General features: G+C 47.0%; 4 protein-coding genes and 1 pseudogene across 7 annotated transcripts; 1 reads left to right on the top strand and 4 right to left on the bottom strand.

Annotated features, from left to right (window-relative positions):
* The first annotated feature begins 4,703 nt into the window (after positions 1 to 4,703).
* Positions 4,704 to 17,262, top strand: zfp1.L (ZFP1 zinc finger protein L homeolog). The gene is made up of 5 exons (XM_041563692.1): positions 4,704 to 5,003; positions 7,885 to 8,017; positions 9,032 to 9,229; positions 9,329 to 9,443; positions 13,490 to 17,262. Exons 2-5 carry the CDS (start codon positions 7,904 to 7,906, stop codon positions 14,572 to 14,574), a joined length of 1,512 nt encoding a protein of 503 aa, XP_041419626.1. The 5' UTR covers positions 4,704 to 5,003; positions 7,885 to 7,903; the 3' UTR covers positions 14,575 to 17,262.
* A 2,184-nt stretch (positions 17,263 to 19,446) lies between these two features.
* LOC121393973 lies at positions 19,447 to 19,555 on the bottom strand (annotated as a pseudogene).
* A 662-nt stretch (positions 19,556 to 20,217) lies between these two features.
* LOC108716296 (oocyte zinc finger protein XlCOF22) lies at positions 20,218 to 28,842 on the bottom strand. 2 transcript variants are annotated; one of them, XM_041563688.1, is made up of 5 exons: positions 28,594 to 28,842; positions 25,359 to 25,491; positions 23,778 to 23,927; positions 23,564 to 23,678; positions 20,218 to 22,653 (listed from the first exon to the last, which is right to left on the bottom strand). In XM_041563688.1, exons 1-5 carry the CDS (start codon positions 28,698 to 28,700, stop codon positions 20,726 to 20,728), a joined length of 2,433 nt encoding a protein of 810 aa, XP_041419622.1. In that variant the 5' UTR covers positions 28,701 to 28,842; the 3' UTR covers positions 20,218 to 20,725. The 2 variants fall into 2 exon arrangements, with proteins under 2 accessions (XP_041419622.1, XP_041419621.1); XM_041563687.1 differs by having other exon boundaries at positions 23,778 to 23,975; positions 28,594 to 28,838.
* A 4,379-nt stretch (positions 28,843 to 33,221) lies between these two features.
* LOC121393879 (gastrula zinc finger protein XlCGF53.1-like) lies at positions 33,222 to 48,694 on the bottom strand. 3 transcript variants are annotated; one of them, XM_041563703.1, is made up of 5 exons: positions 48,532 to 48,688; positions 44,641 to 44,773; positions 43,035 to 43,184; positions 42,812 to 42,935; positions 33,223 to 35,668 (listed from the first exon to the last, which is right to left on the bottom strand). In XM_041563703.1, the coding sequence occupies exons 2-5, from the start codon at positions 44,752 to 44,754 to the stop codon at positions 34,263 to 34,265; spliced, it is 1,794 nt and encodes a 597-aa protein (XP_041419637.1). In that variant the 5' UTR covers positions 44,755 to 44,773; positions 48,532 to 48,688; the 3' UTR covers positions 33,223 to 34,262. The 3 variants fall into 3 exon arrangements, with proteins under 3 accessions (XP_041419638.1, XP_041419637.1, XP_041419636.1); XM_041563702.1 differs by having other exon boundaries at positions 33,225 to 35,668; positions 43,035 to 43,232; positions 48,532 to 48,686; XM_041563704.1 differs by lacking the exon at positions 43,035 to 43,184 and having other exon boundaries at positions 33,222 to 35,668; positions 48,532 to 48,694.
* An 11,776-nt stretch (positions 48,695 to 60,470) lies between these two features.
* gpn1.L (GPN-loop GTPase 1 L homeolog) lies at positions 60,471 to 68,382 on the bottom strand. Its single transcript, NM_001096219.1, has 14 exons — positions 68,252 to 68,382; positions 67,868 to 67,961; positions 67,654 to 67,693; positions 66,175 to 66,241; positions 65,414 to 65,451; positions 64,596 to 64,674; positions 64,229 to 64,323; positions 64,100 to 64,145; positions 63,099 to 63,245; positions 62,893 to 62,975; positions 62,749 to 62,788; positions 62,206 to 62,296; positions 62,008 to 62,115; positions 60,471 to 60,812 (listed from the first exon to the last, which is right to left on the bottom strand). Exons 1-14 carry the CDS (start codon positions 68,330 to 68,332, stop codon positions 60,727 to 60,729), a joined length of 1,095 nt encoding a protein of 364 aa, NP_001089688.1. The 5' UTR covers positions 68,333 to 68,382; the 3' UTR covers positions 60,471 to 60,726.
* Positions 68,383 to 70,040: the final 1,658 nt, after the last annotated feature.

Consider the following 70,040-nt stretch of genomic DNA (forward strand, 5'->3'; position numbering starts at 1 on the left):
CATTGCTCCGGTCCCAATGATAAAAAATTGCGTGAAAAAATGAAGAGGACAGGGGAGATGAACGGCAGTGGGCCTAGGGGCACTCGCTTTGTAAATCCGGCCCTGCTGATTTGAATTCGATTGATTGAATATTTGATTGAATACAGAATTATTTGATTGAAAACTGACCTATTTGACCCATTTCAACGTATTCAACCTATTCTTTGTAAACGTGTAAATTGTACTGGCTTTTCTCTACAGAGTTTAGCCCCCCCCGTGGGTGTCTTATAACAAACTTACACTATAGTTACACTATACTTACACACTTACACTATAGTTACATTGCGTTGAAAAAAAGACAAAGTCCATCAAGTCCAACCCCTCCAAAGTAAAACCCAGCCCCATACACCCCCCCTACTGTCACATAAATGATATATACCCATATCTGTACTAACTATAGAGTTTAGTATCACAATAGCCTTTGTATTATGTCTGTCCAAGAAATCATCCAAGTCCCTCTTATAGTCATTAACTGAATCATCACCCGGCAGTGCATTCCCCAACCTCACTGTCCTCACTGTGATGAACCCCCTACTCTGTTCCTTTAAATGAAACTTCTTTTCCTCTAGTCTGAAGGGGAGGCCTCTGGTACGTGATTCTCTTTATGGGTAAAAAGGTCCCAATCCAAATCCTGCTGAAAAAGGCTGAATCCTGAACCAAATTCTGGATTCAGTGCATCCCTAATTGTATCCCTTAATACCCTTTGAAAAGCTTTCCTACCACTAACGTCAGACTAACCGGCCTATAGTTTAGAGATTGATATAGAAGTATACATTGTATTGTGACTTGCTGCCATTGTATCCCGTTTACCCTTAGGCTGTGGGCAACTCCCAGCAATGTGTAGTGGCCCCTTTAAGGACCTTACCCTCAGGTGAATCCTATGTGTTTCCTGGTGCACATATGAAGTAGGATGAAGTTACAGCAGTCCAGGGGTTGCTTCAAACAAATACCTTCTTTATTGAACAAGATAGTAAATCTTAATCACAACATTCAGGCAGTGTAGATCCTCAGAGACATTGCAGATACTCTGGAATTGTCAGTAGGTCAATCTCAGGGGGTAGTACAGTCTTGGTGATTTTCCTACACTAGGGATCCCACAGGGTATCTTACTCCTTGGCACTTTCCCTGCTCCTGAGCTCACCCACTCATGTCCCTCTCTGGTGGCTTGATCACTGCAAGGGTTACAACCCTAACTACTCTCCTTGTTGGAGCCAAAAACTGCTCACTAAATACACTGCTCTGACCCATTCCTGTACCCATCTCCCTTCAAGGTGGGCAGGGCCGCCATCAGAAATTGCAGGGCCCCATACAAAAAAATTTCCTGGGCCCCCTGGGCTGCGCCCACCACAAGCCCCACCTACAGGTCCACCCTCCGCACCCCACAGGTCCACCCCCACCCCACACTAAAAAAAAAACATTGGTGGCTATGGTTCCCACATTAAAAAATATTGGTGGCTAGGACCCCACATGGGGAAAAAAATTGGTGGCCAGGGCCCCATCACACAAGTGGGACCACAAAGGGTTACCTTTAGGGGGGCCCTGCCATGTTACACTTACTTCATTAGTGTGGCCCACCTGCTGTCAGTGAGCTGCCAACTACAGAAGGGAGGAGGGGAGCACAGGTGGCTGCATCTTCTTCCAGTGACAACATTTTCTTTCCTTATTGGTCACAGAATTTCAAGTCCTGGTAAAGCTGCATGATGATTGGATGAGCTGGAGGAGAAGTTCAAACCTCAGCTATCCAATCCCTGAGCAGCGCAACAGGGACTTAAACTCAGTGACCAATAAGAGGAAGTAATGACAGAAGATACATCCCCTCTTGCTCCCGCCCTGCCTTCCCGAAGTCAGCAGCTCTCAGAAAGCAGGGGGGCCCGGCTAATCAAGAAAGTGCGGCATGGCCAGGCCCCCCTTACCCTCAGGGCCCCCTACAACTCTCCCCCCGTCCCCCGCTGATGGCTGCCCTGAAGGTGGGATCCAAAAAGAGAGCCCTGAGGATGTGTGTACTCTCCCTTTTAAACACTGCTCCCTACCCAGCCCCCGGCCACTGTCAATGTAGAAATATATTGGGTGCTACTAGGCTGCCAGTGTACAAAAAAGAGGAGGGATTGATCACTGCACATTGTCTGTCTCATAAGTAATTCATTATATATGCAAGTGCATGTACAGTATTTACAAAAACTCGGGTTATTAGTTATATAAGTTATGATGATACAATTGATACCCGGGATCAAGGTAAACCCCATATGGTGCCCCCTATGTACCTCACAGTCATAGTATTACAGGCTGGCACCTCCCCGCATGGGGCATTTCTTGGGATAAGTGACCCGGCCATTGGTGTCAGTCAGAGGCCTTAGTCCTCCCCACCTGCAGCTTTTACTCACTGTATTGTTGGAAATCTCTCTCTTCTGATCTCTCTGAAATCCCCAATGTGCAACTGAGCCATTTATGAGACACTATGAAATGCAGACCCTGTGGCTGTCCTGCCCCCCTGCCTCTGGTTCTGCTGTATTGTACTTACACCACAGCCTGTAGCAGAGCAGCCCTCCTGCAGCACAGGGTTTATCCATTGGTTCCTGGAGTGTTACTCACTGCTGATTGGACACTGAAACATGATTCACTGCAGCACTGCTGCCTGGAGACCATTCCAATCTCCTTACTACACTGGGGGGTCCCTGCCGTCTCCCCCACTCACTCACTGGTCTCTCTCCTTGGGTTCTCCTCCTGGCTGCCAGCTCTCATTTTTAAAACTAGCCCAAAACTAAAGCCATCTTACAAGTAGCCAAAAAGAGCACAATGAGCAGAGTAACACCAGAAGTCACACCTGAAGTCACACCAGAAGTCAAACCAAAAGTCACACCAGAAGTCACACCTGAAGTCTCACCTGAAGTCACACCTGAAGTCACACCTGAAGTCACACCTGAAGTCACACCTGAAGTCAAACCAGAAGTCACACCTGAAGTCACACCTGAAGTCACACCACAAGTCATACCTGAAGTCTCACCTGAAGTCACACCAGAAGTCACACCTGAAGTCACACCAGAAGTCACACCTGAATTCACACCAGAAGTCACACCTGAAGTCTCACCTGAAGTCACACCAGAAGTCACACCTGAAGTCACACCAGAAGTCACACCAGAAGTCACACCAGAAGTCACACCTGAATTCACACCAGAAGTCACACCTGAAGTCACACCTGAAGTCACACCAGAAGTCAAACCTAAAGTCACACCAGAAGTCACACCAGAAGTCACACCTGAATTCACACCAGAAGTCACACCTGAAGTCTCACCTGAAGTCACACCAGAAGTCACACCTGAAGTCACACCAGAAGTCACACCAGAAGTCACACCTGAATTCACACCAGAAGTCACACCTGAAGTCTCACCTGAAGTCACACCTGAAGTCACACCAGAAGTCACACCTGAAGTCACACCAGAAGTCACACCAGAAGTCACACCTGAAGTCACACCAGAAGTCACACCTGAATTCACACCAGAAGTCACACCTGAAGTCTCACCTGAAGTCACACCTGAAGTCACACCTGAAGTCACACCAGAAGTCACTCTCTATTTCCCAGGATGATTGATATTGGCTGTGGAAAAGTTTTCTCTTTTTATCGCATTTTTAGATATTGGAGGAATACAATTAGCTCTTCATGACTCACTGCCCCCGGGGGTCGAACAGGGCCCCTCCTGACCCAGCCCTGCCCCCTTGTCTGCGCAGCCCCTGAATAAGAGACGTAAGAGACAAATGTACGTGACTATGGGGGGGAGTTGAACGCTGGTGCCCCCCAAGCCTCGTATGTGAGACCCAGCTGCACCCCTGCTCCCCAAACCAACGTTGGGTCTTACTGGTGTCCCAGACGCAGTGATTTATATAATGTGGGACAGACGGGGGGAGTGTGGCTGCAGAAATGCACTGAGAATATCGTATTTACCCCCAGGGTCCCACTGGTTTGGTTGTGACTTGAACACTTCAGTTTTTGGGGGTCCGTTCAGGTTCTGAGCCTTATGTAAGAATAATGAGCCAATACAAGACTAACATTGAAATACTAAGATACTCACCCCAACATGGGTTACTTACTGTCAACTGCAAGTCATTTCTCATTATTACAGACAAAACAAGATCTTGTATATAAATGAGCTTTGTGGATAAGTGATTTGTGTATAACAGATCCCATACGTGTAATTAAAGGGTTGGACAGATTAGACATATAGGGGTGACTCCTCAGTGCCTATAGACTGAACTTTTACACTTTATACACTGACAGTGACGTGTGAGTGATGCAATAGCCCTGTGACATCACTGAGCTCACCTCTGACGTCATCTGCTCCTGCATCACAGCCCCGCCCCCAGCAAAGCTGACAAGCCCATTTAGCCCAGAGGTGCGGAACATATGGAGAACTCTCTGCAAACACAACGGATGCTCCGGAGAGTTACAGTGAAACAAATGACAGCGGCAGCGGCAGCAAGAGGAGGAGGAGGAGTCCCACACTCAGTACAAAGCAGCAATACAACCCACACACAGCGGCTTCACACTGAGACGCTACAGCCGCTACTAAGAGTAAAACGGAGCTCTTTGCTTCAGCAATCATTGCATGCTGGGTATTGTAGTGTTACAGTAACCTTCGCACTACGCAAATGTTTAACAAAAACTACATTACCCATCATGCACTAAAAGAGGCGTGCCACGGTTAATCCCAAGAAGCTGTAGACCAGAGGCCGAGAATGATACGCCCCTCTCCTGAAGTTCACCAATCATATGCTTGACTGAGTTAAGCCCGCCCCTTCCTGCTCCCTGTGCATAGGAGAAGGTGCAGGTTCCATTGTTATTGCAGCTGTACGGGGAATACGGGGTGTGAGGCAGAGGGACGCTGCTCCCTGAGGTGAATTCTGACAGGAACATCCATGTACTGATTGGCCCCGAGATTGGCCTCCATTCACAATCCTCTGTGGCCCTGTAGGTAAGTCACCCCCTTCCCATCAGCCCCCTCTCCCTGCACCAGTCAGTCTGTCATTGAGTCTGTCTGTCAGTCAGTGAGTAAGGGAGTCAGTCTGTCTGTCAGTCAGTGAGTCAATCTGTCATTGAGTCAATCAGTCCGTCAGTCATTGAGTCAGTCAGTGAGTCTGTCAGTCCGTCAGTCATTGAGTCAGTCAGTGAGTCAGTCACTCAGGCATTGAGTCAGTCCGTCAGTCATTGAGTCTGTCAGTCAGTGAGTAAGGGAGTCAGTCTGTCTGTCAGTCAGTGAGTCAATCTGTCATTGAGTCAATCAGTCCGTCAGTCATTGAGTCAGTCAGTGAGTCAGTCACTCAGGCATTGAGTCAGTCCGTCAGTCATTGAGTCAGTCAGTCAGTGAATCAGTCAGTCACTCAGTCTGTCAGTCAATGAGTCTGTCAGTCATTGAGTCTATCAGTGAGTCAGTCAGTCAGTCAGTCACTCAGGCATTGAGTCAGTCCGTCAGTCAGTCAGTGAATCAGTCAGTCAGTCTGTCAGTCATTGAGTCAGTCAGTCAGTCAGTGAGTCTGTCAGTGAGTGAGTGAGTCAGTCAGTCATTGAGTCTGTCAGTCAGTGAGTCAGTGAATCAGTCAGTCACTCAGTCTGTCAGTCAGTGAGTCAGTGAATCAGTCAGTCACTCAGTCAGTCAGTCAGTGAGTCTGTCAGTCTGTGAATCAGTCAGTCAGTCACTCAGTCTGTCAGTCACTCAGTCTGTCAGTCACTCAGTCTGTCAGTCACTCAGTCTGTCAGTCAGTGAGTCTGTCAGTCATTGAGTCTATCAGTGAGTCTGTCAGTCAGTCAGTCATTGAGTCTGTCAGTCATTGAGTCAGTCAGTGAGTCAGTCTGTGAATCAGTCAGTCAGTCATTGAGTCAGTCAGTGAGTCTGTCAGTCATTGAGTCTGTCAGTCATTGAGTCAGTCACTCAGTCTGTCAGTCATTGAGTCTATCAGTGAGTCAGTCACTCAGTCTGTCAGTCATTGAGTCAGTCAGTGAGTCACTCAGTCAGTGAGTCAGTCTGTGAATCAGTCAGTCATTCATTGAGTCAGTCACTCAGTCTGTCAGTCAGTGAGTCTGTCAGTCATTGAGTCAGTCAGTGAGTCAGTCTGTGAATCAGTCAGTCAGTCATTGAGTCAGTCAGTGAGTCAGTCTGTGAATCAGTCAGTCAGTCATTGAGTCAGTCAGTGAGTCTGTCAGTCATTGAGTCTGTCAGTCATTGAGTCAGTCACTCAGTCTGTCAGTCATTGAGTCTATCAGTGAGTCAGTCACTCAGTCTGTCAGTCATTGAGTCAGTCAGTGAGTCACTCAGTCAGTGAGTCAGTCTGTGAATCAGTCAGTCATTCATTGAGTCAGTCACTCAGTCTGTCAGTCAGTGAGTCTGTCAGTCATTGAGTCAGTCAGTGAGTCAGTCTGTGAATCAGTCAGTCAGTCATTGAGTCAGTCAGTGAGTCTGTCAGTCATTGAGTCTGTCAGTCATTGAGTCAGTCACTCAGTCTGTCAGTCATTGAGTCTATCAGTGAGTCAGTCACTCAGTCTGTCAGTCATTGAGTCAGTCAGTGAGTCACTCAGTCAGTGAGTCAGTCTGTGAATCAGTCAGTCATTCATTGAGTCAGTCACTCAGTCTGTCAGTCAGTGAGTCTGTCAGTCATTGAGTCAGTCATTGAGTCAGTCTGTGAATCAGTCAGTCAGTCATTGAGTCAGTCAGTGAGTCAGTCTGTGAATCAGTCAGTCAGTCATTGAGTCAGTCAGTGAGTCTGTCAGTCATTGAGTCTGTCAGTCATTGAGTCAGTCACTCAGTCTGTCAGTCATTGAGTCTATCAGTGAGTCAGTCACTCAGTCTGTCAGTCATTGAGTCAGTCAGTGAGTCACTCAGTCAGTGAGTCAGTCTGTGAATCAGTCAGTCATTCATTGAGTCAGTCACTCAGTCTGTCAGTCAGTGAGTCAGTCAGTCTGTCAATGAGTCAGTCAGTCAGTGAGGTTCCTGTCACACTCCCATGGATCCCTCTCCTTCCTCTCACTTGTCAATGACACCTCCAGTCCCTGCTGAGCACATGGCTTCCATTCTTATATATATATATTAGTTCTTTATATGAATCCATTATTATCAGTGTCTCACTCCTGAGCAATGGCTAACACTGTGCTACTAACCCTCACATGTGGCTATTGTCACTCTCACAGCTGGGTATTTCCTACAATGAATGTTACACAGATAGGTCTTCCCTCTGTTCCTCAGCCTCACCCAGCCTTCAGGTGTTGGGAGTTATATCAGCGGCTGTTGGGCTGCAGGAGAAATAATGGTGGGGTGTAGAGCCAGGGGGCAGAGCTGGGTAGAGAACTGGGGGGTCTATGTGAGACAATACATGTGACAGAGAGCAGACAAGAACATAATAACCAACTATGCCAGACTGCTGACACTTCAGTCTCTCCACACCCTTTATTGTAGCCCTATGGCTGTGGGTACAGGAATGATTCCCCATTACATTTTGCTGAGCATAGTGTAAGCCAATAGGAGGGTCAGGTATTATCCATATCCATGAATTAGAGTCCTGTATTTGGATTGGGTAGCCAAAGAATAACCACAAGGTGCTGGGGGTTGTACACGGCCACATAGAAGTGTGTTGGAAACAGAATGGGAGCAGGTGAGCACAGGTGAGCGCAGGTGAGCACAGGTAAGGAGCAGGTCTCTAGCCTGAGTTGTGCCAGATTTCTATTGAGCCAGGTGTCCAATCCCCAGGGCACATCCCCTTGCAGGTTCACAAGCAGTAGGGGCATATCCAGGTATTATATGTATGTAATATACACTGGCAATAATTCCCTTTATACATCTCTATTCACTGCTGCTTCCTGCTCAGTCACTTCCACAGGGACCAAATGGGAATCTCCCAGGAACCCACTGAGCCAGTGATGGGGAACCAGGATCCAGATCAGCTGCATGAGACAATCCTGACTCTCACACTGGAGATTATCTACCTGCTGACTGGAGAGGTGAGTGGGGCAGTGAGACAGCTGAGTGGAGAGGTGAGTGGGGCAGTGAGACAGCTGAGTGGAGAGGTGAGTGGGGCAGTGAGACAGCTGACTGGAGAGGGTGGAGTGGGGGGGCAGTGAGACAGCTGAGTGGAGAGGTGAGTGGGGCAGTGAGACAGCTGAGTGGAGAGGTGAGTGGGGCAGTGAGACAGCTGAGTGGAGAGGTGAGTGGGCAGTGAGACAGCTGAGTGGAGAGGTGAGTGGGGCAGTGAGACAGCTGAGTGGACGAGGTGAGTGGGGCAGTGAGACAGCTGACTGGAGAGGTGAGTGGGGCAGTGAGACAGCTGAGTGGAGAGGTGAGTGGGGCAGTGAGACAGTTGAGTGGAGAGGTGAGTGGGCAGTGAGACAGCTGAGTGGAGAGGTGAGTGGGGGCAGTGAGACAGCTGAGTGGAGAGGTGAGTGGGGCAGTGAGACAGCTGAGTGGAGAGGTGAGTGGGGCAGTGAGACAGCCGAGTGGAGAGGTGAGTGGGGCAGTGAGACAGCTGAGTGGAGAGGTGAGTGGCACTGTGAGTGGGGCAGTGAGACAGCTGAGTGGAGAGGTGAGTGGGGCAATGAGACAGCTGAGTGGAGAGGTGAGTGGGGCAGTGAGACAGCAGAGTGGAGAGTGGGGCAGTGAGACAGCTGAGTGGAGAGGTGAGTGGCACTGTGAGTGGGGCAGTGAGACAGCTGAGTGGAGAGGTGAGTGGCACTGTGAGTGGGGCAGTGAGACAGCTGAGTGGAGAGGTGAGTGGGGCAATGAGACAGCTGAGTGGAGAGGTGAGTGGGCAGTGAGACAGCTGAGTGGAGAGGTGAGTGGGGCAATGAGACAGCTGAGTGGAGAGGTGAGTGGCACTGTGAGTGGGACAGTGAGACAGCTGAGTGGAGAGGTGCGTGGGGCAGTGAGACAGCTGAGTGGAGAGGTGAGTGGGGCAGTGAGACAGCTGAGTGGGGAGGGTGAGCAGTAGAGGGGTCCCTAATCATCTCCCCAATATACAGGGCTACAGTGTTACAAAGAAGTCAGGTGATGGCATGCCCCTCCCACAGAGCTGCACTGACTGTATTTTGGGAGGAGCCTGCAGGCACCATGTGACCAGCCCAACGGTGGCCCCTCCCCCTGGCTCCGTCATACAGAAGGAAAATGCCAAGAAGATCCTGGAACTGATGTCCAACATCATCCAGCTGCTGACTGGAGAGGTGGGTACAGCAGCCCCCCAATAATCCCTTGTTGCTTAGTAACAGTGTATGATAATCCCTTTCTCTGGCTGGGGGTGACTGTGCCATTGTGTGTGCCAGGTTGCCATAAGGTGTGAGGACGTCTCCCTCTATTTCTCCTTGGAGGAGTGGCAGTATTTAAAGGGGAACAAGACCCGTTACTTGGAAGAAATGAGAGGAAGTGTGCAGCAGACAGGTGAGTACTGGTTATAGGCAGACGGTGGTTAGAGTGTGATAATGGTACAGGCCGATATAAGCCAAGGATGAAAGCGTAGCATTTGCTTCAGCCATTGGTGTAGAGCAACTAGACAAAAAGCATCAAATCAATGAAGTGGAAGGACATTCTCTGCTCAATGATAATGAGCAATTCATTGTAGATATTTTGGGATAATGTACTTATAATTTAAGCAGATGCTAGTAAATTCTTATTAAACCCAGCAGGACAAGGAAAGTTAGAAGTCAAGCTTGTTGCATTGTATTGGTCTCTTTCCATGTTCTCAAAGTACTTCCTGTTCCTCAGAATGTCTCCTTCATTATGTCAGATTGCTACTGTCTATCAGAGTAGTGACATCTCAGAACTTCTCCCTCTCAGGGGCCCAGGGCCAGGAGTGTGTGTCATTCAGTTTAGCCGTGCCTATGCTATCAGCTAAAACTTCGCCAGGAATTGTAAAAGTATTCTTGCACATTGGCTAAAGAAGAACTAAGGAATGGTGCCGAGACGTTACTATGATGTCAGTGATGATAGGACTGAGAATCTCTATACAGACAAACTGACATTCAGTGCACAGTAATGAGCAAGACGATGTGTGGGGCATATTGCTCATTGCTTAGCGGAAAACTGCTCCATTGCCCATTAAACACGTAATCCCATTCCTGATTGGAGCCAAATGCACCAGCCTTTGTGTTTACTTAACTGAGAACAAAGAGTACCGTATATACTCGAGTATAAGCCGAGTTTTTCAGCCCCCAAAATATGCTGAAAAACTACCTCAGCTTATACTCGGGTCAAGCGCAAAAACGGTCGCCGGCGCCCAAGAATAGTCGCCGGCATCCAAGAATAGTCTCCAAGATTATTCGCCGGCGTCCAAGAATGGTCGCCAGCATCCAAAAACGAGACGCCGGCACCTCCAATGGGAGCAGAAACCCTCAATTTTTTGATTGAAACTTACCAGAAGCTGCTGCATTTCTCACCCTAGGCTTATACTCGAGTCAATAAGCTTTCCCAGTTTTTGGAGCTAAAATTAGGTACCTCGGCTTATACTCAAGTATATACGGTACACAATGCTGTTGCATATATATGGGTGGGGTGTAGGAAACCCCCGTCACATCCCATTTACATACACACAGGCCAAAAAATCCATGCGGCTATAAGATGCAGGAGAACCTTTGACTTACCTCTCTTCTACAGCAGGTGTTAAGCACAGGGTTCCTTTAGAGGCTTAGACCCAACAGGGTGCAAGTGCTGTATGTATGCACAGGCCTGGATTGGTGCAACAGGTGACCTTTAGTGCTTTAGACGCTGCACCCAGGGCTGTGGCAAATGATCCTCTAAAAGTTCCTCTAGAAACCATGGGTGATATCTATGTTTTTACCCCCCTCCTCTGAGGCAAATTGGAGAAAATTTAGTTTTTGCCTTCCTCTGGATCAACTGGCAGTTTGGCAGGTTATATATAGTTATATATAGACTTAAAGTTGAACTTGATATACGTGTGTCTTTTTTTCAACCCTCTCAAATTACTATGTAATGTAACAGCAAATAGACTATCAGTCCGTGGGACACACTAGCCATTTTGTCTGCCTGTGTATTAAGGCCTCCATGTGTGTTCTGGCAGGCTGATGCCTTGAGTGTTTTGGGAACACGGGGCGGAAGTCCGGTTTTGCTGGACCTGAGAGCAAATAAGGCATTGGGATGAGAGCAAATACACTGAAGAAAGGAGAGGGATTCCTGACTGATATTAAATGTTCCAGGCATTCCAGAGAGATTGCTCCAGATACTGCTGGATTTTATGAGAAAGTCCATTGTTTTGAGCTATTCAGCTTGTTACAAGAAACTTTCCATAACTTACATGTACTCCGCAAGCCAATGGAACAAGGAATACTGTGCAACCTGTACACAAGGCAGTTTTAAAGGAAAGACTAAAGTCTGTAAAATATAGTTAGAAATGCTGCATTGAATATACTCACACCGTACCAGCCGTGCAACCATCCTTAGGTAGTATTTAGAGGGTCAGCGGCACTGCACATGCTCAGTGTGCTATAGGCTGATGCTAAGAAAGTAAGAAATTAAAGGGAAGTCAATGGAACAGGGGTGATTATTGTTTCATGCATGTTATTAAGCACAGATTTTCACTGCTGAAGGAGTGGTGTTGGCTTGTGCTGGTATAGAAGCTGAAAACACAACGTGTAGCAAATCTCTGTAGTGTCTTAAGGCCCCCATACACAGGCCGATAAAAGCTGTCGACAGACCGAGTCGGCAGCTTATTGGCCCATGTGTGGTGCCCTCCAATGGGCTTCCCCGATCGACATCTGGCCGAAAGTCACCAGATCTCAACCGGGCAAATTAAAAAATCCTGTTGGCCGTGGCCGCATATATGCCTGTATGCAGTCCCGCAATCTGACCGTCCGTTTCGGATCCAATATGACCCGATCGTTGGGGCTTGGAGCCCACAATCGGATCAGCCTGATAGCACACACTTCAATGTGGGCATATCGGGGAGAGATCTGCTAGTTTGGCGACATCACCAAACAAGCAGATCTCTACTTCTATGGCCGCCTTTAGTTGTCCTTTAAGAGAAACAAATTGTGCCATCTTGGAGAATCTATCAACCAACGAGAGATCAGTTGTCCTGCCACTTGTTTCAGCAACAAAATGCATAGAAATGACCCACTGTGGATGAATAGGAATGAGGACTTGGAAGAGGCTAAAGTAACACTGCAAACAGTCTGGGACTTTTTTTTTTTAGAGGAGTAGACTCAGTCCAGAGCTGGAGGGATTTGTATGATCTGTAAGATCTTTGATGGTCTCAACAGACCCTCCAAAAGGTGGTGCCGCATTTAATTGGCCACAACTCTCTCTACTGCCTATATCAGTTCAGAACTTCCTTTAGAAATATGCAGGGGGTGAAGTCAGCCCAGAAACTCAACTATTATGAGACAGATCAGCTCCTACACCAACATTGTCCACTGAGCTATAATGTTTTTAGTAAGAACATTGCTTGGGGGTATAATCTGGCACAAAACATGAATGTAATGAAACTTCTGTAGTAATTATCAAAGCCCACAAGGCATTGGGTGGCTTTGTCCCAGAGGAGCAGGCCAGTCTAGAACTCCTGAAACCATGGCAGGATCCATATCAAATCTTCTGGGGAAATAAAAATGTAACTTTGGAAGGAGATCTTGGACTCCTATAAGGAACACTTTTCAGTCTTGGCTTAGCCATGCTTCTCCCTCAGGCACTGGAGAACAAGCTTTACATGATGGGCTTGAGTAAATCTCAGAGAATGTCATTAATGAAATGATAAAATGATGACAGACAGCAGGTGCATGAACATATGTATATAAAGGCCATGATAGGCAGTCTTACACCGATCCCACTGAGCAAGACTGTGGAGTGTAAGCCCATCAGAGATCCCACTTGGCTAAAAAGTTTTGCACCCCCTTTAGACAGATCATGAATTTGGGCAAGGGGAAGTACTTGATTGAAATTCTGTCCATATCTTTCTTTTGAACAGAGGAAAGTCCATCTCCAGCAGGAAGTTCTGGTTGCCATTAGCTAGCTTCTCCTGCATGAACTCTTTCTTGTTCTTAGGGCAGTGTGATGAAGGGTTCTATGCAGTGGTTCAGCAGTTCCAGGGAGCAAGTCATAAAATAGAACTAAATAGGGGATTTGCTTCCAGAACAGTCAGAGTACATGGGGCAGGCTCAGGAGCCAAGGGCAAGGACCCTGCAGTGTGTTGTCAAGCCAGCGAGGGCCGTTTTATCAGTCATTGAGGCAGCCTCAGACATAACTGTTAAACCTAAGCTCCTCGCTGCCAAATAATTAAACATTTCATTGGATTTCAGAATTTTTCTGAAATAAGACACTATAGTCCCTCTGGTGGTGCACATCAACTAAATGTCACTATAGAGAAGGATGCCTACTCCATATGTTCTCTTGCATGTGAGAACTGGCACTGTCTCATTTGTACTGAGAATCTAAAAAGTAACAATAATACCAGATATAATTGTACGTTTCTCTGGCAGATTGTACAGAGGAAGATCAGAGAGATGATACAGTCGATGAAGAACCACTATTATACTGTGACGGTAAAGTAAGCGAGATTGTGGCTGAAGAACCGTTTCTTTGGCTAAGACAAACCCACCCAAACATTCCTCCAGCTGCTCCCCTGCAGAGACCAACCAACTGCAGCTCTCATGGGATTAAAGAGGAACTGGCTTCATGGGAAGGAAGAGGAGGTTCCCATCCACGGCCAGTACAAGGCACAGGCCTATCTACTGACCCAAATAACACATTCCTTTTCCATGAAATTAAGGAGGAAGAGGACTCATGGGAAGAAGGGAAAGATTCTGAGTACAGCATTGTTATGGTCACGGAGCCGATGGAGGAAACACTTGATACCGAATCTGACCCAAATAAGTCTTTCTCTTCAGTGACTATTTCTGAACTGGAAACCACTACCCACAATAGAGGTGAAAGCCAGAAAGGCCATATGATTGGTCACAAAGATCTTGTGAGGCGCCAGAGAACCCAGACGGGGCAGAACCTGTTTGCTTGTTCCGTATGTGGGAAATGTTTCACACGCCGTGCAAAACTCATTGAGCATTTTAGGAATCACACAGGGGAGAAACCGTTCGCTTGTGACGAGTGTGGGAAGCGATTCACTCATCGTGCAAAACTGGTGGACCATCAAAGGGCTCACAAGGGGGAGAAACCATTCACCTGCTCGGAATGTAAGAAATCCTTTGCACGGCAGAACGAACTGAATAGACACTTTAGAATACACACAGGTGAGAAACCGTTCTCTTGCTCTGAATGTGGCAAGTGCTTTAAGCAGCGCTCACACCTTGAGGTTCACTACAGGATCCACACGGGAGAGAAACCCATCTCTTGTTCTGAATGTGGCCAGTGCTTCGCCCGGCACACTGAACTGAACCGACACTTTATAACTCACACAGGGGAAAAACCCTTCTCTTGTTCCATATGTGGCAAATGCTTTGGGCTTCGGAGCGGTCTCACAAGACACTTTAGAATTCACACTGGGGAGAAGCGGAAGTCTCGCACAGTCAGAACCAGTCCAGATCAAAACTCTGGCTCGGGTGTTGGCTGAGTGGCACTTCCCCTAGTGAAGCCACTGGAATGTCATTGTTAAATCTCATCCCAGTCTTCTATATTCACCCATCAGCTGTAGGCAGTCACTTCATTAGGGGACACTATAGTTCCGCTCCTTTAATCATCACTGGTCATTGAGCTGTTTAGCTGTGACCCAGCCGTTGTTCTAGTGACTCCTGTTTGGCCCAGTATTCCTGCCTTTATTGTCAACTTGTCTGACCTATTGTTCCTGCTTGATCCAGTCTTCCTGCCGTAATCCTGAATTCCTGCTTGATCCTGAATTTATACCTTTATCCTGAACTCCTACTCACTTCAGTATTCTTGCCTTTATCTTTTTCTTGGATGAAATTGTCTCTGCTGACTCTGGCCCAGTATCCATATTGTCCTGTGTGCTGGCCCAGCTCCCTATTCTTACAGTTCTGACCAATGTCTGGTATTCTTTGCTCTTTGTCTCCAAGTTGGACTTCATTCTGCTCCTGCAACCCCCACATCCTTGCAGTGGGCTGATTCAATGACTGGCCGGTTAATGACTTGGTTCTGGGACACATAATTCCTTGCTGCTCATGATAAGTTAATTTCGCTCAAAGGGTGCAGATGTTAATGGAAATCGGGGGGTTGTGCCGTGAGGCTGGTATTGTGACATGTACTGCCCAACCTACAGCAGGGATTTGACTCATTTAGAACTTCAACAAAAATTGGGGTAGAAATGCTGCAGTCTAGTGGGCTTATAAGGACTCCACAGGCCTTTAGCAGGGAACATCTTTGTCCCGGAGATGACCCCAGTAGCCCCCATCTTTTTTTCCTTTCGGTTTCCAAGCACATGCTTTGGGCTGCTGTCACTTACCTGAACTTACAGTATAGATAAGCATATAACAGTCCCTATATACAGTATCTATACAATATATCACTCACAATACAAAGCTGATGAGTATTCAGATTCACTAAGATGATTTATTATCAGCCCTGTAGCATCATCTTCGATGACAGATGTGACCTCACTTCCTGCTTGAGTGGCTTTGACATACCCTCAGCAGCAGCCCAGAGCCCACTGAGCATGTGCAGTGCCACTGACACACACAAGATGGCCTTACGGTAAGCGGGGAGATGCTGGGTAGAACTCTAAAGGCCTGTACAATGTTTTAAATTGTATTTATTAGATTTAAAATTTGTAAGAAAAAAAAGCCCTGCAAGAACAGAAGAGGCTGAAGAGAGAAGTAGAGCAGCAAAGTGAGAGGTGGGCAGTTGGGGCCCACAGCCAGGAGCCCATGACAGAGACATTTATGACGGGTGAGGGGGTTGTATAGTTGCAATGCATTAGTCTGCAATGAATAATAAAATGGCTGCAAATAACAAAGCCCAGTGTTGATGCTCGCATGGCCAGTTGTACAGAGGAGCCACAAGCTGGCACAGAGAATTAAATGGCAGCACAGAGAATTAAGTGCCAGCAGCTCTTCAACAGGAAGCTCCTTCCAGAATCCCTCCATAGTGGCATATTCCCAAAACATCATAATTGTTTAGCAGTAAGTCACAACTTAAAATCTATTATAAAGCACTGTATTGCTTTCACATGAATAAGCCCAGTTTAACACGAGATACTGAACTCTGTATAAACAACCACACACCCTTTATCCTTTGTAGTGATCATTTTCTCAGCTGCAGACCATTATGCAGAGGGATTATCCGTGTCATGGGAATCCAATTACCTACCTCACAAAGATCAAACATGGGGGCTTTAATGTCCCCTTCTGCCCTGTTTTCCTCAAGAAATAACAAAAACCAGACATGCTTCGTCATTAGTGTGCCCTATTCATTGCACTCATGTTGCACAGGGGATCAAGTGCTAAGCCTTGGACACCCCCAGACACATCCTTTGTACAGTGCCTTGACTGATGGGAGCTGTGCTACACAGTGTATCAGACGGGTCCCTCCCGGTATTTATGGGAAATGTCACTTTTACTTCACCCAAATGCCAGGAAACTGAATGAAGGTCCGTTAGGGACCCATGTCTCTTGCCAATCAAACAGTGGGGTGAGTAGCTTATGTACAGCAATGTAGGACATGCAGTTGCTCGTATTCAATAGCAAAGGGAGAATAATTCTGAGCCACCCTGTGGGTGTCAGTAAGCAGGGTGCTATTGCTTTCTTCCCATGTATGTAGTGAGGGCTCATAGTACCATGCCCCTTACACAATATTATTGCCTCCAGCTTATTGGCTCTGGGGGAAGCAGACTACCATCATGTTATATTCTCACTGTTAAGTGTCCATGCCACATGAGAAATGGTCTGGTCGGCACCTCAGGCATTCCTGTCCAATGGGAGGACTCATATTCAATGGAACCTTTGTGGGTAGATATACAAGTTGGCCACCTACTAATCAGCCCATTGAGATCTGATTCAAGAACCTCTTCCCCTGTGATGTCCTGTTGTCACTGAAGGTGCAGCCTATGAAACGGGGGACAGACTACAGAACTGTCTGACTGACTGTAGAGTCTCCCTCCCCATCTTGCTCACTAAGCCTCCCTTCTCCCACCAACTCCATTCCCTAGCACAGCTGGTAACCATCTACCTCACTGCTACACCTACCTTCTACATCACTTTCTACTTTCCCTCCCCGTCTTTCCCACCCAGTTAACCCACCACCTTTCTTACTCTCCTTATATCCAATATCGGCTATGCTCTCTTCCCTGCTCTCTTCCTCTTATGATAAAGGAATGGCACTCACCACAATGTTTGACCCATTGCCATCTTTATTATACGTGGACCCATTGAATTGGATTGATTGAGATTGCAAAGACAGACGTAGAATCTTCTTCAGGTGCAGCATCAAGTCTCAGTGTAGGACACATGAAACATGTAGGACCAAACAGAACTCTTCAGGACCTTGGCTGACTGACTGGACAACTGCACCGTATGCAGATGGTACCCACAGCTTGTTGTGGAGAGGGAGACATCCATGGCCCTGGCTGTTGTCCTTTGAGTTATATGCCATTTCTAATGAACCCATTGCTTGTATCCATCCACCCACGTCCCTACATTGCTACACAGGGCACTGGATAAGAGTTCAATTTGTATTTCTTTATGAGCCCCAGTTGTACAGATATACAGTTACAACAAGACGGTACCTATGCAATTCTCCAGGTACCCATGAATCTGCACCACCATCAGGTGCTTATTTTACCCTTTGGGCATCCCATTACTAGTAAAACCATTCATTGGGTTTGTTAAATGATTCTGATGTCGGTTGTGAGGTTTGTAAGTTATTTGGTACAAGTGGTACCATTCTCTGTACCCATGCTCTGTGGCCATGCCACCCTCTGCCGACTCGAGAAGTCCATGATCATATAAAGGGACGAGGCTGAAGGATGGATACTTTTTTTACAGCTCCAACATGACTTCTAATAACCTTATATTTTACAGCAGGGGGTACATTATTTATAATAAACATATCCATCATGTGACAGAAATGACATCACTAAGCATCATTTATAAGGATATTAGTTACAGGATATTTCTGGCTCTTGTGTATAATAGATATATATATATATATATATATATATATATATATACACACACACAAAATACGGCCATCTCATTACACCAGGCGCTAGATTAACTGCCCCCCAGTAAGGCCATACGGGGTACACTGGGTTTCATCGTTTGGAGGTTGACTTTTAAATAAACAAGGTATGGGTATGCGATCTATTATTCGGAAACCCGTTATCAAAAAACTCTGAATTACGAGTAGGCCATTTTCAATTGACCCCATTTTAACCAAAACATTTTCTAAAATGTTTCCTTTTTCTCTGTAATAATAAAACAGTAGCTTGTACTTGATCCCAACTAAGATATAATTAATCCTTATTGGAGGCAAAACCAGCCTATTGGCTTTATTTCATGTTTATATGATTTTCTAGTAGACCTAACACATGAAGATCCAAATTATGGAAAGATCCGTTATCTGTAAAACTCTAGGTCCCAAGTATTCTGGATAACAGGTCCCATACCTGTGCTATAATTTTTTGAAAGAATAAGGTGGCTTATTTATTAGCAAAGGTACCATGTGGACAGTGTACCCATAAAATTATGAAATGAGCAACAAGATTCCACAGAGGTACCTCCTAACAAAGAGACGCATTTAGGGATGGCCAGGAGGCCCTGGTGTCCACTCCACTACACTTGTAACGATAACATTAGTGCAAACTGTCAGTCCAGACAGGCCCAAAGCAATACAGAACGACCAGCTATGTAAGAAAGATAAAGCTGATCTACAGGAATATCTTGCTTCCATGAAAAGGGAACAGCAGAAAAACTTTCAGTAGAGCCTAGTTGATCTTGTGTAGGAAATATCTGCTATCCACACACAACACTTAGAAACAAAACATGCGACATTTACTGAATCAACAGGCAAGCTTGAAGCAACCATTCTGGATTTGCAAGAAGTGGGGTCCAGATGTAGCCGTCACATGAGGACTTGGAGAATAAATACAATCTACTCATCAAAGGCAATCTCAGGAGACATCACAGATACATAGGAACAAGGGTAGGATTCAGTACTGCTTCCAAAAATCCCACAGGCTGGATTCAGTATGGAGCACATACACAGAGCCTTCCAGAAGAAGAACAACTCCAAAAGGTCTTCTAATGAGCTTGCAAATAAAGTCCATCACAGACAAGCTACAAAATAGCATTTGGTACAGGGGTTCTTGGTTACACATAACGGACATTTATCTGATCCCCAGCTGAAGGCCCACAGTAGTCTGCCCACCAAAAGGATCCAAGAACAATGACTATCCAAGAACAAATGAAAGTGTAAATCTAACTCTAGGGACACATAAAGCAGTTACAATATAAACCACCAACTAGAGCCACAAAGCCTACGACACCTGGTATTCCCAGGCGGTCTCCCATCCAGGTACTAACCAGGCCCGACCCTGTATCGCTTCTGAGATCAGGCACTTTCAGGGTGGTGTGGCCGTAGGTGACGAACAGCAGCACTTTTCAGCTTCTTGACTTGTCAGCGGCACTGTGGAAAAATGAAGTTGAAAACTTTGAAAAATGAAACTTTAAAAACTGAAAAATTAAACATGGAAAACTTTGAAAAAATCAAACTTTGAAAACTTTGGAAACTCAAACTTTGAAAACTCTAACTTCGAAAACTTTGAAAAATGAAACTTTGAAAAAATGAAACTTTGAAAACTTTGAAAAAATGAAGCTTTGAAAACTTCTCAGGGGTTCTCCCATCCAGGTACTAACCAGGCCCAACCCTGTATCACTTCAGAGATCAGACGAGAGCAGGCACTTTCAGGGTAATGTGTCTATAGGCGATGAACAGCAGCACCTTTTGGCTCCATGACTTGTCGGCGATGCTGTGGCAAAATAAAGTTGAAAAATTGGCAAAGCCTACGACAACTGGTATTCCCAGGCGGTCTCCCATCCAGGTATTAAGCAGGCCCAACCCTGTATCGCTTCTGAGATCAGACGAGATCAGGCACTTTCAGGGTGACACAGGCTCAAGCACATACAGTACATGTCAATGTGACTCTCCTATATGGTTGGACAAATAGGACTACATGTCAGGATCTATTGGATGTGAACTTAGCTCTTGCAACAACAACTTGCTCGCTCATTAAGATTCCTAGCCAAGATCTAGCCTGTGATTCATTTGAGCCCCATCTTTGTTCCTTATTCGTTTGGATTTCCTGGTTCTGACCTCTGGCTCATGTACCAACTCTACCTCAGTCTGCCTCCTGCCGGAGCTTCCTAAGCAAGGAAGAAGATATGCTGCCCCCCAAATGTGCAATAGATTTTGTTATATAAAGAAAGAAGCAGCAGCCGTGTGATCAACCCACAGACACCACACACCGACTGGATTGTGTTTATTGTTATATGGTTCAATATCATAATTATACAGAAGCATGGACATACGTTTTGTGTATCTGTACAAACAGCCAAATGGATATATATATATATATATTTATATATTTATCTACTGACTGAAAACCCAGTACAAATTAAATGGATATGAAAGCAATGATCTAAATGGTTGCTACGGGCAACTGCACATGTCCATTTGTGAATCAGCTCCGCATCATGCATGAAATGGTAGAATTAATACCCACAGCAGGTTGGCCCATAGCTGCCCCAGCACAATCAGCCCAATCCAGCACTTTCCATTAACAGTTGCAGCCGGTTTTTCCTATCTGTGTGTAACTGTAAATGCCTCTTTAGACTGTTCTGAAAGCCAAAGGATTTGTCACATTCAGTGCAAGAATATGGTTTCTCCCCAGTGTGGATCCTAAAGTGCCTCGTGAGGCTGTTCTGAATGGCAAAGCATTTGCCACATTCCGAGCAGGAAAAGGGTTTCTTCCCACTGTGAGTTATAAAATGTCTTTGCAGGTATCGCTGAGTTTTAAAGCATTTGCCACACTGGAGGCAAGTGATGGGTTTCACCCCAGAGTGCATTAGGAAATGTTTATTCAGCTCATTCTGAAACCCAAACCGCTTTCCACATTCAGAACAAGCCAATGGTTTCTCTCCCGTATGAATGATCAAGTGTTTGCTGAGATTGCTCTGAAGCCCGAAGCTCTTCCCACATTCATAGCAAGCGAACGGCTTCTCTCCTGTGTGAACTCGCATGTGTTCGCTAAGTTCACTCTGAAACCCAAAGCACTTGCCACATTCTGAGCACGAATATGGCTTCTCCCCTGTGTGAGCAGTCACATGTTCCTTAAGGTCCAGCTCTGACCCAAAGCACTGGCCACATTCAGAACCAGAAGACTCCTCTTTTGTTGGACCTCCATGAGTAGTTACATGTTCTTTAAGGTCAACTTCTGCCCTAAAGCACTGACTGCATTCAGAACAAGAAAATGTATTATTGTCCATGTGAGTGAGAAGGTGGGTCTCAAGGTCATTAGTTAAATGTGCACTATCTTCTGTCTCACAAGCAAAACTCTTGCCCAAGTCTATGGAGTATGGAGCTGCTTGCTCTTCTCTCTCCCCTTTGTGAATCCTGCGATGCACCGTAAGGTGCGATTGTTGTGCAAAGCATTTTCCACATTCAGAACAAGCGATTGGTTTCTCTCCTGTGTGGGTCCGGTAGTGAACCTTGAGGTGTGAGCGCTGTGCAAAACACTTGCCGCATTCTGTACAAGAGAATGGCTTCTCCCCGGTGTGGATAGTGGCATGCTGAATAAGGTTGCTCTTCAGCCGAAAGCATTTCCCACATTCAGAACAAGCAAATGGTTTCTCTCCTGTGTGGATTCGGAAATGTCTATAGAGTTCCGTGTGACACGCAAAGGACTTCTTACATTCCGAACAAGTGAATGGTTTCTCCCCCGTGTGAGTTCTATAATGCACAATAAGCTTCGAGCGACAAGTGAAGCCCCTGCCGCACTCTTCACAAGCAAACGGTTTCACCCCCATGTGAGTTCTCTGATGTTCGACCAGTTTTGCACGCCGCGTGAAACATTTCCCACACTCGTCACAAGCAAATGGTTTCTCTCCAGTGTGAGTTCTGAAATGTTCTATTAGTTTGGCACGGCGGGGGAAACATTTGCCACATTCAGAACAAGGGAATGATTTGACTCCTGTTTGAGTTCTCTGGTGAAGATCTTTATAGCTGATAATACGCTGGATTCTGTTAGTCCCAGCCTGAGAGGTAGGTGTGCCCTGTACAGATACAGTTGCCGGAGCCAATCTCTTATTTGTTATAGATTCCTTATCATGTGTTTGTGTTCCCTGCCTCAACCCCATAACTGTAACAATGCTGTACCCCAGTTCCCTTCCTTTTGCCCGACAATCCACCTCCTCTTTAACATCATGGAAAAGAGGGTCAGTAGTTCTGTCTATGCCTTGTTTTGGACGGGTAACTGGATGGGAACCTTCTCCTCCTTCCCATGAAGCCAGTTCCTCTTTAATCCCATGGGAGATACAATTGGGTGGTTTTTGAGAAGCAGTTGGAGGTATATTTGGGAGAGTTTGTCCTTCCTGGGAAATGGCTTCTTCTGCCTCAGTCCTGCTGAATTTATTGTCATGGTACAATGTGGATTCTTCACGTCTCTGATCTTCCTCTGTAACATCTGCCAGAGAAACAGACAAGCTCAGTGTGATGCATGTGTCCTGCTGCTCTTAGCCAACTGGTTTGGCTCCCTAAGTGCTCAACTGCGGGGCCCCTGTGCTTGTTGTTTGGGGTGCACCACTTGTGCTCTATCTCTATGATATTTCTTGCTAAACCCAAACCTATTACCATTTCCTGTCTGTATGTCAGGTGTTTTACCATTTCCTGCCTGTATGTCAGGTGTTTTACCATTTCCTGTCTGTATGTCTGAAGAAGTAAATATGGTGACACTAAGGAGTTATTTATTAAAGTCCAAATGCCAAAAACTCGAAGAATTCAAGGTTTTTTTTAAAAAAAAAAAAAATAATTTTGAGTGGAAAATCCGAAAAATTTGTATGATTCTAATTTTCATATGATTTTCATGATTTTTTCCCCGCACTGGAATTTTTCGGAAAATGTATTGATAAATAAGGGGAAATAACCTGTTGCGGGTTTGGTATATTTCAGAAAATAATGAGATAAATTCGGATTGGGATAAATAACCCCCTAAGCCAATGTGTTAGAACATACACAAATTTAGCACAATGAATATCCACAGGCAGTGAATGAGTCTGTATCTTCTCCCAGTGCTTGGGACTTCTCTCTTGGTCCTTTGGTTCCAAAAACAAACATGGCTGGTACTAGTGTGTGTGTGATAGTGACTGGTGTGAGTCATATACAATCTGTGTAAGGTGCAGTCGGACATACCAATAATTTATATACAATAATTTTATAGTCCTAGTGAATGGTGAATGAACCAATGAATGAACCAGCAGTTACAGGTTAATCTTTTGTTCACACAGAATTGTCCCTCAGTAAAGCTCTAAACTGTGTATTGTTTTCCTTTCATTAGTGATACCCACAGCTCTGATACTTACCCACCCCTTACTCACCTGCCTGCTGCCCATTCTCTGCCTTTGCTGCTCTGAAAACACCTGTTTTTCCCTTTAATTTCTCCCACTCCTTCATGGTAAATCTGGTAGAGACGTCCTCACACCTTATGGCAACCTGGCACACACAATGGCACAGTCACCCCCAGCCAGAGAAAGGGATTATCATACACTGTTACTAAGCAACAAGGGATTATTGGGGGGCTGCTGTACCCACCTCTCCAGTCAGCAGCTGGATGATGTTGGACATCAGTTCCAGGATCTTCTTGGCATTTTCCTTTTGTATGATGGAGCCAGGGGGAGGGGCCACCGTTGGGCTGGTCACATGGTGCCTGCAGGCTCCTCCCAACATACAGTCAGTGCAGCTCTGTGGGAGGGGCATGTCATCACCTGACTTCTTTGTAACACTGTAGCCCTGTATATTGGGGAGATGATTAGGGACCCCTCTACTGCTCACCCCTCCCTCCCCACTCAGCTGTCTCACTGCCCCACTCACCTCTCCACTCACCTCTCCACTCAGCTGTCTCACTGCCCCACTCACACTGACACTCGCCTCTCCACTCAGCTGTCTCACTCACCTCTCCACTCAGCTGTCTCACTCACCTCTCCACTCAGCTGTCTCACTGCCCCACTCACCTCTCCACTCAGCTGTCTCACTCACCTCTCCACTCAGCTGTCTCACTGCCCCACTCACCTCTCCACTCAGCTGTCTCACTGCCCCACTCACCTCTCCACTCAGCTGTCTCACTGCCCCACTCACCTCTCCACTCAGCTGTCTCACTGCCCACTCACCTCTCCACTCAGCTGTCTCACTGCCCCACTCACCTCTCCACTCAACTGTCTCACTGCCCCACTCACCTCTCCACTCAGCTGTCTCACTGCCCCACTCACCTCTCCAGTCAGCTGTCTCACTGCCCCACTCACCTCTCCACTCAGCTGTCTCACTGCCCCACTCACCTCTCCACTCAGCTGTCTCCACCTTGCCCCACTCACCTCCCCACTCAGCTGTTCTCACTGCCCCACTCACCTCCCCACTCAGCTGTCTCACTGCCCCACTCACCTCTCCACTCAGCTGTCTCACTGCCCCACTCACCTCTCCACTCAGCTGTCTCACTGCCCCACTCACCTCTGCCACTCAGCTGTCTCACTGCCCCACTCACCTCTCCACTCAGCTGTCTCACTGCCCCACTCACCTCTCCACTCAGCTGTCTCACTGCCCCACTCACCTCTCCACTCAGCTGTCTCACTGCCCCACTCACCTCTCCACTCAGCTGTCTCACTGCCCCACTCACCTCTCCACTCAGCTGTCTCACTGCCCCACTCACCTCTCCACTCAGCTGTCTCACTGCCCCACTCACCTCTCCACTCAGCTGTCTCACTGCCCCACTCACCTCTCCACTCAGCTGTCTCACTGCCCCACTCACCGTTCCACTCAGCTGTCTCACTGCCCCACTCTCCACTCAGCTGTCTCACTGCCCCACTCTCCACTCAGCTGTCTCACTGCCCCACTCTCCACTCAGCTGTCTCACTGCCCCACTCTCCACTCAGCTGTCTCACTGCCCCACTCTCCACTCAGCTGTCTCACTGCCCCACTCTCCACTCAGCTGTCTCACTGCCCCACTCTCCACTCAGCTGTCTCACTGCCCCACTCTCCACTCAGCTGTCTCACTGCCCCACTCTCCACTCAGCTGTCTCACTGCCCCACTCTCCACTCAGCTGTCTCACTGCCCCACTCTCCACTCAGCTGTCTCACTGCCCCACTCACCTCTCCACTCAGCTGTCTCACTGCCCCACTCACCTCTCCAGTCAGCAGGTAGATAATCTCCAGTGTGAGAGTCAGGATTGTCTCATGCAGCTGATCTGGATCCTGGTTCCCCATCACTGGCTCAGTGGGTTCCTGGGAGATTCCCATTTGGTCCCTGTGGAAGTGACTGAGCAGGAAGCAGCAGTGAATAGAGATGTATAAAGGGAATTATTGCCAGTGTATATTACAGGGCTCACACACATATATATAATCCTGCTACAAAATATGTTGGTACTATAAAAATTATTAGTAATAATATTCCTCCTGCCTGCCATAAGGATTCATTGTTACGGTGATGTGGCTGCCATGGTTGTACTGGTATACAATCCAAAGCTTTCTTCTGCCTGAATACTCTAATTATTTACAATAATTGATATTTACTGATGTGAGGTGCTGAATGTTAGCTCGGCTGCAATCACAAGCTATTGTATAATACACATAAAAATAGGAACAAAGGCACACTCCATTCAATGCTTCTGCAAAAAAATCTAATTTTTATTCAGAGTGAGATCTCAGCAAAGGTTTCAGGGCCAAGCCCCTTCATGAAGTGTCAAGCCTTGATGAAGGGGCTTGAACCAGAAACGTTTTCTGAGATCTCACTCTGAATAAAGAAAAAAGTCCGATTTGTTGCAGAAGCATTGAATGGAGTGTGTCTTTGTTCCTATTTTGTGTGTATGGTTGTTTGGGGTCCAGTAAGGCTAAAGTACAATGAGAGGTTAGTGATCAAGTCAATGTGTGGGTTTATATAAATGGCAGAGGGGCTGCTGAGAGACACTATAGACACTATTTCTTGGGCTGTGGGATTAGTACAGGAGTAGAGTTGGAGGATGCAGTATAGGGGGTATTTGTGGGGGCTGTGGGATACACTTGAGGGGTTACTCACCTCACAAACTGGGGGTGCAAGGCCACATATACTATCCAGGTGCCCCTAGGTTATCTCCACTCACCCCCGTTTAGTTGTCCCCATTCAGTCCCTGTGTATGAGCCCAGCTATGGCTAGACCTGCACTGGAGAAACGTGATCTTGTCCCGCACACCAGTCTCCAGTGCTCCTATTTGCTGCCATGTCACCCCTGAAATTGTGCCACCCTAGGCCTTTGGTGGGGATGCAATGGGACCAACCCTACACACAAGTCCATGTGAGGAGGATACATGTGAGGGGGGGAAACATGTGAGGGGGGAAACATGTGAGGGGGGAAACATGTGAGGGGAGATACATGTGAGGGGGATACATGTGAGGGGGGAAACATGTGAGGGGGGAAACATGCGAGGGGGGGAAACATGTGAGGGGGGAAACATGTGAGGGGAGATTCATGTGAGGGGGGAAACATGTGAGGGGGGAAACATGTGAGGGGGGAAACATGTGAGGGGGGAAACATGTGAGGGGGAGACACTTGAGGAGAGATACACGTGAGGGGGAGAAACGTGAGGAGGAGACACGTGAGGGGGAGACACGTGAGGAGGAGACACGTGAGGGGGAGACACGTGAGGGGAGACACGTGAGGGGAGACACGTGAGGGGAGACACGTGAGGGGAGACACGTGAGGGGAGACACGTGAGGGGGAAACACGTGAGGGGGAGACACGTGAGGGGAGACACGTGAGGGGAGACACGTGAGGGGAGACACGTGAGGGGGAAACACGTGAGGGGGAGACACGTGAGGAGGAGACACGTGAGGGGGAGACACGTGAGGGGAGACACGTGAGGGGGAAACACGTGAGGGGGAGACACGTGAGGAGGAGACACGTGAGGGGGAGACACGTGAGGGGAGACACGTGAGGGGGAGACACATGAGGGGAGACACGTGAGGGGGAGACAAGTGAGGGGAGATACACGTGAGGGGAGATACATGTGAGGGGAGATACATGTGAGGGGGAAACATGAGGGGGATGATGTGCTTCAGTGCAGGTAAGTTGTACACAGGGCTGCCATCAGGGGGGGACAGGGGGGGACAAGCATACTGGGCCCGGGCATGAAGGGGGGCCCGGCAGTGCTGCATTTTTTTGAAGATCCGGGCCCCCCTTACGAGCACCCGAGCCGTACGTCTTGCCTCTTGCGTTGTCGAATGCGGAAGTGCCGAAAAGCCGAAGCCGATGCGCCGAAAAGACCCGAAGTCACGGAAAAAGCCGAAGTCCTGAAGCGGTGAAAAGACCCGAAGTCACGGAAGGAGGCGAAGTTGAAGTACTGAAGCCATGAGTTCAATTCTACTGAACACCAGTTTGTGTTTTTTTTTTTTTTTAATCCCCTGGCCACCAATGTATTATTTTAATATTCTATAGGCCCCTGCCACCAATCTTTTTTTTAAAACTTTTTTTTTGGGGCCCCAATTTTTTTTTTAACTCGTAAGGGGCCCCTTGCCACCATTGTTTTTTTAAAAAAAAAAAAAAAAAATTAATTTTCTTTTTGGTGACCCCAAATTTTTTTAACTTGTAAGGGGGCCCCTGCCACCAGTTTTTTTTCAAAAAAAAATTTTTTTTTGGGGCCCCAATTTGTTTTTAACTTGTAAGGGGGCCCCTGGCACCAGTTTTTTTTCAAAAAAAATTTTTTTTTTTTCAAATTTTTTTTGGGGCCCCAATTTGTTTTTAACTTGTAAGGGGGCCCCTGCCACCAGTTTTTTTTATTTTCAAAATAAATTTTTTTTTTCAAATTTTTTTTTGGGGCCCCAATTTGTTTTTAACTTATAAGGGGGCCCCTGCCACCAATGTTTGTTTATTTTTTAGTTTTTTTTTACATTTTTTTTGTTGGGGCCCCAAGTTTTTTTTTAACTTATAAAAAAAAACCAATGTTTTTTTTTAAAAAAAAAAAAATTATTATTTTTTTTTTTTTGGGGCCCCGATTTTTTATAAGGGGGCCCTGACCATCAATAGCTTTTTACAACTTGTGTGGGGGGGGTTACTTTTTTAACGCTGATGTCTGTGTGGTCTTTTAACTGCGATGTGGAGTGGGCGGGATATGGGGTGGAGCTTGGTCGTCAGTGTGGGCGGGGCCCAGGGGGCCCCAAAAATTTTGTTGTACGGCCCCGTGATTTCTAATGGCGGCCCTGGTTGTACATAATAACAAGGTGTTGCCTAGAGGAACTGCAGACCAGCGATAAACTTTGAGCGAATTCTCCTTTCCCTCCCTGAGCTGCTATTGGCCAGTTAGGAGTCGGGCGGGTGCATGTGATTGGCTGAAGATGACAGTCACGTGTGTAAGGTACCAATAGAGGATATAAAGGGATCCGCCATTACCTCTCCTCTGCGCTCACTGATACTGGGGGTGTTTGGGTTTCGTGCTCTGTCCCCGTATCAGTGATACTGTCAGGCCCAGCAGGCGAGGACTCCCCGCAGTAAGACATCAGTAAGCCATGCACATCCCGGGGCTCCTGAGAGAATTCCGGCCACCGATATCTCACAGCAGCTGCCCAATGTCTGCCTCTAGCACTGGTTCCCTTCGCGAAGGAGGAGGAGCTTAGGAGACAGCGAGCAGGAAGAGGCGGGGCCAGGGGTTGATTCGCTGCTGAGAGAAGAGCAGCCTAGTGCCCGCCCCCTGTGTGATGTGAGGGACAGAACCCCGAGTCCTGAATAAGCACCAACTGTCCGTGTGTGTGTGTGTCCCTCCGGCACTCATGATCCCGCCCTATATCTCCCCTCACACGGGCCGCTCTACCGCTCATACTGGAATAACGGAGCTGGGGGAGGGACTGTGAGCGGTGGGCGTGTCCGGCTGTGAGAGGAGACAGTGACAGGGAAAGTCTGGGCCCTGACACGTGACCTGTAGTACCTCCATCCAATGTCTGTGTTATATAGTGTGAGGCCTGTGGGAGGGGCTTGATTCACAGTGGGTGGAGCTTATTTGTTAATACCCCAGGGCCTGCACCCCTTGTGTTCTTCACTCAATATTGGCCTCTCACACTCACTTCTAATGTTCCCATAGTCACTCTTATTGGCCTCTCTGTGTCTGTCAATATTCACATTAAAGGAGAAGGAAACCCTGTAAAGAAAAACCCCAGTGTACATAACCCCTCCCCCATCCTTATTTGCTCCTCACTCATCACCTCTGATCATTCCCACATCTGGGTGCAACATAGTAAGTTCCTTCCATGTATATTTCACTGCTCGTGGGGCAGCACTGGAGGTTCACATAATTCTGCCACCAGTACCACATATAGATTATAGGAGACTGACCTAATCAATAGAATGGGAAGCATCTAACAGTGGGGACAGAGATAATGGCTCACAGCAATCACCTACCCCTCGGCCCATAGAGACACCCAAACAATTGGAGCAGTCTGTGCTTAGCAGAGAGAAAAGGGAAAGGTCTATGCTTTAGGTTAATATGATTATGTCATGATTTTTATGGTGTAGTTGCTGTTTCTAAATATACTGCAAATACAACATTTTATTCCTGAACCAACAAGTTTATTTTGTGTCTGTAATATTAGTGAGTAGGAGACATATTAGGTCATTGTGTCTGATCCTGAACGTTCAGAAAGAGGCAGCACTGTACAATGGAACTGCTTTCAGATAAGTTATTGTTTCTCCCCTTCTCATTGTACTTCAATACAACCCAAGTCCTGTAATAGCAAAGCAGGGTTTCTCCTGTTTGGGAGCTATTCCCCTGACAACCACAAGGTGGGGCTATGGATTTTAGCAATGCCAATGATTTCTGAGTTCATTTTGATCACTACAATGCTCAAATCTTGTCCAGCCTTCAGGAAACCTGCATTTTGGGAAGGGTAAGGAAGTCTGGGGTATCACAAATCATTGCCTGTCACTGAATTTAATGTATTTATGATGTGCAGTTATTGTTCACTGAAACCAATGTAACATTATGTACAAGTCAATACTGTGTATTTAGGAGGGATGCACTAAATCCAGGATTCAGTTCGGGATTTGGCCTTTTTCTGTAAGATTCAGCCGAATCCTACTGCCGGCTGAACTGAATTTGCATGTGCAAATCAGGGGTGTAGAGGGAAATCACGTGAGTGTTTGTTACAAAACAAGGAAGTAAATGTTTTCCCCTTCCCACCTCTAATTTGCATATGCAAATTCAGTTCTGTATTCGGCCAAATCTTTGCAAAGGATTCAGGGGTTCGGCCGAATCCAAAATAGTGGATTTGGTGCATCCCTAGCATGTATATATATATATATTTATATAGGGGTAGAAGAAACCGGCACTCGTCACGATCGCCTGGGTGCAGTCTTTCACGATAACCATGTAAGAGAACTGTACAGATCTCACTCGCAGGACTTAGATTAAATAAAAAATATTTATTAGTGGATAATCGCTGATGCAACAGCCTTTCTCATTGTGTGGCTCCACTGAGTGTAACAACCTGTTCTGTTATCATGTAGCTCATATAAGGAAACCATCAAGGACTTTTTTGTTACAAAGTAGTGTCTAAAGAATTGGATCGAACCAGAGATGAAAAGGAGAGAAGAGAGCGCAGGAAACGGAAGCTGCTGGGTAACAAGATGTATCATATCCATATTGTACATCGACTCGGCTTTTAATCAGCAGTGGAACAGAACCGCAAACTATGAATGGTAACGAAGGAAGGAAAATCAGCTCCCACATACCTCCATTATATGTGGCCACCATCTCCAGGTACAGTCCGGTGTACAGAAGCAGCAATCTTGATGTTGTGATGCTGATTCAGTTAATGACTATAAGAGGGACTTGGATGATTTCTTGGACAGACATAATACAAAGGCTATTGTGATACTAAACTCTATAGTTAGTATAGATATGGGTATATATCATTTATGTGACAGCAGGGGCGCGCCGCCAATGAGGCGAGCTGAGACGCTCGCCTCAGGCGGCAACGCCGAAGCGGTTTCCAGGGGCGGCAAAAAGCCGCTCCTGCACCTTTAAGAGCCGAATTTCCGGTTTTTAAACCGGAAATTCTGCTTTACTAATGCGAGAGAGCGCAATTGCGCTCTCCGCATTAGTGTTCCTGCCTCCCCTCCCGACAAGTAAGTCGGCGAGGGGGGGCGGCATTGCAGGAGCCGCCTGAGGCGGCGCTTAGGTCCGAATCGGCGCTGTGTGACAGTAGGGAGGGGTGTGTATGGGGCTGGGTTTTACTTTGGAGAGGTTGGACTTGATGGACTTTGCCTTTTTTCAACCCAATTTAACTGTGTAACTTTATAACTATGTCCATCAGCACCAGCTTCCTAAAGTCACAAGCGCTCACCTGTGCTCACTCGCAGCCCCTCTACTGCACAGTACCCCTAGCTCGCTCCCCATCAGGTAACCATCCACGTCATCTTCTAATTTTGCTCCACCATATGAATTTAGACTCATGGTGATTGATCATGTGCCCCCCCTGAAGAGAGGTGCCAATAGGGACCGACTATTGTTCCAACGAGAATCTATGTGGATTTACAAACTTGATGTCCTGCCTCCCAAGGGACTAAATGAAACATTACTGATGTCCCCTTCTATGTGAATTGGCTGGGCTTATGTCCTCTTTGAGCACTTTGGACCATAAGGGTTGTGAATGAACTTTGAGCCATGAGAAGAACTATCACTTTTGTTACAGCATATCCTCTAATGTGATAGTTTGATCATATAGAGACAAGTTATCTTTTTCATGGTTTTGTTACTAAATACAACAGAGAATGTGACAGTACTCTGTTACTAGTGTCTAATAATGTGTTATCTATATTCAGTGTGAGAATGATCAGCTGATTGCACCTATATTGTAATTTAACGTTCGAGTTATGTTTTGTGTCTGTCTTTCAGGTTTTCTTTGCACCCTAAATCTGTAAGTGGATTTCGGGCCACAATTGGATACAGGCCCCAGACAGGGTGTCAGATGGTGTGTGGCATGAACTGTCCGACTCGCTAGCAATTGAGCCAAGCAGCTTATCTGTATGATCAGAGTGCGCAAACCTATCCTTACCTGATGGGGAGCCAGCTAGGTGTACTGTGCAGTAGAGGGGCTGCGAGTGAGCACAGGTGAGCGCTTGTGACTTTAGGAAGCTGGTGCTGATGGACAAGATTGCTGCTTCTGTACACCGGACTGTACCTGGAGATGGTGGCCACATATAATGGAGGTATGTGGGAGCTGATTTTCCTTCTGACAGGTGCTGCTTGTACGATATTCGCTGTCATAACGAATTTTAACCTTTTATATTTCACATGAAGTCACGCTTATCACTGACAGTTGATAACACACATTTTGGTTGGGTATTTTTTACTTTTATTTTTAACTGAAGACGAAGGGAGTCCGGTCAGCAGAGATCTAAGTATGTACACCCCAACTTTCTCACGCGTCACTTCCTGTTTGGCGGGTAATGGAGGTGTTTAAAGTTTGTTTGTTTGTATGCACAATTTTTAGTTATATATATATATATATATATATATATATATATGAAATCTCCCTTACTGTACAAGCTAATTGAGGCTAATGTACATGTGACAGTTTTTCCATAGTGTATTTTAACTGGCAGAGAAATGCCTGAAGTCCCCCTCAGTTATTGGGGGGCAGTATGGGCAGTTTTGTCTGTTCACCCACTTGCTAAAATTCAGGACAGGAGCAGCAGTGATATTAGAGTCACTATCAGTTCAGGCAACTGAATCCTTCAGGCTATAGACATACAGGCTGTTGTCAGAGGCTGTTTTGAGCCTATGTAATTGGGCTGACAACAGCCGGTCTATAGCCTCAGCAGAGGAATCAGGGAGCTGCTATCTGGTTGCCTTCCCATTGTTCTTTTATTAGGCTGCTGGGGGGAAAGGGAGGGGGTAAGATCACTCCAAATTGCAGTACAGCGAGACTGAAGTTTATTAGAGCACAAGTCACATGACTGGGGGCAGCTGGGAAACTAATAACATATCTAGCCCCATGTCAGATTTCAAAATTAAATATAAATAACTCCGTTTGCTCTTTTGAACAACAGACACTATTTAACAGCAGCACTATTAACGGATACATTTTGAAAAAATGTTTTCCCGAAACAATATCCCTTTAATAACGGACATCAAATACAAGCAAGATGAATAAGCCCCTCCCAACTGATTAAGTAACTGGGCTGTCCGGCACTCAATCACATCCACAGGAACAGAAAAGTTGAAGTTTAAAAATATATCTTTATTTTACAAAGTTAAAATATTTATACTTGCATCTCCATCCGCCCTACGCGTTTCGTACCCACAAGGGCACTAAATCATGGGTTGCACACGATTGAGTGTCGGACAGCCTTGTTCTTTCTTTGAATTTTCTGGCGTGCCGCTCCCTAAAGCTGGGGGTCTGGTGCACATCTACTACTTGGTGAGCTATTTACAACATATTCTGGGCCACCTTGTGGCTCTAACTATTGTGCTGTGCCAGCTCGTTGGTGCCCAGTGTGCCAGCTGCTGCCCTCCTGCAACCTCATTCACCAGCTCGGGGATGTTCTAGAGCAGCTCCACTTTCACATAAACATTCAGAACTTGTGGTTGCTCCAGTGGTTGCTATGGCCTCGGGCTGGCAACATGACATATAGCAGCACAGGGGCAAAGACGTGTCAGGTGATGGTCATTATCCATATGAGGAGTCAGCTCTATGTACATGATAATAATCAGCTATGGGCACCAATGTTACAGTTCTCTGGTACTGCTAAATGCACTGGCTCCAAAGAACAGGGGGACCAGCAGCTTGCACCTGACACTAGAACAAGCAAAGAGGTATAGTTGAGCATCATGGGTATTTGATAGTGCTAAATGCACTGGCACTACCTCTCCTATGTCCTTGAGGGCATCCCCCACTGTCAGCTCAGAAGCACCTCCCATGCAGTAAGAGGCCCCGCCCACTGACACTCAGAAGAACACAGATAAGACACAAAGGAGTGAGGAGTAATTACCCAGAGGTGTCTCAGAAGCGGTGGCATGGAGATAGGGCAGACACACAGATTTGCACTTACAGAGTCTCAGTCTGCTAATGCCCCAGATCAATCATTTGCCCCTGGGAGAGGTCCGTGTGGGTTCTTACATGGCGAGTGAGATCTCGCTGCAGCCAGAAGCATTTGCCGCATCGGGTGCAAGAGAAGGGCTTGTGGCCAGAATGGATGAGCCCGTGTCTGTTCAGATCGCCCTGGTGCCCAAAGCATTTGCCACACTGGGTGCAAGAGAAGGGCTTGGTGCCCGTGTGCACAATCAGGTGTCTCTTTAGACTGTACAAATGACCGAAGCGTTTGCCACACTCGGAGCACGTGAATGGCTTCTCCCCCGTGTGAGTGATCACGTGACGATTGAGATCGCTCTGAAACAAGAAGCATTTGCCGCATTGGGAGCAGGTAAAGGAATTGTCGCCGCTGTGCATGCGGGAATGCGCCGTCAGATGCGACCGCTGGGTGAAGACTTTGCCGCATTCCGTGCAAGGAAACGTGGTCTCTCGTGTGTGAACTCTCTGGTGCCGCTCACAGTGCTTTCTGCTAGTGAAAGGCTTCTCACACGTGCTGCACGTGTACATCATCTTGGGGTTGGGGGTCCCCGGCTGAGTTGTAGCCAGGACCCGAATATTAACATACGGACTGTGCTCATTACCACTGGCATCTGCCGCTCTGAGCTTTGGGCCCAGAATATGGGCAGCGGGATCAGTTCTGGGTGTTCCCATAGGATTAAACTTGGAGTCTGAAGCCCCTTTATTTGATGTCAGCCCCCCATTAGTACAACTAGATCCATCACTTAGGCACAAACTGCTCTTTGGGTTGGACCCCATGACTTTACTAGAAGGTTCTGTTCCCTGTCCAACAAGCACATACATGGAGCAGTCGGAAGGGTTCCCTCCATCCCATGAAGCCGTCTCCCCTCTAACTGTATGAGATATAGAATGTTCTGACAAGTTACTATATACACTGGATCCTGGTTCTGTAATGGCATTCATGGTCCAATTAGTACAGTCTTCCCATGAGTCAGATTCCTCTTTAATCCTGTTTGAATCTGACAGGCTGTTATTTAGGCTGGACCCCCTGGTATCAGAAGTTGGGTCTGAGCCTGATCTCTGTTCCTCTTTAATCCCACTTGGACTATGATTATCTGATTGGCTGATATTCAGGTGGGAGCCCACAGTGTCAGTAGGGGGGTCTGTGCCCTGGATCTGTTCTGTAGGGGGATCAGTGTTCCACTCACAATGTTCTTCCTCTTCCCATGATTCCTCCTTAATCCCATGAGAGATACAGTTGGTCAGTGTTTGGGGATCAGTTGGGGAAATGTCAGGGTTTGGGGGGTTTCCTTCTCCCCAGGAATCTGCTTCTTCTGCCTCAGTCTTGTCTGGTTTATTTGCATTGCGCACATCTGCCCCCACATCCCATTCACTGTCTCTCCCACCTCCATATTCACCACCTGCCAGAGATACAACGCGACACTGAAATGAGAAATATGCCCAAGAGTCTGGCCCAGTAATTACCTGTTATATTTACATTTAATTCTCACCCATTCACTTGCCTTTATTTGTTATCAACCTGCCATTATTATATGACATTAAGGTCATTGAGACGGAGCTTGGAGTCCTTGTAGATAATAAACTTGTCTGTAGCAAGTAATGCCAGTCAGCAGCATCAAGGGCAAATAAGGTCTTGACTTGTATTAAATGGGGCAGAGAGTCACGGGAGGAGGGGGTCCCACTGTATAGAGCACTGGTAAGGCCCCATCTAGAATATGCCCTACAGTTTTGTCTCCATCACTCAAACAGGACATTATTGTATTAGAGAGGGGACAGAGAAGGGCAACTAAGCTGGTAAAGGGAAAATCTTAGCTATGAGGAAAGACTGGCCAAATTGGGGATGTTCACTCTGGAGAAGAGGCGCTTAAGGGGTGATATGATAACTATGTATAAATATATAAGGGGATCATATAATAATCTCTCTAATGATTTATTTACCAGTAGGTCTTTCCAGCTGACACGAGGTCACCCATTCCGATTAGAAGAAAAGAGGTTCCACCTAAATATTGGGAAGGGGTTTGTTACAGTGAGAGCTGTGAAGATGTGGAATTGTCTCCCTGAATCAGTGGTACAGGCTGATACATTAGATAGGTACAAGGAAGGGTCGGATGCTTTATTCACCAGTAGCTCCTCCCAGCAGACAGGAGGGAGCCAATGAGATTAGAGGAGGGAAAGGGGTGTTACAGGGAGAGCTGGGAAGTGAATCAGGGGTACAGGCTGATACATTAGATAGGTACAAGGAAGGGTCGGATGCTTTATTCACCAGTAGCTCCTCCCAGCAGACAGGAGGGAGCCAATGAGATTAGAGGAGGGAAAGGGGTGTTACAGGGAGAGCTGGGAAGTGAATCAGGGGTACAGGCTGATACATTAGATAGGTACAAGGAAGGGTCGGATGCTTTATTCACCAGTAGCTCCTCCCAGCAGACAGGAGGGAGCCAATGAGATTAGAGGAGGGAAAGGGGTGTTACAGGGAGAGCCGGGAAGTGAATCAGTGGTACAGGCTGATACATTAGATAGGTACAAGGAAGGGTCGGATGCTTTATTCACCAGTAGCTCCTCCCAGCAGACAGGAGGGAGCCAATGAGATTAGAGGAGGGAAAGGGGTGTTACAGGGAGAGCTGGGAAGTGAATCAGGGGTACAGGCTGATACATTAGATAGGTACAAGGAAGGGTCGGATGCTTTATTCACCAGTAGCTCCTCCCAGCAGACAGGAGGGAGCCAATGAGATTAGAGGAGGGAAAGGGGTGTTACAGAGAGAGCTGGGAAGTGAATCAGGGGTACAGGCTGATACATTAGATAGGTACAAGGAAGGGTCGGATGCTTTATTCACCAGTAGCTCCTCCCAGCAGACAGGAGGGAGCCAATGAGATTAGAGGAGGGAAAGGGGTGTTACAGGGAGAGCCGGGAAGTGAATCAGTGGTACAGGCTGATACATTAGATAGGTACAAGGAAGGGTCGGATGCTTTATTCACCAGTAGCTCCTCCCAGCAGACAGGAGGGAGCCAATGAGATTAGAGGAGGGAAAGGGGTGTTACAGGGAGAGCTGGGAAGTGAATCAGTGGTACAGGCTGATACATTAGATAGGTACAAGGAAGGGTCGGATGCTTTATTCACCAGTAGCTCCTCCCAGCAGACAGGAGGGAGCCAATGAGATTAGAGGAGGGAAAGGGGTGTTACAGGGAGAGCTGGGAAGTGAATCAGGGGTACAGGCTGATACATTAGATAGGTACAAGGAAGGGTCGGATGCTTTATTCACCAGTAGCTCCTCCCAGCAGACAGGAGGGAGCCAATGAGATTAGAGGAGGGAAAGGGGTGTTACAGGGAGAGCTGGGAAGTGAATCAGGGGTACAGGCTGATACATTAGATAGGTACAAGGAAGGGTCGGTTGCTTTATTCACCAGTAGCTCCTCCAGCAGACAGGAGGGAGCCAATGAGATTAGAGGAGGGAAAGGGGTGTTACAGAGAGAGCTGGGAAGTGAATCAGGGGTACAGGCTGATACATTAGATAGGTACAAGGAAGGGTCGGATGCTTTATTCACCAGTAGCTCCTCCCAGCAGACAGGAGGGAGCCAATGAGATTAGAGGAGGGAAAGGGGTGTTACAGGGAGAGCCGGGAAGTGAATCAGTGGTACAGGCTGATACATTAGATAGGTACAAGGAAGGGTCGGATGCTTTATTCACCAGTAGCTCCTCCCAGCAGACAGGAGGGAGCCAATGAGATTAGAGGAGGGAAAGGGGTGTTACAGGGAGAGCTGGGAAGTGAATCAGGGGTACAGGCTGATACATTAGATAGGTACAAGGAAGGGTCGGATGCTTTATTCACCAGTAGCTCCTCCCAGCAGACAGGAGGGAGCCAATGAGATTAGAGGAGGGAAAGGGGTGTTACAGGGAGAGCTGGGAAGTGAATCAGGGGTACAGGCTGATACATTAGATAGGTACAAGGAAGGGTCGGATGCTTTATTCACCAGTAGCTCCTCCCAGCAGAAGGAGGAGCCATGATTAGAGAGGAAAGGTGTTACAGGAGAGCTGGAAGTGAATCAGGTACAGCTGATCATAGAAGTACAAGAAGGCGATGCTTTATCACCAGTAGCTCTCCAGCAGACAGGAGGGAGCAATGAGATTAGAGGAGGAAAGTTACAGGAGGCGGAGTGAATCAGGGTACAGGCTGATACATTAGATAGGTACAAGGAAGGGTCGGATGCTTTATTCACCAGTAGCTCCTCCCAGCAGACAGGAGGGAGCCAATGAGATTAGAGGAGGGAAAGGGGTGTTACAGGGAGAGCCGGGAAGTGAATCAGTGGTACAGGCTGATACATTAGATAGGTACAAGGAAGGGTCGGATGCTTTATTCACCAGTAGCTCCTCCCAGCAGACAGGAGGGAGCCAATGAGATTAGAGGAGGGAAAGGGGTGTTACAGGGAGAGCTGGGAAGTGAATCAGGGGTACAGGCTGATACATTAGATAGGTACAAGGAAGGGTCGGATGCTTTATTCACCAGTAGCTCCTCCCAGCAGACAGGAGGGAGCCAATGAGATTAGAGGAGGGAAAGGGGTGTTACAGAGAGAGCTGGGAAGTGAATCAGGGTACAGGCTGATACATTAGATAGGTACAAGGAAGGGTCGGATGCTTTATTCACCAGTAGCTCCTCCCAGCAGACAGGAGGGAGCCAATGAGATTAGAGGAGGGAAAGGGGTGTTACAGGGAGAGCCGGGAAGTGAATCAGTGGTACAGGCTGATACATTAGATAGGTACAAGGAAGGGTCGGATGCTTTATTCACCAGTAGCTCCTCCCAGCAGACAGGAGGGAGCCAATGAGATTAGAGGAGGGAAAGGGGTGTTACAGGGAGAGTTGGGAAGTGAATCAGTGGTACAGGCTGATACATTAGATAGGTACAAGGAAGGGTCGGATGCTTTATTCACCAGTAGCTCCTCCCAGCAGACAGGAGGGAGCCAATGAGATTAGAGGAGGGAAAGGGGTGTTACAGGGAGAGCTGGGAAGTGAATCAGGGGTACAGGCTGATACATTAGATAGGTACAAGGAAGGGTCGGATGCTTTATTCACCAGTAGCTCCTCCCAGCAGACAGGAGGGAGCCAATGAGATTAGAGGAGGGAAAGGGGTGTTACAGGGAGAGCTGGGAAGTGAATCAGGGGTACAGGCTGATACATTAGATAGGTACAAGGAAGGGTCGGTTGCTTTATTCACCAGTAGCTCCTCCCAGCAGACAGGAGGGAGCCAATGAGATTAGAGGAGGGAAAGGGGTGTTACAGAGAGAGCTGGGAAGTGAATCAGGGGTACAGGCTGATACATTAGATAGGTACAAGGAAGGGTCGGATGCTTTATTCACCAGTAGCTCCTCCCAGCAGACAGGAGGGAGCCAATGAGATTAGAGGAGGGAAAGGGGTGTTACAGGGAGAGCCGGGAAGTGAATCAGTGGTACAGGCTGATACATTAGATAGGTACAAGGAAGGGTCGGATGCTTTATTCACCAGTAGCTCCTCCCAGCAGACAGGAGGGAGCCAATGAGATTAGAGGAGGGAAAGGGGTGTTACAGGTGAGAGCTGGGAAGTGAATCAGGGGTACAGGCTGATACATTAGATAGGTACAAGGAAGGGTCGGATGCTTTATTCACCAGTAGCTCCTCCCAGCAGACAGGAGGGAGCCAATGAGATTAGAGGAGGGAAAGGGGTGTTACAGGGAGAGCTGGGAAGTGAATCAGGGGTACAGGCTGATACATTAGATAGGTACAAGGAAGGGTTGGATGCTTTATTCACCAGTAGCTCCTCCCAGCAGACAGGAGGGAGCCAATGAGATTAGAGGAGGGAAAGGGGTGTTACAGGGAGAGCTGGGAAGTGAATCAGGGGTACAGGCTGATACATTAGATAGGTACAAGGAAGGGTCGGATGCTTTATTCACCAGTAGCTCCTCCCAGCAGACAGGAGGGAGCCAATGAGATTAGAGGAGGGAAAGGGGTGTTACAGGGAGAGCTGGGAAGTGAATCAGGGGTACAGGCTGATACATTAGATAGGTACAAGGAAGGGTCGGATGCTTTATTCACCAGTAGCTCCTCCCAGCAGACAGGAGGGAGCCAATGAGATTAGAGGAGGGAAAGGGGTGTTACAGAGAGAGCTGGGAAGTGAATCAGGGGTACAGGCTGATACATTAGATAGGTACAAGGAAGGGTCGGATGCTTTATTCACCAGTAGCTCCTCCCAGCAGACAGGAGGGAGCCAATGAGATTAGAGGAGGGAAAGGGGTGTTACAGGGAGAGCCGGGAAGTGAATCAGTGGTACAGGCTGATACATTAGATAGGTACAAGGAAGGGTCGGATGCTTTATTCACCAGTAGCTCCTCCCAGCAGACAGGAGGGAGCCAATGAGATTAGAGGAGGGAAAGGGGTGTTACAGGGAGAGTTGGGAAGTGAATCAGTGGTACAGGCTGATACATTAGATAGGTACAAGGAAGGGTCGGATGCTTTATTCACCAGTAGCTCCTCCCAGCAGACAGGAGGGAGCCAATGAGATTAGAGGAGGGAAAGGGGTGTTACAGGGAGAGCTGGGAAGTGAATCAGGGGTACAGGCTGATACATTAGATAGGTACAAGGAAGGGTCGGATGCTTTATTCACCAGTAGCTCCTCCCAGCAGACAGGAGGGAGCCAATGAGATTAGAGGAGGGAAAGGGGTGTTACAGGGAGAGCTGGGAAGTGAATCAGGGGTACAGGCTGATACATTAGATAGGTACAAGGAAGGGTCGGTTGCTTTATTCACCAGTAGCTCCTCCCAGCAGACAGGAGGGAGCCAATGAGATTAGAGGAGGGAAAGGGGTGTTACAGAGAGAGCTGGGAAGTGAATCAGGGGTACAGGCTGATACATTAGATAGGTACAAGGAAGGGTCGGATGCTTTATTCACCAGTAGCTCCTCCCAGCAGACAGGAGGGAGCCAATGAGATTAGAGGAGGGAAAGGGGTGTTACAGGGAGAGCTGGGAAGTGAATCAGTGGTACAGGCTGATACATTAGATAGGTACAAGGAAGGGTCGGATGCTTTATTCACCAGTAGCTCCTCCCAGCAGACAGGAGGGAGCCAATGAGATTAGAGGAGGGAAAGGGGTGTTACAGTGAGAGCTGGGAAGTGAATCAGGGGTACAGGCTGATACATTAGATAGGTACAAGGAAGGGTCGGATGCTTTATTCACCAGTAGCTCCTCCCAGCAGACAGGAGGGAGCCAATGAGATTAGAGGAGGGAAAGGGGTGTTACAGGGAGAGCTGGGAAGTGAATCAGGGGTACAGGCTGATACATTAGATAGGTACAAGGAAGGGTTGGATGCTTTATTCACCAGTAGCTCCTCCCAGCAGACAGGAGGGAGCCAATGAGATTAGAGGAGGGAAAGGGGTGTTACAGGGAGAGCTGGGAAGTGAATCAGGGGTACAGGCTGATACATTAGATAGGTACAAGGAAGGGTCGGATGTTTATTCACCAGTAGCTCCTCCCAGCAGACAGGAGGGAGCCAATGAGATTAGAGGAGGGAAAGTGGTGTTACAGGGAGAGCTGGGAAGTGAATCAGGGGTACAGGCTGATACATTAGATAGGTACAAGGAAGGGTCGGATGCTTTATTCACCAGTAGCTCCTCCCAGCAGACAGGAGGGAGCCAATGAGATTAGAGGAGGGAAAGGGGTGTTACAGGGAGAGCTGGGAAGTGAATCAGGGGTACAGGCTGATACATTAGATAGGTACAAGGAAGGGTCGGATGCTTTATTCACCAGTAGCTCCTCCCAGCAGTTCAGTGTAATACATGTACATATAGTGGAACGGTGGTGTCAAAGTCAAAGTAAATCGCACCTTTCCAGGAGTTGAATTCTGGAGAGGCCTCAGAGCATTGATACCCGCTCCCACCCTCCATTTGTGCCCAACGTGTGCAAAAAGCCTGACTATCTACGTTGGGACAGGGTGGAAGCTGGGATATCCACCGTCCCTCCCAGCGCGTTTCGCCAACTAACTTGGCTTCTTCAGGGGCCACCCTGTCCCCACGTAGATAGTCAGGCTTTTTGCACACGTTGGGCACAAATGGAGGGTGGGAGCGGGTATCAATGCTCTGAGGCCTCTCCAGAATTCAACTCCAGGAAAGGTGCGATTTACTTTGACTCCACCGTTCCACTATATTCAGGTTTTAATTGATTGTTTTTTAAGGACACGTGTCCAGCACTGCAGCCTGTTATAGCAGTGAGTGTATGTTCATGAGCGCTCCTCTATTTATTATACTTCATTAAAAGTTATGTCTTAACAGTTACATACTTTGTACATGTTTTACACTGAACTGCTTTGCTTTGAAGTGTCTGGGACTAAAAGTGACAAGTATCAATTTCACTTCAATGTCTTTGTGTCTTTATTTATCAACCAAATGGACCTGCTACTCCTAATGTTCTGGCCCACATCTGCTTCTGTATTTACAGGGTAAATCTGTTTATTACTGGTCAGTCCTGGTGCTGTTAATAAATCCAGTTACACACGGTAGTGATATTTTGGGCCTACAAACATTACTCACCCAGTGGGAGGAGCTGCTCCCAGTTCTCCTTTATCACTTCCCTGTAACGGCTCTTGTTCCCCTTTAAATACTGCCACTCCTCCAAGGAGAAATAGAGGGAGACGTCCTCACACCTTATGGCAACCTGGCACACACAATGGCACAGTCACCCCCAGCCAGAGAAAGGGATTATCATACACTGTTACTAAGCAACAAGGGATTATTGGGGGGCTGCTGTACCCACCTCTCCAGTCAGCAGCTGGATGATGTTGGACATCAGTTCCAGGATCTTCTTGGCATTTTCCTTCTGTATGACGGAGCCAGGGGGAGGGGCCACCGTTGCGCTGGTCACATGGTGCCTGCAGGCTCCTCCCAACATACAGTCAGTGCAGCTCTGTGGGAGGGGCATGTCATCACCTGACTTCTTTGTAACACTGTAGCCCTGTATATTGGGGAGATGATTAGGGACCCCTCTACTGCTCACCCTCCCCACTCAGCTGTCTCACTGCCCCACTCACACTGACACTCACCTCTCCACTCAGCTGTCTCACTGCCCCACTCACACTGACACTCACCTCTCCACTCAGCTGTCTCACCCACCTCTCCACTCAGCTGTCTCACTGCCCCACTCACACTGACACTCACCTCTCCACTCAGCTGTCTCACTGTCCCACTCAGCTGTCTCACTGCCCCACTCACCTCTCCACTCAGCTGTCTCACTGCCCCACTCACCTCTCCACTCAGCTGTCTCACTGCCCCACTCACCTCTCCACTCAGCTGTCTCACTGCCCCACTCACCTCTCCACTCAGCTGTCTCACTGCCCCACTCACCTCTCCACTCAGCTGTCTCACTGCCCCACTCACCTCTCCACTCATCTGTCTCACTGCCTCACTCACTCTCCACTCAGCTGTCTCACTGCCCCACTCACCTCTCCACTCAGCTGTCTCACTGCCTCACTCACTCTCCACTCAGCTGTCTCACTGCCCCACTCACCTCTCCACTCAGCTGTCTCACTGCCCCACTCACCTCTCCACTCATCTGTCTCACTGCCTCACTCACTCTCCACTCAGCTGTCTCACTGCCCCACTCACCTCTCCACTCAGCTGTCTCACTGCCCCACTCACCTCTCCACTCAGCTGTCTCACTGCCCCACTCACCTCTCCACTCAGCTGTCTCACTGCCCCACTCACCTCTCCACTCAGCTGTCTCACTGCCCCACTCACCTCTCCACTCAGCTGTCTCACTGCCCACTCACCTCTCCACTCAGCTGTCTCACTGCCCCACTCACCTCTCCACTCAGCTGTCTCACTGCCCCACTCACCTCTCCACTCAGCTGTCTCACTGCCCCACTCACCTCTCCACTCAGCTGTCTCACTGCCCACACTCACCTCTCCACTCAGCTGTCTCACTGCCCCACTCACCTCTCCACTCAGCTGTCTCACTGCCCCACTCACCTCTCCACTCAGCTGTCTCACTGCCCCACTCACCTCTCCACTCAGCTGTCTCACTGCCCCACTCACCTCTCCACTCAGCTGTCTCACTGCCCACTCACCTCTCCACTCAGCTGTCTCACTGCCCCACTCACCTCTCCACTCAGCTGTCTCACTGCCCCACTCACCTCTCCACTCAGCTGTCTCACTGCCCCACTCACCTCTCCACTCAGCTGTCTCACTGCCCCACTCACCTCTCCACTCAGCTGTCTCACTGCCCCACTCACCTCTCCACTCAGCTGTCTCACTGTCCCATTCACCTCTCCACTCAGCTGTCTCACTGCCCCACTCACCTCTCCACTCAGCTGTCTCACTGCCCCACTCACCTCTCCACTCAGCTGTCTCACTGCCCCACTCACCTCTCCAGTCAGCAGGTAGATAATCTCCAGTGTGAGAGTCAGGATTGTCTCATGCAGCTGATCTGGATCCTGGTTCCCCATCACTGGCTCAGTGGGTTCCTGGGAGATTCCCATTTGGTCCCTGTGGAAGTGACTGAGCAGGAAGCAGCAGTGAATAGAGATGTATAAAGGGAATTATTGCCAGTGTATATTCACCAATAATTGACTCCACTTTCAACAAAAAAGATAACAATGGTATGTCTTTCATTTCCCAGGAACATCTGAGTACTGGGGGGTTTTTTGAAGATTTTTAGTGAAGCCGTATTCAGTTGTATGAAATTAAATCAAATGTGAAAAACTGGCTGTGCAAAAATGTGGGTACCCTTGTAATTTAGCTAATTTGAATGCATTTAACACTGAATTTGTTGGATTAGCTGGTTAAGCCTTGAACTTCATAGGCAGGTGTGTCGAATCATGAGAAAAGGTATTTAAGGTGACCAATTGCAAGTTGTGCTTCTGTTTGACTCTCCTCTGAAGAGTGACAGCATGGGATCCTCAAAGCAACTCTCAAAAGATCTGAAAACAAAGATTGTTCAGTATCAGGTTTAGGGGAAGGCTACAAAAAGCATCTCAGAGGTTTATTAAACTGTCAGTTCCAACTGTAAGGAATGGAATGAGGAAATGGAAGGCCACAGGCACAGTTGCTGTAAAACCCAGGTCTGACAGGCCAAGAAAAATCCAGGAGCGACATATGCGGAGGATTGTGAGAATGTTCCAGACAAGCCAAAGATCATCTCCAAAGACCTGCAAGAAGATCTTGCTGCAGATGCAGGTGTATCTGTACATCGTTCTACAATTCAGCACAATTTGCACAAAGAACATGTGTATGGCAGGGGGATGAGAAGCCCTTTCTGCACTCACACAAACACACTCGCTTGTTCTATGGAAAAGATCATTTACACAACACACAGGCATTTGGGAACAAAGAGCTTTGGACTGATGAGACACAAATTGACTTATTTGCTCATAACAAAAAGCGCTTTACATGGCGGAAGAAGAACACGACATTCCAAGAAATACACCTGGTACCGACTGTCACATTTGGTGGAGGTCCCATCATGCTGTGGGGCTGTGTGGCTAGTTCAGGGGCTGTGTGGCTAGTTCAGGGGCTGTGTGGCTAGTTCAGGGGCTGTGTGGCTAGTTCAGGGGCTGTGTGGCTAGTTCAGGGGCTGTGTGGCTAGTTCAGGGGCTGTGTGGCTAGTTCAGGGGCTGTGTGGCTAGTTCAGGGGCTGTGTGGCTAGTTCAGGGGCTGTGTGGCTAGTTCAGGGGGCTGTGTGGCTAGTTCAGGGACTGTGTGGCTAGTTCAGGGGCTGTGTGGCTAGTTCAGGGGCTGTGTGGCTAGTTCAGGGGCTGTGTGGCTAGTTCAGGGGCTGTGTGGCTAGTTCAGGGGCTGTGTGGCTAGTTCAGGGGCTGTGTGGCTAGTTCAGGGACTGTGTGGCTAGTTCAGGGGCTGTGTGGCTAGTTCAGGGGCTGTGTGGCTAGTTCAGGGGCTGTGTGGCTAGTTCAGGGGCTGTGTGGCTAGTTCAGGGGCTGTGTGGCTAGTTCAGGGGCTGTGTGGCTAGTTCAGGGACTGTGTGGCTAGTTCAGGGACTGTGTGGCTAGTTCAGGGGCTGTTTGGCTAGTTCAGGGGCTGTGTGGCTAGTTCAGGGGCTGTGTGGCTAGTTCAGGGGCTGTGTGGCTAGTTCAGGGGCTGTGTGGCTAGTTCAGGGGCTGTGTGGCTAGTTCAGGGGCTGTGTGGCTAGTTCAGGGGCTGTGTGGCTAGTTCAGGGGCTGTGGGGCTAGTCCAGGGGCTGTGGGGCTAGTTCAGGGGCTGTGGGGCTAGTCCAGGGGCTGTGGGGCTAGTCCAGGGGCTGTGGGGCTAGTTCAGGGGCTGTGTGGCTAGTTCAGGGGCTGTGTGGCTAGTTCAGGGGCTGTGTGGCTAGTTCAGGGGCTGTGTGGCTAGTTCAGGGGCTGTGTGGCTAGTTCAGGGGCTGTGTGGCTAGTTCAGGGGCTGTGTGGCTAGTTCAGGGGCTGTGTGGCTAGTTCAGGGGCTGTGGGGCTAGTTCAGGGGCTGTGGGGCTAGTCCAGGGCTGTGGGGCTAGTTCAGGGGCTGTGTGGCTAGTTCAGGGGCTGTGTGGCTAGTTCAGGGGCTGTGGGGCTAGTCCAGGGGCTGTGTGGCTAGTCCAGGGGCTGTGGGGCTATTTCAGGGGCTGTGTGGCTAGTTCAGGGGCTGTGTGGCTAGTTCAGGGGCTGTGTGGCTAGTTCAGGGGCTGTGTGGCTAGTTCAGGGGCTGTGTGGCTAGTCCAGGGGCTGTGGGGCTAGTCCAGGGGCTGTGGGGCTAGTTCAGGGGCTGTGGGGCTAGTTCAGGGGCTGTGGGGCTAGTTCAGGGGCTGTGGGGCTAGTTCAGGGGCTGTGTGGCTAGTTCAGGGGCTGTGGGGCTAGTCCAGGGGCTGTGGGGCTAGTCCAGGGGCTGTGTGGCTAGTTCAGGGGCTGTGTGGCTAGTTCAGGGGCTGTGTGGCTAGTTCAGGGGCTGTGTGGCTAGTTCAGGGGCTGTGTGGCTAGTTCAGGGGCTGTGTGGCTAGTTCAGGGGCTGTGTGGCTAGTTCAGGGGCTGTGTGGCTAGTTCAGGGGCTGTGTGGCTAGTTCAGGGGCTGTGTGGCTAGTTCAGGGGCTGTGTGACTAGTTCAGGGGCTGTGTGGCTAGTTCAGGGGCTGTGGGGCTAGTTCAGGGGCTGTGGGGCTAGTTCAGGGGCTGTGTGGCTAGTTCAGGGGCTGTGTGGCTAGTTCAGGGGCTGTGGGGCTAGTCCAGGGGCTGTGTGGCTAGTTCAGGGGCTGTGTGGCTAGTTCAGGGGCTGTGTGGCTAGTTCAGGGGCTGTGTGGCTAGTTCAGGGGCTGTGTGGCTAGTTCAGGGGCTGTGTGACTAGTTCAGGGGCTACTGGGGCCCTTGTTAAAGTCCAGGGTCGGATGAATTCAACCCAATATGAACAAATTCTTCAGGATAATGTTCAAGCATCAGTCACAAAGTTGAAGTTCGGCTGCAGGGGTCGGATATTCCAACAAGACCATGACCCTAAACTCACTTGGAAATCTACAAAGACATTTATGCAGAGGGACAAGTACAATATTCTGGAGTCCCCCGACTTGAATATCATGGAAAATCCAGAGTCCAGACACTTATCAAAGGCTATAGGAGGCGTCTAGAGGCCGTTACATTTGTAACTAAGTATTGATGGAATATCTCTGTTGGGGTGCCCAAATTTATGCACCTGTCTCATTTTGTTATGATGCATATTGTATATTTTCTGTTAATCCAATAAACTTGGTGTCACTGCTGAAATACTACTGTTTCCATAAGGCGAGTTATATATTAAAAGAAAGCTCAGCCAATGAGAAACAAAAGTCCAAAGAATTAAGAGGGGTTCCCAAACTTTCTCATATGACTGTAGATATATGATCACTAGTGTATTGTGTGTTACTATGGGATGTACAATGAGGAAGGAGCTGTGATACACAAATATTATATATAAATATAAAGGAACTGTTTAAATATCATTCCAATTAGTTTCTGATGAAGAGACTGAGGGGCAGGTAATTAGAGGAGCCAATGAGAGACCAAAGTGCAGCTGTGAGTTGAGATCAGCTGATGCCAGGGAGCCAATGAGAGGGAAGAGAAGCATTAACTAATGATGAGCTGTGAGACTGGGGTGACACATATATACTTTGGGCTCCCCAGCAGACACGTTTCTATGTGTAACCATGGAGCTGACACTCTAGGGACACCACTCACACACATAAAGTAACAGGAGAGACTCTCAGGACTGAGATACAGAACAAGTAGAGAGAGAGGCCCTTCCCTATAGACAGTAAGTCATTACCTGTTGCCATGGATACAGTGTCGCACAGTTAAATCAACAGATTCTCCATTCTATCGGCGAACAAGAAACCGGCTGCGCTCACTTCCGTCTAATGCGTTCCAACCCACTCCGCCTGAAACAACCGCAGTCAACTTCCGCAATTAGCGTTCCAGCCCTCTTTCCCGGTGTAAAAGATGGCCGACCGCTACCGGAAATGGCGTGAGACCAAAACAAATTGGCGGAAGAGGCTCATTTGGCCTCAGGTCTAAAGCTGCAGATTGACAGAGAAAGTTGTTTCACACACACTGCGGCTTCTTCTCATCCACCCGAAACGTTAGTGCGAAGGAATGAAGTAATGGGGCTGCTGAAGGGGTTGTTCCCCTTTACATTAACTGTTATCATACCTCCCAACATTTTGGAAGTAAAAAGAGGGACAAAATTTTTTTTCCCGCATGTAGCGCAGCAATTTGTTTTGACCACACCCCTTTCTGTGACCACACCCCCTAATTACCATGTTTGTTTTACAAAATTTGGCAGGTTATGAAAGTTTGAAAATATTTCTCCTTATCTAAACTGTGTTTTTGTGTCTCCAAATTGTTACAAAGTATCTTATTTGCACCTGTTAGCTGTTCTGGGCTTTCTGCTAAAAGCCAATTAAGTGAGAAACTTTGTTTCTTTTTCTGGCTGTTCAGTGCAGAGAAAAGAGGGACTTTCCAGTACAAATGAGGGACTGCGGGTTGAGCTGTCAAAAGAGGGACTGTCCCTCCGAAAAAGGGACAGTTGGGAGGTATGTTAGTAGGATGTAGAGAGGGATATTCTGAGATCATTTGTAATTGGTTTTCATTTTTATTATTTGTGGTTTTTGACTTATTTAGCTTTTTATTCAGCAGTTTGTAATGTCAGCAATTTGGTTGCTAGGGTCCAAATTCCCCTAGCAACCATGCACTGATTTAAATAAGAGACTGGAATATGAATAGGAGAGGCCTGAATAGAAAGAGGAGGAATATAAAGTAACAATAACAATATATTTGTAGCCTTACAGAGCGTTTGTTTTTAGGTGGGGTCATTTGAAAGTTGAAAAGAGAAGAAAAGGGTAAATAATTAAAAAACTGTAAAAAAGAAACAATGAAGACCAATAGTAAAGTTGCCTAGAACTGGCCATTGTATAAAATATGAAAGGTTAAAGGTGAAGTGGCCCTTTCAATGACTTAGAGCCAGAGAAATAAAGTAAGAGCGTTAGTCCCTGTAGCCCCAACACTTCCAGCTGCAACTGGGGCGTCTCATCCCTCCCTCTGAGCGACCCCATTGTGAGGAGCAGGTAATAATAATAATGTGTAATCCCCATTGATCCCTTGTGTGTTACACCTGCATTTCTCTTGCTCTGACCACAGACGTTACAATTAATTCGTTACAATTACAACGTTAGTAGGAAATCTCATTGAATAGTCACAGATAGAGACAAGACAATTGTATCTGATGACTCAGCACTAACAATGTTCTGCTCACTTCATAGGCTCCTGATCCAAAGCTTCCAGCCAATCAGATCAACGGGCCGAGTGATATCCACCAAGCAGTTCATTGTATAGGGAATAATGTGTTGTTGTAAAATATACGGATATTATAAGTTACTGACACCCCCCCCAACTGGGCCGTTTTGTGCAGGACAGTCCCGATTCTGACAGCTCAACTCACAGTCCCAGATTGTTACTGAAATGTCCCGACTTTCTCCTTAATCTCCTGCACTGAACAGACAGAAAAAGACACATTTCTAAAACTTCATTAACAAAATTTTGGCAGAGAGCCCAGAATAGATACTTAGATAGTTTTTGTAACAATTAAAGATAAGCAGGTCTCTCGGGGAAACTGTAACTTGCAGCTTAAAGGGCAATTCACCCTCATTAGCAAAACTGTAATAACACATAAAAAGGACAGAAATGTGTTTAAATGTTAATAACTTGCCAAATTGTGTCAAATGGACATGGTAATTAGGGGGTGTGGCCATAATATGGGCGGGGTCAAACAATTCACTGCACTCCACGCTGCAAATCTTTTTATCCCTTTTTTCTATTTTCAAATGTTGGAAGATCTGCTGAGGCTTCGCACAATTATATAAAGGCCTAGCGCTTTTGTACAGGTCCCGGTAAGTAAGTAATGATAATGGGGGATTTTAATTAGCCAGATATTGACTGGAGCAACAGTACTGCCAGATCAGTTAATGGGAACAAGTTTATAAACTGTTACAAGACAATTTTATGGCACAGGTTGTTGAGGAGCCAACCAGAAAAAATGCTATTGTGGATCTAGTGATCTCTAATGAGCCAGAACTTATAGCAAATGTGCAAGTCATTGAACCCCTGGGTAATAATGACCACAATGTTATATCATTTAGGGGCCCATTTACTTTGCTCGAGTGAAGGAATAGAATAAAAAAAAACTTCGAATTTCCAATGATTTTTTTGGCTACTGCTACTTCGACCTTTGACTACGACTTATGGTGGCCATACACAGGCAGATAAAGCTGCAGATATCAGTCGTTTGGACCAATTTGACGGCTTATCTGCCTGTGTATGGGGGCTTCCGACGGGTCTTCCCCATCGATATCTGGCCACTATATCGATCGGGAAGGTTTGATTTTTAGCCGACCGACCCGTCGGAGCCCCTTGGTGCATCGTAATTCGATCGTACGGCCATAGGTTCAAATTACCCCCGATATAGCCATGCCGTTAGTGGCATATCGGGGAAAGATCCGCTCGTTTGGCGATGTCGCCAAATGAGCGGATCTTTGAGTCTATGGCCACCTTTAGAAACCAATGATTCAAACTAAGAATCGTTAGACTATTCGACCATTCGATAGTCGAAGTACTGTCTCTTTAAAAAAACTTGAACCCCCTACTTTGCCACCTAAAACCTACCGAGGTGCCATGTTAGCCTATGGGGAAGGTCCTCATAAGCTTTCTATCAATTTTTAGGTTGAAGAAAAATTGTTCGATCAATGGATTAAAATCCCTCGATATTCGACCCTATGTAAATCTGCCCCTAAATGTCTGGCGCAAAAAACAAATATATACTGGGGCAACAAAAACCAGGAATTTTGCAAAAGCTAATTTTAGTGCCTTGAGGGCTGCCCTACAGAGTATTGATTGGGGCATTAGGTTTTCAGCTAAAAACACAGAACAGAAATGGTTGTCCTTTAAACTGATACCAAATTCCCCAGGTAACTCCTCGTGAATCAAAGGTCCTGGAAAGTTCACTGGGGATCATAGTAGTGCTAATAGGACTTTAGCAGGAATGTAACTATGTGGGACATTCACTAAGATTCGTAGTTGCGCCAGGCGTCAGCGCTTCGCAAATTCACTAAAATCTGAAGTTGCGCTCAGGGGTAGCGTAAGGTTGCGAAGTTGCGCTAGCGATGGTTAATTTACATACGGCACGAAATTCAAATTACAATGGAAGTATTCGTAGCATCACTACACAAGCCTGGGAAACCTTCAAAACATCAAATAAAATGTTATTTTGCCCTACACATGTGCCCACTGTATAGTTAAGTTGCAATGAGTCAGGAAATGTAGGGGGGAAGGAGGGGAGCCCCAAAAAAAATTCAATCTTTTTCAGCCTATCAGCCATCATGTAGAAAACTCGCCAGCGAAATTGTAACTTTTTTTGAAGCAATCCCTATCTACTCTATTGCGCTTCGCCAGGTCTGAGGTGGCGAAGGAAGTCTAGCGTAAAAGGTAGCGTTCAGTACACTGCGCAAGTTAGTGAATTTGCGTAGTTACGTCCGTTGCGCAAATTCGGCAGCCGTAAGGGTGCGAAGTAACACTAGCGAATGTACGCCAGCGTCCGTTAGTGAATTTGCAAAGTAACGAAAATGGCCAACGCTAGCAAATTGACGCTAGCATTAGGCGCTTTGGCGCATAGTAAATTTGCCCCTATAAGTCAAGATTAAGTACACAACATGTTTCGGCCCCTACATGTAACACCAAACAGAAACACTTTTGAAACACTCCCTTCCCATCCCCCCACCAAGTGGGTAACTAATGTCCTCAGGGGTATCAAGGTCTTTGCACTGGGCTAAAGTCTATTGCACAATCTATAAGATGAGAATATAAAGAGTCTTGTCTTATACTAAAGTCCATTCACTTGGGGAAAAGCATTAAAATCAATGAGTGCAGTAGAAACGTCTGCACACAATTCTGTCGTAAGTCTGTATCAGATACAATAGTTACTGCAGGTGATACATTAATAACAAAGCAAACAAGTGTCCATGAGCGCAGGCCCAGACTGGCTGTGAATTTGGGCAAATGCCTGTTGGGCCAGTGTCTGTGTGATGTGATTGGGCCGCACATTCTGCCAATACTATAGATGAGGCTGTTGTTACTGACAATCACCACTAGATGTCGCCTCTCTCTCTAGTGACTGCAGCTCCTCCCACTTCTTCACAGTAACCACTAGGTGGCAGCACCTCTGTGATCTTTATTTTTTTCTTTCAAAGGTCTCACCTCTAATGTTTTTTTAATGTTAATGTGGAACCCAAGTCACTATTGGTTTTATTTTTACTTGGAGATCCAGCCACCATTTTTTTTTAACTTGTAGGGTGGGGGCTGGCCAACAATGTTTGTTTTAACTTGGGGGGGCGGGTCACCAAATCTTTTGTACTTTTTATCGGAGGGGCCCTGACCTTTATTTCCCCTTGGGGGGCCCTGGCCACCAATGTTTTCTTTTTAGCTTGTGTGGGTGGGGGAGCTTGGTCGCCTATGTCACACATTAATAAGGGTATGGGACCTGTTTTCCACAATGCTCGAGACCTGGGGTTTTCTGGATAACAGATCTTTCTGTAATTTGGATCTTCATACTTTAAGTGGCAGATTTATCAAGGGTTGAATTGATAATTGGAAGTAAAAAAAAAAATCAAATGCGAGCTATTTTTGTGTACTTCGACTAGGGAATAGTCCAAATTCAATTTGAATTTGAAAAAAATTTAAATATCAAAATGTACTGTCACTTTAAAACTTCAACTTTGACCATTCACCATCTGCTGAATTACTGTTTTAGCCTATGGGGGGCCTCCTAGAACCCACTTGAACTCAATTAGTGGACTTTGAAAAATCAAAGTGTTTTTTTTTAATTACTTTGATCGAACAATTAGATACTTGCAAAATTAAAAAAATTTTGCAAAAATAAAAAAATTGATTATTTGATTATAATGGAGTCTATGGGAGACGGCCTTTGTGTAATTCTGGATAACAGGTTTCCAGATAAGCAATCCCACAACTGAAGTGGGCTAGGTGGGCCTGTATGAGACAAGAAAGGAATGATTGCCAGGATTCAGTTCAGGATTCATAAAGGATCCGGCTTTTTTCAGCAGGATTTGGATTCAGCCAAATCCTTCTGCCCGGGGAGACGGGGAAGGGAATCACGTGACTTTGTCACAAAACAAAAAAGTAAAAAATGTTTTCCCCTTCCCGCCACTAATTGGCATATGCAAATTAGGATTCAGTTCAGTATTTGGCCGAATCTTTTGCGAAGGATTCGGGGGTTCGGCTAAATCCTTAATAGTGGATTTTGTGCATCCCTAGTTTCTTATCCGAGCTTAACATTTATATTATATGATACTTTAACACCAGCATAATTACCTTATCATTATGGGGCAGATTTATCAAGTAAAAAAATTTGTAATTTTTTGGATACTTCGACCATCGAATAGGCTACTATGACTTCGACATTGATTTGAAGTAAAAATACTTTGACTATTCGACCATTCAATAATCGCAGTACTGTCTCTTTAAAAAACTTTGCCAAATTAAACCTGCTGAAGTGCAATGTTAGCCTATGGGGACCTTCTAGAGCATTTTTCCATGTTTTTTGAAGTCGAAGAAAAATCGTTCAATCGATGGATGAAATCCTTCGAATCGTTCGATTCGAAGGATTTCATTGTTCGATCAAACGATTTTACTTCGACTGCAAATGGCCAAATTCAATGTAAAAAAACTTTGATATTTGAAGTCGAAATATTCCAATTCGATGGTCGAATTTTGAAGCTTTTTCTGCTTCGAAATTCGACCCTTGATAAATCTGACCCTATCTGTATTCATCTATGTCGCTGGTGAAATGTAACCCTAAGGGGCAGATTTACAAAGCTCCAGTGAATAATTAGAATGGAAAAAAATTCGAATCTCAAAGTATTTTTTTGGGTACTTCGACCATCGAATTGGTCAAATTCGATCGAATCAAATGATTCTGGGAAATTGTCAAAATGTCTAGCCCCATGTCAGATTTCAAAATTAAATATAAAAAAATCAGTTTGCTCTTTTGAGAAATGGATTTCAGTGCAGAATTCTGCTGGAGCAGCACTATTAACTGATTCATTTTGAAAAAAAAAATGTTTTTCCCATGACAGTATCCCTTTAATGTGGAACCCAAAAGATTCTAAGGATTTTAATTCATCGATCAAACGATTTTCTTTCGATAAAAAAATACTTAGAAAGCTTATGAGGACCTTCCCCATAGGCTAACATTGTACCATGGTAGGTTTTAGGTGGCAAAGTAGGGGGTCGAAGTTTTAAAGAGACAGTACTTCGACTATCGAATGGTCGAACAATTTTTAGTTTGAATTGTTCGATTCGAAGTTGTAGTCGAAGTAGCCAATTCGATGGTCGAAGTAGCCAAAAAAATACTCTGAAATTCGAAGTATTTTTTATTGGAATCCTTCACTCGAGCTTAGTAAATGGGCCCCTAAATGTCTGGAAACCTGTGTGTCTGTTTGTCTGATCTGTGTCAAGTTTCTTCTATACGTCTGAGTTCCTGAGCCCTTCTCTTCACCTCCCAATGTTGCTCATAGCAGCGGTGACTGAAGAAACAAATGACCAAATTGCCCGTCTGATTGGATCAAATATTTATCAATCACTTTTCTACTTTGCCACTGGTTAAATGTGGACACAAAAGTTATTTCATCACTGGCCGGGTTTTTTTTAACCAAAAAACAATCGCGTTGGAGGATTTCAACTTCCTTAATGGCCTTATTTATTAATTCCGGTCTGTGTCTTTCTCTAAAAAGCAACCGTGTAGGGTAGTGGTGGTCTCAGTGTAGCTTTGGGGTCTGGAGGAGATTCTTTTTGCTCTTGGGTATTGCGTGTTTAACTTTAGAATTGTAATAAGTTCCATCATGGAGAAGATTATTTTTATCTACTGATTTACTATAAAGGTGGGGGTGTATTTTACCTTTATCCAGACTCATTTTAACATCGAGAAAGTTAAGTTCTGCACAAATATGTCCATTTAATGGGGTTGTGACTTGAATTAGCCTCCCCCATCATAGTCCCCAATTGATTCATGGAACCATTCCAGATCATCCCCAAATCTAAAATATCCTATAATGAACTTCATGAATAAAATAACTTCTTTTCCAAGTGATGTACAAATAGATTTGCAAAAGTGGACGTGACTGTCGCACCCATTGCCGTGCCCTGTGTTTGCCAATAACAGAGATCCCCAACCTTTTGAACCCGTGAGCAACATTCAGAAGTAAAAGGAGTTGGGGAGCAACGCTAGCATGGAAAATATTATTGGGGAGCCAAATAAGTGCTGTGATTGGCCATTTAGTAGCCCCTATGTGGATTGTCAACCTACATTGAGACTCTGTTTGGCAGTGGACCTGGTTTTTATACAACCAAAACTTGCCTCCAAGCCTGGAATTCAAAAATAATCACCTGCTTTGAGACCACTGAGAGCAACATCCAAGGGGTTGGGGAACAACATGTTACTCACGAGCTACTGGTTGGGGGTCACTGGCCAATAGGATGAATTGTCAAACATGAAATAGTTTCTAATCAGTATTATATTGAGGCAGTTAAGAATAAATCATTAGTTTTATTTTGCAGATTTGTCTCTAATAATAGCTCCTCTATCTCTGAGACTCTATATGTCTATTTCACATGAGATGACCCCTGATGGATTTATTTCATGAAGTCTGCAGAGGAGATCTGTAGTATCCCTAAGACACACATTCATTTTCATTAGCACTTTTTGTAGAAAATGAAAGACAAACATCGAAAGAGGTTCAAGTTCTGACCCGATAACTGAGACTATTGGTCTCCATGGGGGGTTGACAAGAGTCGATGTACTTTTGGTAGAACGTATGGTAACGGGATCCTTGGGTTCTGATCAAGAACTCTTTCTCCATAGTATCAATAATTGAATTTAACCATGAATTCTCTATCAGGAGGTCAATTTGTTTTTTTATCATTACTGGTTGCATCACATGACCCGAGATATTCAGTTGTCCGAGTTCATTATTGTATTGCACCTTATCAAGTAGCACAATGCCCCCCCCTTATCGCCTTTATGAATAATAATATATCATTATTTGCTTCCAGATTTCCATGAATGAAACTGTGTTTTGAATGTCTGAAGGAGGTTGCTGGAGATACAGCAGATGATTCTTCTGAAGTGCTGCCAATGATAAAGAAGGCAGAAAGTACAGAGTCGACAAATGTAGTGTCTACTTCTTCAAAATCCAAAAACAGACCCAGAGAAAGTCCTCAGGAGGAACTGGTCAGTGAGGAAGATTTAGAATCAGAGGGTTATAACCCTGAGGAAATTTTACCTGAAGCGGATTCTCAAAATGAAGTTTCAGTGCATCTTTCTGATTTCATAATGGTAGACTCCTTGGTAAGAGTAATTTTAAATATTGGATAACTAATATTGAAGAAGCCTTTAAATCCTGGGTCACTCTAGATCATGGAAGCTATGGAAGAGCTGAAGTTGGGATCAGATTTTGTGGCAGATGCTTCTTTCTCCCAGGCAGTCAGAATCAGAGAGCAGATCTTCTCAGCAGAAGATCTGTCAATCCCAAAGAGTGTTGTGGTATCTACAAGTGGATGTCATGACCACAGCCTGGAATACCAAACTGCCACATCACAGAGCATTGTAGGTGGGTCACATGTAAATTCCATAGAACTTCAGTCTTGGACAGAGCACATTTCTACATCCAGACCCGTCTCTCCTCAATTTAATGGTATGGGGATTGAATGGACAAGACTTATACACAGAGGAATTTCCCTGCTGGTAGTTTCTATCTTGTTAAAAGCAAAGGCAATGAATGCTACTTACGATCACATTTGGGAAAATTTTGTTCTTTTTGCAAAAACAGAAGCGACTGGTCAATTTTCCCCGCCAGTAGGTGACATATTGGCGTTTCTTCAGATGGGCTTTGATAAAAGGATGAGTTTGAGTGCACTAAAAGTGCTTTGGCAAAGTGGTGTTACAGCTAAAAATCATAGCTGTGCATAAGACTCATTATTCAACTCTTTCAAGTGATCCTCCAATTAGGAGATTTTAAGCCCCTGGTGTCTTTGCTCCTCCATTTGAACCTCTAATGATGGTCTCTAATTTGCAGTTTTCCTTATAGCCTTGGCCTCTGCAGGCTGAGCTTCATGTGTATCTTCAGAACCTCCATTTACTGTGTGCAACTCAGAAAGAGCAGTTTGGAGGCCAGTTCCATCATCATCACCTCAGGTGGTCTCTGACTTTCATATGAAGAGAGATTGTCTTACTGACCTTCTCAGACTCAGAGGCACAACAACTGGACTCGACTCATCCTCTAGATCCAGGGAGGAGTTTGAAGATTTATATTGAGCAATTAGGGAACAAAAAGGGAGAATTTACTTATACCCTTAATGGGACTGCACTAGGCAAATCCATAATGGAGACGGAGCTTGGAGTCCTTGTAGATAATAAACTTGTCTGTAGCAAGTAATGCCAGTCAGCAGCATCAAGGGCAAATAAGGTCTTGACTTGTATTAAATGGGGCAGAGAGTCACGGGAGGAGGGGGTCCCACTGTATAGAGCACTGGTAAGGCCCCATCTAGAATATGCCGTACAGTTTTGGTCTCCATCACTCAAACAGGACATTATTGTATTAGAGAGGGTACAGAGAAGGGCAACTAAGCTGGTAAAGGGAAAATCTTAGCTATGAGGAAAGACTGGCCAAATTGGGGATGTTCACTCTGGAGAAGAGGCGCTTAAGGGGTGATATGATAACTATGTATAAATATATAAGGGGATCATATAATAATCTCTCTAATGATTTATTTACCAGTAGCTCCTCCCAGCAGACAGGAGGGAGCCAATGAGATTAGAGGAGGGAAAGGGGTGTTACAGGGAGAGCTGGGAAGTGAATCAGTGGTACAGGCTGATACATTAGATAGGTACAAGGAAGGGTCGGATGCTTTATTCACCAGTAGCTCCTCCCAGCAGACAGGAGGGAGCCAATGAGATTAGCCAATGGATCAACTGACAGTTAGGCAGGTTATTTCTAAACTTAAGGCGGAACTTGATGGACCTGTGTCTTTTTTCAACTCAACTTACTATGTCACATCTGTACCCCGGCGGATTCAGAACACGTCACACATCCATTCATGTAACTCTCACAAGTAACAGCTGTATCTAGGAGTCACATGACACATTGGATAATCCTATCACAACTACACACAATCTACACCTCTGTGAGTTTCTCTGAAGAGTTACAATGTGCCATTGTGATTGGATTAGTGGAAGAGTTTATATGAACTTCCCACACCAGTCAGTTGTACTGAAGAAGCTGCTCGGATGTGAAACGTCTTCATTGATTACTCAGCAAGTCCATTAGACTCTATGAGATATTTGTTACATGACTATTTGCAACTGTCAGTCAGTGACCCCCCAGCTCAGTGAATGATGTTACACATTTGCTCTCATGTCAGTAATGAATGAGTCATGTGATTTGCTGCCCCCCCCCCAGTATGAACTCATTGAGGGGTCAGATCAGGAATGTGACAATGGCTTCCCATGTAGGCGGGGCTTCTCTCTGCAGAGCATTGTGGGAACATGGAGCAGATAGTTATTCCCATTACTGTAGTTGAGACTTGCTCATTGCTGTACAGAACATTTAGGGGACATGCTGCGCCAGTGTTACCCCTTTAATCACATACTGACTGGACCCTACGTCTCATTGTTACTCGTACGACCGACCCTTTCCCTGCTGGAGCAGAACCTGATCATTGGCTCATTCAGCAATGACATCATTACATTTCATCTGCTTTACTCTCATGTTACTGCACTTACAGGGGGGCCCTTTATTAGGGTAAAGTTACTGGACTAACGGGGGGGGGCTCTTTATTAGGGGGGGCTCTCAGTTGAGGTTCACCCTGAACCTTCACTCTGCACAAGTTGTAGAACTTTATCTCCTCCCGTTACATCGGCACAAAGGGGTGAGAATGAAGGGGATACAGGGGAAGGAGGGGCAAGAGATTGTCCTGCCTTTGGCCACACCCACAACCCAATAGACCAATCACGTGACCAGGTTGAACAGATTCATTTACACTAATGAAACAAAAGAATGTAACATCAATTACAACTTGATAGGGGGGGGCAAATAGCACCCCCCAAATAAACATGGGGGGCCAGGTGTCATGTGGGGGTACACAGGGGGGGGCACAAACATAAAACATAACCTCATGCAATGAGGGCAGGGCGTGAATCAGTCAATGTGGGGCAGTATCTAAACAGCCAGTAACCAATCCCAAAGAGACTGACAACAGCCAATCAAATAACACCGACTGGAATAAGATGTGAACCAATAACGAGGCTCATTTATAAACACTGGGCAAATTTACACCTGCGTAGTTACCCACGGCAACCAATGAAATGAAAAATGTGATCACTGAGTGGTTGCTACGGGTTACTGCCCAGTGTTCATTGGCTACTGAACAGGTCCCACAATCCTTTCCCAGTACAGGGATGGGACGAGTCCATGATGAAATTCCCACTCACAAGAGGATACGAGTTTGAGAGGTGACTTGTGATTGGCTGAACATACTTTATACTGCTATACACAGCACACAGGGGGGAGGAGATTTCGAGTCAGTTTGTGCCCCTGTGCGTCTTTGGGACAAAACACAAATAAAAACACAATAATCCCAGGCTGGGGGGGATACAATGTCCTTCAATTCATGTGAATGAGCTCGTGCCAGGGGGTCAGGACCAAGGACATGGCTTTGGAGTGTCAGCTCACTTGCACAGAGAGAAGCAGCAGAGAACCAGTCGGCAGCGCCACCTTCTGGGAACATTTCACTCCTTACTTTGCCACCGACATGAAAGCGCCATAATAATCCAGCCAATCACAGCCCTCCATGTTTCTTACTCCACTTCCTGCTTGCGCTCGTAGCCCACACAGTAGCCTCACTGGCCCATCTTCTGCTGGTACATGCTCTGGGTTTGCTGCAGGAAGTTCTGGAACGCCGGTTCCTCGAGTCGTTCCTCAGCCACTGCCACAAACAAACAGGGATGTGTTACAGACGCCAGTGGGGAGGGAGGGGTTAAACCTGCACAAGCCCCGCCCATACTGATCCATTTCTGTTCTTTATCCACTTGCTCATTACAGCCCCCCAGGGACCTGCTGTTAGAAGTGACAAGAGCTGCTGACCCCGGTTAGAGAGATCGGCGACTCGGGCCCCAGGGAATGTAGAGAGATCGGCGACTCGGGCCCCAGGGAATGTAGAGAGATCGGCGACTCGGGCCCCAGGGAATGTAGAGAGATCTAAGACTCGGGCCCCAGGGAATGTAGAGAGATCTAAGACTCGGGCCCCAGGGAATGTAGAGAGATCTAAGACTCGGGCCCCAGGGAATGTAGAGAGATCTAAGACTCGGGCCCCAGGGAATGTAGAGAGATCTAAGACTCGGGCCCCAGGGAATGTAGAGAGATCTAAGACTCGGGCCCCAGGGAATGTAGAGAGATCTAAGACTCGGGCCCCAGGGAATGTAGAGAGATCTAAGACTCGGGCCCCAGGGAATGTAGAGAGATCTAAGACTCGGGCCCCAGGGAACGTAGAGAGATCTAAGACTCGGGCCCCAGGGAACGTAGAGAGATCTAAGACTCGGGCCCCAGGGAACGTAGAGAGATTGGCGACTCGGGCCCCAGGGAATGTAGAGAGATCTAAGACTCGGGCCCCAGGGAATGTAGAGAGATCTAAGACTCGGGCCCCAGGGAATGTAGAGAGATCTAAGACTCGGGCCCCAGGGAATGTAGAGAGATCTAAGACTCGGGCCCCAGGGAATGTAGAGAGATTGGCGACTCGGGCCCCAGGGAATGTAGAGAGATCTAAGACTGGGGCCCCAGGGAATGTAGAGAGATCTAAGACTCGGGCCCCAGGGAACGTAGAGAGAGAGATCTAAGACTCGGGCCCCAGGGAATGTAGAGAGATCTAAGACTCGGGCCCCAGGGAATGTAGAGAGATCTAAGACTCGGGCCCCTGGCACTCACTCAGAATTAAACAAGAGACTGAACTGCGATGCACTTAGTTCTAGTTATGAATGCGCTGGGCTCCTGACATGGGCACCGTCAGTGTAAATAAAATACTCAGTAATGATTAGCCCCTGACTGGCACTAAGGAGTAAGTTATACGTGGGTACAACCTCTAGTACTCAGCACAGGGGTGCAGAACATTTATAGGGTCACCTCACCTGAATGGTCAATATCATCAGTGTCACTGTCCTCTGGCTCCTCCTCCAGGTTCCCTCGCGTGAGAATCAGATCAGAAGGACCGGCCACTGCTGCTTCTTCTTCCAAGCCTGGGGAGATGGAGGAAAGATTAGAGTGCAAGCTCTGTGTCACAGCAGATAATGTATAAGAGAGATCTGTGCCAGGCTGGATAACATTACCTGCCCCCGCTCCAGCATTCAGGGCAACTGAGCCCATGTCCCTGTGAAGCCTCTCCAGTTGCTCCTTCTGCTCTTTCCTCTGCTCTTCCTCCTGCACCCAGGAAATAACAATAACATACCCCGCCCCCATCAGCACCTTCTTGACTCACTTCCTGTGTAACATACTTTCCCATCAGCCCCTTCCAGTAGTCCTTGTGCTGCTGCTACTGGTACCATATGTTCTCCTGCTCCACTCCCATCTGATATGTTCTGCTCTAATCCTTTTACTAATCCTCCCGCTGGCCACTCACTAATCCTCCCGCTGGCCACTCACTAATCCTCCCGCTGGCCACTCACTAATCCTCCCGCTGGCCACTCACTTATCCTCCCGCTGGCCACTTGCTAATCCTCCCACAGGCCACACCCTTCCTCCCAGTGTACATGAGCTCTGACATGGCAGAATGGCTTTTACTGGGCTCTTTAGGGCCACTCGGCAGCTGTGGGGCTACAACAACTCAGAGAGTGAGTGGGCTACCTATACAGACCCCCATTCCCAGCACTTACAGCTTCTTTCCGCAGACGTTGGTATTCCGGGCGATATTCCCTGTGGAAATGAGAGAGTGAGTCAATAAAGCGATACTGTGCCAGTGGATTTGCCCTGACGGGGGGCTACGGATCAAACCTCTCACATCAGAGACCCCCACTCACCGTTCATATTCATCCGCTGCCTCCGTCACCTTCACAAAGAAGTCGTCCATGCCAGCGCCTGTCACTGCAGAGACTCCCACCACCTGCGGGGGCAGCACACAGGATTAATATAATGACCAGTAACTACCAACAAGGGCCACACAACTGTCATTTCTACACACAGACTCTGGGCTAAGTGGCAGCACCCCAATTCTGCTGAACGTTACCCGCAGGGCAGTGTAGAACTCATCCAGCACCAGACTCATGGATCGGGTCAGGTTACTGACGTACGACGTTTCTTGGTTCAGAGCGTCCTGGAAGGTCTCAAAATCCTGCATCCATTCCACTGCAAAGCTGTGATCGATTATATCTGTCTGCAAGAGAGGAGGAGCTTAATCCTGCACCCAATTGCACAGACGGCAATAATTATTGCCGTCTGTGCAGTAGGAGGAGCTTAAATTAGAAGTAAAGCCTAACTGAAGAAGTAGGTAGAAATGTTGTACATGATGTTTTGTGCTTCTGTACCAGCCCAAGGCAACCACAGCCCTTTAGCAGTAAAGATCTGTGTCTCCAAAGATGCCCCAGTAGCTCCCCATCTTCTTTTCTGCTGATTCACTGATTCACATGCTCTGTGCTGCTGTCACTTACTGAGCTTAGGGAGCCACTCACAATATACAGTACACATAGAATAGAAATGTCACAATATAAGGCTGATTAGTAATTAATACACATAATTACTACATGGCAGCACATAAACCAGTGCAATTAGCATCAGAATTGAATAATCAGCAAACCTGTAGCATCAGCTTATATTACAGCCAGGGAAGCTCATTTTCTGCTGGATAATTAGTGACGAGCCCTAAGCTTAGCTTCTCAACAGCCAATCAGAGCCCACTGAGCATGTGAGTGTCACAGACACTTTCCAAGATGGTGACCCCCTGTGACAAGTGTGAAGTCCTGGATCATTGCTGCTATTGACAAGCTCAAACTTTAGCCTCCTGCAATAAGTTCACTATAGAAAATAGGCCATTTTTAGCCACATTCATTTTTAGGGTTTAGTTCTCCTTTAATCCTGCATCTGTCCTGCTGCAAAGTGGCCGATTCCCCAATTAAAGGGCCCAGACATGTCAACACATAGTTTGGTTAGTAAATTTCCCCAACTGCATAGCGCCAGGTTTCCAGGGGATTCCACACCCTCAGCCCCATACAGTGCCCCCCAATCACTTACCTTGTTCATTACAACAATAAATGGCAGTTTGGTCTTATACATGATGCTGAAAGGGAAAGAAACAAGAATTGAGATACAGGGCAGGAGGCCAGTTATGTGCCAGGGAACTGACAGTTTGGGGGCACTTACCTGCAGGCATAGAGCATGTTAGACATGAAGGTGACAGGGTTGGTACTTCGGGACGTGTCCATCACATAAACCACCACTGAGGGGAAGGAGGAAGCCTGGCACCAAACAACAAATGGAATAAGTTTGGCCACTGCTGGGCTAGTGAATCAGCCCCAGGGCTCATGCAAACTCCCACCCACCAAATGAGCCCGTCTTTTACTGAACTGGCCACACTGCTGGTTGGTATTTATTGGGCAGACCATAGTTTTGGCCCCATATACTGACCAATAAGCTGACAGCTCTGTATGGAGTTCATGTGTAATACTGGCTTGTGTATGGCCGGCTTTATATACAGGACCCGCCCCTTCCTTCCTATTCGCCAACTCACCAGTGCTTCAGTGATTATTGCCCCAGAGGCCGACCAGGTGAAAACTTCAATCTGCCCCGGAGTGTCCATCACAACATACCTGCAACAGTAACAACAGGAATATCATGTGAGCTGCCCGGCCTATCCCTGCCAATACAATCCCATGTGCCCGACCTATCCCTGCCAATCCAATCCCATGTGCCCGACCTATCCCTGCCAATCCAATCCCATGTGCCCGACCTATCCCTGCCAATCCAATCCCATGTGCCCGACCTATCCCTGCCAATCCAATCCCATGTGCCCGACCTATCCCTGCCACGCAATCCCATGAGCCCAGCCAATCCGCTGCCAAAGCAATCCCATGTGCCCGGCCTATCCCTGCCAATCCAATCCCATGTGCCCGGCCTATCCCTGCCAATCCAATCCCATGTGCCCGACCTATCCCTGCCAATCCAATTCCATGTAAGACAATTCCTGTGTATCGCTGATCAGCGCTGGCCCATCCACATCAAGATACGCTACACTTGTATTTAGAGAAAGCGGCTTTATTCAAATTGCAGAAGTGATAACAGGCAGTGGGTAAGTGGCACCAATCCCATGTGCCCGACCTATCCCTGCAAATGCAATCCCATGTGCCCAGCCTATCCCTGCAAATGCAATCCCATGTGCCCAGCCAATCCCATGTGCCTGGCCTATCCCTGCCAACGAAATCCCATGTGCCCAGCCAATCGGATAACCGATACAATCCCATGTGCCTGGCCAATCCCCTGCCAATACAATGGGTATTTGCTATAGTATCAGGACTCCTCCTCCATGGAACCTGCCCCAGTGCTACTTACCTGCAGTTCTTCTGCCTCTTCTCTATGAACTTCACCACCTGCAAACAAATGGGGGGAATGTGATGTCCTTGTGCAACACACAAACATTTTATATAAATAAATACATATATTAGAGCACAAGGCAAGAACAGCAGCCACCTGGGTGTCAAGTTGTAGTTCATACAGCACTCGCAGGATTTGGAAAGAAATCAATAAACATTAATGTTGGATGGACATTGGATCCCATCCCCCTCAGTGTCTTTCCTGCTGTAAAAATACCCAAAATTAGCACCAGTACCAGCCCATAATGACATCACGTGTCACATGACAAATCAATTAGACATAAGTGAGAGGAAGTCATGGATAAAACAAGTGCATTGTGGGAGAGTAAGCATCATGTGACCCAATGTCTCACAACTGGTTCCTCCCAAGTTTCCCCATTGGCTTTAGTGTTGCTGGGTAATGCTACTGAGCAATGGCTTCCTTACTGGCAGCTCTGTGATTGGTCACATACTCCTTTAAGGTGGCCATACATGGAGAGATCCGCTCGTTTGGCGGTCGCCTAATGAGCGGATCTCCCTCCGATATGACCACCTTGAGGTGGGCGATATTGAGCTGATCCGATCGTGGGCCCTAGGGCCCAACGATCAGATCCTAACGATGCCTAACGGGTGGTCGGATTGTGGTACCGCATCAACGAATAGATGCGGCCACGATCAGATGGGATACACACACACACACATTATATATACACACACACACAAACACACGCTAAAACTCACCTGGTCAAACCTTGTAGCAAACAGATTGAGGGAAGTGACGATGCCACCGTTTGGCCCCAGGGAATATCTATCTGCCACTCAGGAACAGCACCGAGCATTATGGGTAAAACATATCAACCTCCCTCTTGTGTAAACCAATGCAGGAGAGGAGATATCACCCCACTTCTACTGTCCCCACTATATCCCCCACAAACTTATCTGGATCAAGTCCTCTCTTGGTAGGGAATCCCATAACCTGGCTGCCCTTACAGTAAAGAACCCCTTCCTATGCTGATGGTGAGATCTCCTTTCCTCCCCACCAATGAATCACTCATTCCCCCTCTCTTGGTAGGGAATCCCATAACCTGACTGTCCTTACAGTAAAGAACCCCTTCCTATGCTGATGGTGAGATCTCCTTTCCTCCCCACCAATGAATCACTCATTCCCCCTCTCTTGGTAGGGAATCCCATAACCTGACTGGCCTTACAGTAAAGAACCCCTTCCTATGCTGATGGTTATATCTCCTTTCCTCCCCACCAATGAATCACTCATTCCCCCTCTCTTGGTAGGGAATCCCATAACCTGACTGTCCTTACAGTAAAGAACCCCTTCCTATGCTGATGGTGAGATCTCCTTTCCTCTCCACCAATGAATCACTCATTCCCCCTCTCTTGGTAGGGAATCCCATAACCTGACTGCCCTTACAGTAAAGAACCCCTTCCTATGCTGATGGTGAGATCTCCTTTCCTCTCCACCAATGAATCACTCATTCTCCTCTCTTGGTAGGGAATCCCATAACCTGACTGTCCTTACAGTAAAGAACCCCTTCCTATGCTGATGGTGAGATCTCCTTTCCTCCCCACCAATGAAAATGCTTTGTTGGTTGGGTTAGTTTTTCTTCTAAAAACGTGTCTGTGGATTTCTGCACATTCCCAAACGAGTGGATTTTTCTCCAGTACTGTCCCAGTGGAATCCAGTTGCCCGTGTGATGTCCCACAGCATTGCTGCCAGTACTTGGGATACACAGAATTCAGTGGGAGGGGCCTCAGGGATCTGTCAGTTTGTGATCCACTGACTGTCAGGATGGGTGTTGCTTGGCACTGATGGGGTCAGTTCTGTTACTTGGCACAACAAGGGTTAATTGACCGTGTGACTGGCGTGTAACAGAGTCGCTACACAAGCCGGGGGGGGGGGGGACTGTCTCTAAAGTCAGTGACAATATTGAGTGAGTAACAAACTTCCCCCCTCCAGTGAATTGGACTTTCCTTGCCCTGCTACTGTGTGTGCAGTTGGTACAGTCCCTGTAACCGTGTGGCATTACTAAGAACTACAACTCCCAGCATCCCCTGAGGAAGGAGGAATAAGTGACAGGGCACATAGTGTGTGAGACCTGAGAGCCCGCCCCCATGAGATATCAGCCAATTGAATTATACATGCCAGTCATGTTAACCCTTTGTAACAGAAACCCAATTGCAGGCAAGTGGGAAGACAAAGGATACTGCTTCATGACTTCCTTGTAGTTCACCGTGTCCCTGATATCTGCAACAGAACTGACAGTTAGTGCTGAGCGCCCACTCACATGCCCATAACAAACCCACCGACCCCTTCACTACAACAATAATGGCCAGCACTGGGGACTGACACATAATATGTCCCTCTGCCAAAGCTGCAGGGAGTGGCCAGGGTGCAGGGAGTGAGTGGGGGAGGGCTCACCTATATTTGCAGGAAAGGGGATCTCATGGACGGCAGGATCCAGGTTAATCACATACGGAGGTGAATTCTTCCCATGGAGATAAGCGGTCAGTCTCTGCGGGGAAACAACAAGCACATTCCTTTAGTACTCAACCAACCCCACTGTGTGTCACACTCACAGACACTCTCCCCCACTCACACTTCCACTCAGACACTCTCCCACTCACTGTCCCACTCACAGACACTGTCTCACTCACACTCTCCCACTCCCCCACTCCCACTCTCCCACTCACACTCAGTGTCCCACTCACTCACTCACTCACTCACTCACTCACTCCCCCAGACACAGTCGGTCAGTCGCCAGTACATGACACAGTAGAGTCAGTAGGAGGAGACACAAGTTACCTGTACTAATGTAGTCTTGCCAGAGCCCGCCATTCCCAGGACTATGAGGCACAGGGTCTCGCTCTCCTCAGCCGCTGCCATGCTTCCGCTACTTCCTCCTCCCGAAACGTCACTCTACCCAAATACAAGCGAGCGCTGACTAGACCGCCTCCCGGAAGTAACAAAGTTATAGTTACGCCTTCCGGAAACCGTGGCAACCATAATTACCCCGCGCTGGTTGGATGTTCGTTTTCCCGCCAACTACGTAAGTGACTACACGTGACAACTCTATAAGTCTTATTGGTTTTCTGAGAATAAACAGTTTCAGTCTTGTGTCACCGCCTGTGTGTGAGGCTCTAGCTACAAACTGTTACTCACAACTCACACGTTTTGTTACACTTTATACTTGTATTTTATTTCACCCACATCTCTGCTGTTATATAAACTCACCTCACACTGTAACTGCTGCACCTCTAAACTATAGGGAACCCCTTGTACTGCTGTAATCACCTGCTGTATCCCCAGATGTCTTATATATACACCCCAATATATCTCTGTAATAGCCAGTATTGATATTGTATTCCCCACTGTCCCTCTATACTCCTGCACCCCCAAACCTTGGGATAATGATCTGTATTTCACACATATATTGATATTGTACATCAGTCAGGAACCCCACTGTCCCTCTATACTCCTGCACCCCAAACCTTGGGATAATGATCTGTATCTCACACATATATTGATATTGTACATCAGTCAGGAACCCCACTGTCCCTCTATACTCCTGTACCCCCAAACCTTGGGATAATGATCTGTATCTCACACATATATTGATATTGTACATCAGTCAGGAACCCCACTGTCCCCTCTATACTCCTGCACCCCCAAACCTTGGGATAATGATCTGTATCTCACACATATATTGTACATCAGTCAGGAACCCCACTGTCCCTCTAATACTCCTGCACCCCAAACCTTGGGATAAATGATCTGTATCTCACACATATATGATATTGTACATCAGTCAGGAACCCCACTGTCCCTCTATACTCCTGCACCCCAAACCTTGGGATAATGATCTGTATCTCACACATATATTGATATTGTACATCAGTCAGGAACCCCACTGTCCCCTCTATACTCCTGCACCCCCAACCTTGGGATAATGATCTGTATCTCACACATATATTGATATTGTACATCAGTCAGGAACCCCACTGTCCCTCTATACTCCTGTACCCCAAACCTTGGATAATGATCTGTATCTCACACATATATTGATATTGTACATCAGTCATGGACCTCACTGTCCCCTGTTACTCCTGCACCCCCAAACCTTGGGATAATGATCTGTATCTCACACATATATTGATATTGTACATCAGTCATGAACCCCACTGTCCCCTCTATACTCCTGCAACCCCCAACCCTTGGATAATGATCTGTATCTCACAAATATATTGATATTGTACATCAGTCAGGAACCCCACTGCCCCTCTATACTCCTGCAGCCCCAAACCTTGGATAATGATCTGTATTTCACACATATATTGATATTGTACATCAGTCAGGAACCCCACTGTCCCTCTATACTCCTGTACCCCAAACCTTGGGATAAATGATCTGTATTTCACACATATATTTGATATTGTACATCAGTCAGGAACCCCACTGTCCCTCTATACTCCTGTACCCCAAACCTTGGGATAATGATCTGTAGTCTCACACATATATTGATATTGTACATCAGTCAGGACCCCACTGTCCCTCTATACTCCTGCACCCCCAAACCTGGGATATGATCTGTATC

Source organism: Xenopus laevis, chromosome 5L, assembly GCF_017654675.1.
Source record: "Xenopus laevis strain J_2021 chromosome 5L, Xenopus_laevis_v10.1, whole genome shotgun sequence".
NCBI classification, from domain to species: domain Eukaryota; kingdom Metazoa; phylum Chordata; class Amphibia; order Anura; family Pipidae; genus Xenopus; species Xenopus laevis.

Excerpts from the sequence above, each read along its gene's own strand:
- LOC121393879 (XM_041563702.1), bottom strand. The coding sequence starts at position 44,754 with ATGGGAATCTCCCAGGAACCCACTGAGCCAGTGATGGGGAACCAGGAT. Across the intron at positions 43,233-44,640 it reads TCTACCTGCTGACTGGAGAG|GGCTACAGTGTTACAAAGAA; the intron begins GTGAGTGGGGCA and ends CCCAATATACAG. Across the intron at positions 42,936-43,034 it reads TCCAGCTGCTGACTGGAGAG|GTTGCCATAAGGTGTGAGGA; the intron begins GTGGGTACAGCA and ends TGTGTGTGCCAG.
- gpn1.L (NM_001096219.1), bottom strand. The coding sequence starts at position 68,332 with ATGGCAGCGGCTGAGGAGAGCGAGACCCTGTGCCTCATAGTCCTGGGA. Across the intron at positions 64,675-65,413 it reads AAGAGGCAGAAGAACTGCAG|GTATGTTGTGATGGACACTC; the intron begins GTAAGTAGCACT and ends TTACTGTTGCAG. Across the intron at positions 62,116-62,205 it reads GAATGCTGGAGCGGGGGCAG|GCTTGGAAGAAGAAGCAGCA; the intron begins GTAATGTTATCC and ends CCATCTCCCCAG.
- zfp1.L (XM_041563692.1), top strand. The coding sequence starts at position 7,904 with ATGGGAATCTCCCAGGAACCCACTGAGCCAGTGATGGGGAACCAGGAT. Across the intron at positions 8,018-9,031 it reads TCTACCTGCTGACTGGAGAG|GGCTACAGTGTTACAAAGAA; the intron begins GTGAGTGGGGCA and ends CCCAATATACAG. Across the intron at positions 9,230-9,328 it reads TCCAGCTGCTGACTGGAGAG|GTTGCCATAAGGTGTGAGGA; the intron begins GTGGGTACAGCA and ends TGTGTGTGCCAG.
- LOC108716296 (XM_041563687.1), bottom strand. The coding sequence starts at position 28,700 with ATGTCTTACTGCGGGGAGTCCTCGCCTGCTGGGCCTGACAGTATCACT. Across the intron at positions 25,492-28,593 it reads TCAGTGAGCGCAGAGGAGAG|TCACTTCCACAGGGACCAAA; the intron begins GTAATGGCGGAT and ends CTTCCTGCTCAG. Across the intron at positions 22,654-23,563 it reads AGAGAATGGGCAGCAGGCAG|ATGTTACAGAGGAAGATCAG; the intron begins GTGAGTAAGGGG and ends TTTCTCTGGCAG.